Source organism: Neofelis nebulosa, chromosome 2, assembly GCF_028018385.1.
Source record: "Neofelis nebulosa isolate mNeoNeb1 chromosome 2, mNeoNeb1.pri, whole genome shotgun sequence".
NCBI classification, from domain to species: Eukaryota; Metazoa; Chordata; class Mammalia; order Carnivora; family Felidae; genus Neofelis; species Neofelis nebulosa.
In genome coordinates this window covers 174507560-174579648 of record NC_080783.1, presented here as the reverse complement: position 1 = coordinate 174579648, position 72089 = coordinate 174507560, and the positions used below count along the sequence as shown (strand labels likewise).

At 39.8% G+C, this 72089-nt stretch overlaps 1 protein-coding gene across 4 annotated transcripts; it reads right to left on the bottom strand.

Moving 5' to 3' along the window:
* Positions 1-25055: 25055 nt before the first annotated feature.
* Positions 25056-63440, bottom strand: MYSM1 (Myb like, SWIRM and MPN domains 1). 4 transcript variants are annotated; one of them, XM_058717235.1, is made up of 21 exons: positions 63319-63440; positions 58887-58962; positions 57111-57181; positions 55228-55305; positions 55112-55135; positions 53930-54008; positions 50670-50768; positions 48112-48884; positions 43936-44066; positions 42732-42835; positions 40971-41048; positions 38935-39020; positions 35913-35967; positions 35518-35568; positions 34751-34825; positions 33934-34122; positions 32859-32991; positions 31091-31196; positions 30855-30912; positions 29378-29555; positions 25056-29271 (listed from the first exon to the last, which is right to left on the bottom strand). In XM_058717235.1, the coding sequence occupies exons 1-20, from the start codon at positions 63399-63401 to the stop codon at positions 29388-29390; spliced, it is 2517 nt and encodes an 838-aa protein (XP_058573218.1). In that variant the 5' UTR covers positions 63402-63440; the 3' UTR covers positions 25056-29271; positions 29378-29387. The 4 variants fall into 4 exon arrangements, with proteins under 4 accessions (XP_058573218.1, XP_058573217.1, XP_058573219.1 ...); XM_058717234.1 differs by having other exon boundaries at positions 25056-29555; XM_058717236.1 differs by having other exon boundaries at positions 25056-29555; positions 30855-30909.
* Positions 63441-72089: the final 8649 nt, after the last annotated feature.

Genomic DNA, 72089 nt, shown 5'->3' with positions numbered 1-72089 from the left:
TGAATGCCAGTTAAGAAACTGCCCAGAAGTTTCCCAATTCCTGGTTGTGGCCTTTCTTTGTTACTTTCTGAAGACTCAATCTTTGTCATCCCTGTGGAGGTCAGGCCAAGATTTCTTGTCCTGGCTTGGCTGCTGCTCCCTGAGCTCAGTTTCTTCCTAGCAGCAAATGAGCTAGTGAGGCTGTGGGTGTGTTATGATGTGTATCTAAATAATGATGGCCCAGAACTTTGGAAAAGCAAAAGGCTTGGTGAATTATTGTTATTAGTCCTTCTTCAGAAGTCCAAGGAAAGGGATGCTATCTCACTGGAGAAGTGTGGGATGCACCAGGAAGATGGTCAGAGATGATGAGGGAAGCCCTGAGGAAGAAGTCTTTAACAAGTGAAAAGTCTGACCTTTCTTTACTGAGCTGTTTGCAAAGTGATTTAAAATACACTGGGCACTGGAGCCCCACCGCTATACTTTGAAGCATATGTTTTTATTACTTCAATTTTACAGAGCAAGAAACTGAAAATCAGAGAGCTCAAATGACCTCCCCAAATGCCATACCTAATAATTTACAGAGCAGAATTTAAACCCATGTCTTCTGATTTTTCATCTTGTGCACTTTTCTCTGGGTCAGAAGGTTCCAAACATCAGAGCAAGGCTGTCTAAATAGGGATCTCTTTTGGAGTTTATTATAAGTAGTGATTCCTGGGCTTCACCCCAAAAAAGTTCAGTGTCAATAGATCTTTGAAGTCTTTGAATCAAAAAATGTATCAAATATGTGTCTTAGATCAAGCCACTATAATAAAACACCATGAATGGGTGGCTTAAACAATAGACATTTATTTCTTATAGTTCTGGAGGCTGGAAAATACAAGATCAAGGTGCTGGCAGATTCAGTTCCTGGAGAGGCCTTTCCTCTCTGCATACATATGGAGAGAGGGAGAGAGAGAGAGAGAGAGAGAGATTACATGTGGAGAGAGGGAGAGAGATCTCTGTTTTCCTCCTCCTAAAATGGCACTAATCCCATCTGAGGATCCCACCCTCATGACTTCATCTAAATCTTCCAAAGGCCCGACCTCTGTAAACCATCACATTGTGGGTTAGGGTTTCAGCATGAATGGGAGGGGCACAAATAATCAGCCCATACAGTAAGTACCCTATAAAATTTCCTGCGCAGGCAGGATGTTAAGGAAGCCCCCACTAGCATACATATGCATATATGCTATGTGGGGTTTAAGAACAATAGCAAGGGACAAAATTAATTGGTGTGTGTGTGTGTGTGTGTGTGTGTGTGTGTGTGTGTCCATCTGTGCCCTCTCCAGGGAAGTTTTATTGATGCCATTTGTAAACAACTTTTCCCATCAGCCCCCATGGTTTTGCCTGCCCTTGGTGAGAAGGCAGTTACATTCTGATTCTGGTCCCCCGGACAACAGCACATTTGGTCTGATGCTGCTGCATCACATGTGTGACCTCGCAGGTGGAGGTTCATGCGCAAGTCTGTGTCCAGCCCTGGGGACCAGGGGAGGGAGGGTGAGGAAAGCAGGGGAGGAAGGGTGAGGAGAGCCAGGTCTGTGTGTAGAAATTAAGCAGAACCTTGGCTGGCTGTGGAGATGTGAGGGCACAGTGAGCAAGCTGGGTGTGCACCCCGGCTCCCGTGCCCACTGGTGTGGCTAAAGCTCAGGGCTGGGGATGGTATCATCAGAGATCCAGAGAGAGGAGCCCTTAGGCCAAAGAAGTGTGTGGAGCAGGCCAGGGCAGGAGCCCAGGGGTTATTCCAGATGGGGCCACGAAAATGTACATAGATAGTCCAGGGTCGAGGAAGCGAAGTGCAAGGAGCCTTTGGTAAGTGTGTGTCTATGCCTTCTTCCCTTTGGGGATCTGCTTGCCTGAGCCCCTGTTTTCCTGAAGCTGAGGGAACACAATTGAGGGTGGTGATTCATAGTGGGGGGAAGTTGGGAAGGAAACTCAACTGAAAGTGGTTTGAGTCTCAGGCCTCCTGTGGGAGAAGCTGTCAAGGGCCAGTCTGTCTGTCACAGTCCTTAGGGCTGCTAGAGTGACAGTCCTGTAGGGGCAGAGATGGGTGGGGTGCTTCAGGAGAGAAGGTGGCCTGGAGGCCAGGAGGTGGGGTCAGTCCTCCCAGATACAGGATCAGGAGGCCCTCCTTGCATAGCAGTAGGGAACAAAATTGGCAGTTTCTACATTTTTCGTCTCTAAGGTGAGATAAACATAAAATAATCATAACAATAAGCAAGATATTTTAAAAGTGATAAACATTAGGAAGAAATAAAAGGAGATGATTAGAAATTTAACTATCTGATTTAGATAAGGTCAACAGGAAAATTTTCTGAAATAAAACGACATTTAAGAAGAGACCCAGAAGAGGGGCGCCTGGGTGGCGCAGTCGGTTAAGCGTCCGACTTCAGCCAGGTCACGATCTCGCGGTCCGTGAGTTCGAGCCCCGCGTCAGGCTCTGGGCTGATGGCTCGGAGCCTGGAGCCTGTTTCCGATTCTGTGTCTCCCTCTCTCTCTGCCCCTCCCCCGTTCATGCTCTGTCTCTCTCTGTCCCAAAAATAAATAAAAAACGTTGAAAAAAAAAATTTTAAAAAAAGAAGAGACCCAGAAGAATGAAATGGATTAGCCAGGTAGAGAGGGAGGTAGGGATTGATCAAGGCAGAGAGAAGAGTATGTGTCCCTGGCCAGGCAGAAAGAATCTAATGTGCTATAGAAATGGAAAGAAGGCCAGTGACACTGAAGGCTGATGAGCAAAGGGAATGAGACAGAAGCAATCACCGTGGATGAAGGCCAGTTAATCCAGGACCTTGCAGACTATGGGAAGAGATTTAGAGTTTTAAGTACAATAGGAAGCCAATGGAGGATTTCATGTAGGAAAATGTCAATAAAATTTGCATTTCCAAATGATTTGGATAAAGAATAAGGAAGAGAAGAAGGGTAAGAAGGGATTAGGGAGGTTTATTAGGTGAAATCCAGATGAGAGACAGTGATGGTTGAGACCAGTGTGGCTAAAGTAGAGGTAGAAGGAAGTGAAAGAAAATGATCAAGAATGGCCCTGAGTTCTTGTCATGAATACCTGGAGTACCTGAGAGGGTTGAGGGCCACTTGTTGAGCTGGGCCATTGTGGAGAAGTTTCTTTAGGGACATAGAAAGATTGAGAGTTTGGTTTCTGACATACTAAGTTTGCGATGTCCATTGAACAGGATGTCAGGTCTTGGCTGGAGATGCTATGCAATTGCCATCACAGAGATGGCATTCATGGCCGTAGAAGAAGATGAGATCACTTGGGAAGACAGTGCATGGTAAGAACAGCAGAGCCACATAGAATCCTGAGGAATGGACTAATGGAGGAGGCCAACACGTAGCTCCTCCTGAGTGGGGTGATGTTTCTTCTTGATCTGAAGGGGCCAAAGTAAAGAGTGACAGCACATGTAACCATACAGTGAACGGTTTGTCTGTCTCGATTGCCCAAGAGACTTTAAGTCCTTCAAGGGTGAGGAATGGGACACACAGGGTTTTTATTCTGAAAACCATAACACCTAGCACATGTGGCATCTAAAATGAACCATGCACTCTGCTAAGAGCTTTACATTCATAATACAATTTAATGCTCCAAAATGATCTTAACATTATCATTTTACAGAAGATGAAACTTGAATTAAGAGAAGTTAAATCCTTTGACCACATTACCATACCTAATAAATGGTGAGGCCACATTTAGAAGTAGTCTATCAGACTGAAAAACATAACTTCAAAGTCCAGTGGAAGAGAATTTTTGACAGTATCCTGTGATAAGTATCTTCTGCTGTGGAGAAAATTTGCACCTGATAGTGTCTGTTTTATCAATCTTCATGTGGTGGTTTATGCATTGTGTCCTATTTAATTAATCTTTTCCTACTCTGATGTCATAAAGATATTCTCTTGTATTGCCCCCCCCCAAATTTTAAAGATTTATATCTTTAGTGCATCTGGAATTTGTTTTTGTAAATAGAGTAAAGCAAGCAACTAATTTTATTATCTTCTTGTATATATAAATACTAAGCTGTCCCAGGACCATTTGTTAAATGTTCTTTTTATTTTTATTTTACTGTATTTTTTATTTTTTTAATGTTTATTTATTTTTCGGGGGGGAGGGGCAGAGTGAGAGGGAGACACAGGATTGGAATCAGGCTCCAGGCTCTGAGTTGTCAGCACAGAGCCTGACACGGTGCTCGAACTCATGAACTGCGAGATCATGACCTGAACTGAAGTCAGACGCTCAACCAACTGACCCACCCAGGGTCCCCTTAAATGTTCTTTTTAAAGGACTCACTTCCTCCAACAAATTACAATGCCACATCTGACACTCATTCATTCAACAACCGTGTGTTGGGAGTTTACTATATAGCAGGTACTGTTCAAGTCCCTGGGGAAAATGTTGAAAAGCATAAAGCTAGGGAGATCTGACACAGTTGTGGAAACTGGAAGGATTTCAGTATACCAGAACAGTTATAAGCATTTTGCAAAATATCTACATCCAATTTTTAAATTGTGTAGTGTATAAATAAATAAACACATATTCCCATTTTTTCAGCTCTACTTAGTCCAATTCCAGGAAGCCTTCTAAGAGCTCCCCACACTGGGTTAAATCCTCTTTCGGGGGCGGGGGGGGGTGTTCTTTTAGTACTGTATGAAGTTTCGGCTATAACACTGATCACATTACGTCACTGCCTGTTTACTTATTTTCCCCAACAAAAATCATCTTGAGAACAGAGCCCCTGTTTTACTGAGTCAGATCTTTGGATGAGGCCTTGCTTTAGGTCTGTATTTGTTAGGTAAATGGATTCATCTCCAGCACTTTGGATATACCTGTTTAAAATACATCTTAAAAGCCATCTTGCTATTGGCCAATCACAAAATATGGAATCCAGAGGCTGTAAAGAGAAAATTTTCACCCTTCTCTGCCAAGTTCCTTTTGTATAGATGTGCCTCAGAAAAACCAGGGGGAGAGAAAGACATAACATCCAGGCAATAGAGGACTCTCCCCAGAAGAGGAACAAAGAGAACTCCCGATGGCAGCTGTGCGACAGGCCCAAGGAGAAGCCCTTTTGTCTGGAGCCGAGGACAGGAGCTCCTGGGGAGAGGTCTCCATGTCGGAATGAAGACAGGAGGTAATGAGATCAATAAAGTGAAGAAATGGGCAGAAAACATGAATAGACACTTCTCTAAAGAAGACATCCAAATGGCCAATAGGTGCATGAAAAGATGTTCAACGTCAGTCCTCATCAGGGAAATACAAATCAAAACCACACTCAGATATCACCTCACGCCAGTCAGAGTGGCCAAAATGAACAAATCAGGAGACTATAGATCCTGGAGAGGATGTGGAGAAACGGGAACCCTCTTGCACTGTTGGTGGGAATGCAAATTGGTGCAGCCACTCTGGAAAACAGTGTGGGGGTTCCTCAAAAAATTTAAAAGTAAAAATGACCCAGCAGTAGCACTGCTAGGAATTTACCCAAGGGATACAGGAGTGCTGATGCATAGGGGCACTTGTACCCCAATGTTTATAGCAGCACTTTCAACAATAACCAAATTATGGAAAGAGCTTAAATGTCCATCAACTGATGAATGGATAAAGAAATTGTGGTTTATATACACAATGGAATACTACTTGGCAATGAGAAAGAATGAAATCTGGCCTTTTGTAGCAACATGGATGGAACTGGAGAGTGTGATACTAAGTGAAATAAGCCATACAGAGAAAGACAGATACCATATGTTTTCACTCTTATGTGGTCCTGAGAAACTTAACAGAAGACCATGGGGAAGGGGAAGGAAAAATAAAAAAGTTAGAGACGGAGGGAGCCAAACAGTAAGAGACTCTTAAAAACTGAGAATAAACTGAGGGTTGATGGGGGGTGGGAGGGAGGGGAGGGTGGGTGATGGGCATTTAGGAAGGCACCTGTTGGCATGAGCATTGGGTATTGTATGGAAACCAAAATGACAATAAATTTCATATTAAAAAAAATAATAAAGTGCCCAACGTGAGAATGTTTGAAAACAATAATGTGAGAATGTTTGAAAACAATAATCCACAGATAGGTAGATGGACATCTGACGAGTGTGAAAAAAAATAACCAACTGTGTAGAACAGTCATTATAATGTAAACCCTGCTAAAGCTATGGGACAGAGCAGGGACGGGAGCGTGGTATAAGGAATGCTAAATGTTTGGATCATAATAGAAAGACAATACAGGGGCGCCTGGGTGGCTCAGTCGGTTAAGCGTCCGACTTTGGCTCAGGTCATGATCTCGCGGTCCATGAGTTCAAGCCCCGCGTCGGGCTCTGTGCTGACGGCTCAGAGCCTGGAGCCTGTTTCGGATTCTGTGTCTCCCTCTCTCTCTGACCCTCCCCTGTTCATGCTCTGTCTCTCTGTCTCAAAAATAAATAAACATTAAAAAAAAATCAAAAAAAAGAAAGACAATACATAATGTCTACATTTGATAAACTAGGAGATAGTGAAATATGCGTATTATTTAGAAACACAGAGGTAACTGTCTGGTGAGAGAGCTGAGTGAGACGAATGAGGCTGCCTTTGGAACATGAAGCCAGGGAATGGTGGCATGCTCGCTGTGTTTCGTGACAAGTCTTAGGCTACCTTTTTGTTTTATTAAACTATGAGCCTCTATTAGTTTGATGAAATATTTTATTCTGTTATTAAATTTTTTAAGTTTATTTATTTTTGAGAGAGATAGGGACAGCGTGTGAGCAGGTGAGAGGCAGAGAGAGAGGGAGGGAGAGAGAATCCCAAGCAGGCTCCATGCTGCCAGCGCAGAGCCCAATGTGGGGCTCGAACTCATGAACCTGTGAGATCATGACCTGAGCTGAAACCAAGAGTCGGACGCTTAACCGACTGAGTCACCCAGGTGGCCTAGTTTGATGAAGTATATATATATATTTTTTTAACGTTTATTTATTTTTGAGACAGAGAGAGACAGAGCATGACCAGGGGAGGGTCAGAGAGAGAGGGAGACACAGAATCGGAAACAGGCTCCAGGCTCTGAGCCGTCAGCACAGAGCCCGATGTGGGGCTCGAACTCATGGACCGTGAGATCATGACCTGAGCCGAAGTCGGACGCTTAACCGACTGAGCCACCCAGGCGCCCCTGATGAAGTATTTTAAAACCTAAGTGAAGCACTGGTTTACAAGAAGAGTTTTAGGTAAATCAACTTCCTGTCGAGCTACATGGAAGCAGACTGACAGAAGTCTTGCTCGTTTGGAGAGCTGGCTTATCCTGGCCTGTTTATTTTGGCCCAGGGAAGTCATTCCTCTGACTCCTTGCTTCTTGTTTAGAAGTGGAGGGAATGTCGAGGGACCGCTTTTGGCTGATGACAGTGGCCCCCGTGAATGAGTGTCTGATTTGCTCGTGTCTAATTTTGACAACAGCTCTTTAAGGTGGGTATTATTATCCCCGTTTCACAGATGAGAAACTGAGATTCAGAGACGGCCTTGCCCGAGGTCAATAGGCTAGTTACAGGTGGAGTAAGGACTTGAACTCCGGTTTGCTGACTCTAGAACACAAGCGAATCTGGACAGCAAGCTATCTCTAAAGTCCCATCTAGATTTGTCCTTCGCACTGCCATGTGCCCTATCACATCTGCCTCAACCCCTTCTACGTCCATCTTCTCACACTGAAGCAAGGCCAGTTCCAGCCCTAGTTCTGCTCCAGCACGGCCTGGTCCCCATCACCCCCGCTGCCTCCTGCCCTCACTGTCAGCGCTTGGATGTATATCCTTCCACTTAGCTTCTAGATAGACGCAAACAGGTATCTTTCAAAATAGATGGTTATCACATGATACATATTGCCATACCCTTTGTTGTTTTTCTTCGATGTCTTCTCTCTCCACGTCAGTTCTGGTTGTGCCAGATCATTTATTTTGCACACACGATCTATACTATTCCACAGTGTAGATGACCTTAATTCATGTAATCTCCCATTATATTTCTATAGGATCAGTTATCACCGTTCTATCAGTCCGATCCTTATAGCAACGCTTTGGGCAGAGATGTTATTATCCTGGCTTGTAAAGATGATGAACGCAGTCTTAGGCAGTCAGTTCTTTGGTGTCAGCCACTAGCTTGACAAGAGAGGCTTGACAGTAAATAATCACTGTCCAGAAACAAACCCAAGATTCCAAAAAGTGCCCCTCAGTGGGCATTGCCCCCGACCATAGGGAGACGCTTCACTCCTCCCGGTGGCGGCCAAGGGCCAATGTCTAGCTGGTGCAGGGACATGAAGGTCCCGTCCCCTCTGCCTCAATTTGGACAACCCTGCAGAGTTCCCTCCAGTGCAAGCTCACTGTAGTAACCACTGAGGGCTGAGATGTAATCACACTATGGTTCAACCTCTCCTCTGCCCAATTTTGCTGTCCTCATTTTCTCACAGGTGTATTTCTTGAGAGCACTTCCCAATCAACCTTATGCATGCAATCTCAAGCTCAGAGTGTTTCTCCAGGCAACCGAGACTAAGACACTACTGTTTTGGAATTTAGATGCCTCCATTCTTCAAATAGTTCTCCCTACACACCCTCCTTACCCTTGTTCATAGCATTTACCAAGATCTGGTATATTCTGTATTTAATCATTATTTGCCTTCCTCTGTCCCCAGAGTGCATGTTCCATACAAACAGAGACTTTGTTTTGTTCTCTATTGTATCTCTAGCACCTAAAACAGGCCTGGCACTATTTAGCAATAAAGAATTTCTAAATTATCTGCATAAATGATTCCTTTGAGAGTCGTGGAGACAGCATGAAGACGTGGGTGAGATCATGTTCTTTGGTAGCAGACAGATTGCACTAGTTCAACCCTGTTACCAAGGGTAACTTTGGCCAACATTCAACCCATCTCAGGCTCAGTTTCCTCATCTATAAAATAAGGCAAATAGGACGTACATCACAGTGCCTTTTGGGTAACCAAACAAGATAATGTATACAAAGCCTAACTCAAAGTTAGCTCTGAAACCTGTTAAGTGATGGTTATAATTCTGAGGCGACTTCTCAAAAAAAAAAAAGGTAATTATAAAAAATCACAATTCTAAATTATTTTTCTAGACGATTGGGTTAAAATACTGGGGAAAAATACAATTAGGCAGTCACGAGCTCCCCAACCTGCTGCAGGAATATTTTCCCTAATTACAATGTAGATTTCATTAGCTGGTTCTGCAACATTCAGTCCAGGACACAAAAAGCCCATTGGACAAATTACCACCTTGTACTCACCGGGCACAGAGCCCTTCATCTGAGCAACTAGGGCTCTCCGGGCATATCATCATCATTTGTGGCAGGCGGCAAGGGCAGGTATAATTTGGGAAATCTGAGAGGTTGGAGAACTGGTTTCAAAGCTCGGTAATACAGAAGTAAGAATATACAAAGAAGGTTTGGCTCCAAGTCCTTGTTACTTCATCCACTGGCCATGCCATCTTGAACAGGAGACCCATCCAACCATTCATCCATCCACCCACCTACCCAGCACTTACTAAGCACTTATAGCTGTGGCGGCCACAGTGCCAGACCCTGGAGATAGGAATGAGCAAGTTCAGCTCTCAGGGAGCACACCCTCTAGTGGGAAAGAGAGAAAACAACTTCATATCCAGGTAGCAAGCATTGGAGTTAAGTGGAAAGTGCCACGACGGCCTAGTGTTTGTGCTGGGACCAGGGACATCAGGTGAAGTTTGCCGCAGAAATGGATGCAAGTCAGTCAAAATTCCAGGCGGAGAGAATGACACATGAGCAGGGATGGAGTCTCGAGAAATGAGGCACATTAGTGAACTCTGAATATTTGAGAAAGACCGGGTTACAGAATGCCAGCGAGGAAATGAGGCGTGATGGATCCAGAAAGAAGGCCAGAGATAAAAACAGAAGGGGATTTGAAATCTGTGCTAATGATAGTGGGCTATTGCATTGTCTAGAGGAGAACAGGGACCCCATGCAATCGGTGTTTATAAAGATCAAACTGTCGGCAATGAGATGTGTGGTCCGGAGGGGAGGGGGACGAGAGCCGGGCTTGGGTGGGAGCGAGGCTGGCAAGACAGGAGGTCAAAATAGCATCCAGGCCACACATGAGCCAGGAGAGGTGATCAGGGCCTGAGCCAATGCCGGAAGGGTAGTTTGGAGAAGAGAGCCTGGAAGGTGAGGCAGTGGGAGGTCCACTCCACAGACTGGGGCACATGGGGAAGGAGGGCAGCGGCTGTCCTGCAAGGTTCTGGTGGGATGGCTAGGAGGGTGGTGGTGCTGGGACTTGGGATGGGCCATTCTGCAGAGTGAATGAAGCCTGGTTTGGGTCAGCAGGGATGGGAGCTTGCAGAGCCCCTTTTAGGATGCATGGTGTCTAGAGTGCTTGTGGGTCATCAGAGATGCTCTATGGTTGTGGGAAACACAGGATGGAGGAGAGAAGAGAAGCTGGATGGGAAACGTGTCCTCATCTACAAAGAGGATAAACCGTACTTTTCTGGCAGGGTCGCCTCGAGAATTAAATAGCACCGGGGATGTGAAGGCACGTTGTAACGTGAAAAGCACTTTGCCGTGTTATAAGAATGAATGGGCAAGTCACTGTTAGGATCCCCAGGTTTCTATTTACTTTACAGACCATAAGTAGGATCTACGAATACCGAGAACCGACTGTGTTGTGTCCCCAAGGTGGACACCAAGTCGCTGTCCTGTTTCTTCCCCTGGGGGGAGAAATTACCATCTGTGACAACATTTCCTCAGGTTCCCTGAAGGCCTGAGTGAGCCGGGGCACAGGCCATGTCCTGCTTTCTCTGTCTAGTGTTGGTCTTTACCTCCACGGGCCTCCCACCAAGTTGCCCCTGTCTGTTTCCTACTGGTCAAGGTTTACGGGGTTGCACAGGGGTAGTACGGCCCTCTGACATTGGGGGTTGGACCCCCAGGGACTGCCGTCTCCTACATCCCCACCCTCACTCCCTGTTCTGCTTCTCTCTGTGCTCCCGGTAAGCTGAGAACGGGGTTCTCAACTCACGCTTGGGGGGTATTCTGGCCCATGGTTTTGTTAGGCCCCGCGTGCATTCGGCTGTATGGGGGTACTTTTACCTGCACACTGTCGTCTGGGCATCAGGCTCCTCTTACGCATTGCCTCAGGTGCTTTTGCCCCGCTGCCTTGCAGAGGCATGACCGCCAGGGTGGTCTCCATCCTCCCTCACGTGAAATGTGTGCGGCTACTAAGCTCTTGAACGGTGGGCGCTTACCTGGGACCCCATTTATGCATTTCACGTGGTGGCCCGTCGTTACCAGCCACACACAGTGCACACCACCAGCCTCACAGAAATTTTCCTCTCATCCGGTGCGGGCACTGTCTTTTCCTGTCCCTGCACTACTGCTCACCTGGCACGTTTTGCCAGGAGTACCTCTCCTCCCTTCTCTGACTGACCGTCCAAATCCTGCTCTCCATCTTACAGGGAAAAGTTTACATCTTACATCTTAGGTAGAAATGCAGGGTTACATCTTACATCTTGCGTCTCCGTCTTACATAGGAATGTGGGGTTGCTACTGTGAAACCAAAATACCCTGCCGGCTGCACGGAGCCTTGCAAGGTGCACAGCGGGGCTCTGTGTCTGTCGGCCAGGGGGAAGAACCGTTGCAGCCCAAACCATGGGTCCTCTTCTTCCCGGGCAGTCAGGAGAAAGCCCTCCAGTTCTGCAAAGGCCTGGTTTCGTTTGGTTGTTTTGTTATTCTGGTTTTTGTTGCTGCTGTTCTCTTTCCTAAGGAAGGGAGGAGAACTCCCTGTGGGTCCAGAGAGCCGGGTCCGCCCACAGCACTCCAATGCCCTCCGCTTGCCCCTGGGCAGAGAAGCCGGGCTGTGTCGACTCCCTGGGTGAAAAGGTGGTGTTCGAGGGTATCTCTCAAGGTGGAGAAGGGACTTGAAAGTGAGCTGGGGCTGCCTCTCCTGGTCTGCTCGGCCGGCTTTGAGGGTGCCACATTCGTGCTCCCCATTCGCCCACGTGCTCAAAGAATGCAGAGCCCATTTCACTGCCTGACCTCAGATGACCGAGGCAGCTTTGTCATCTTAAAATGCATGCTACCTCATTGCCTGCCTTTTAATTTCGAGTTGTTTTCTCTACCTGGAGGTAGCACAGGAAAGGACACAAGGGGATGGGTGCAAATGTTTGAGCACCGCCCTCCCCCAGCGCGCACGGATAAAAACACTCAGGACGCAGAGCGGTAAAACTGCAAAAGCCTTACGATGATCCAGCTCGCGTCACACTTTTGATTGGAACGCGCAGTTATGTTATAGTGTTACCCTCTCACCTGCCTTTGTGTTTTTGAGAAAACTGCAGGAGCACACCCCTTCTGGAGCAGGCTGCCCTCGCTCACCAGCTGATTCATATTCAGAAGATCTCGCTGCACTTAGGCTAACGAAGATCTGCTGCTTCTCAGAAACTCCCCTCTCTGGTCCTGACTCCGGGGCTTGTTTTTCAGAACAGAGTCTGGCTTCAGTTCTCTCCTCCTTTTGGTAGGAAACAAGAAAATCTAGTGTCTGAGTGTAATAGAACTGATTAACCCCCCCCCCCCCCAAAGGAACTGTTGTCTGTTCTTTTTGTTTTCTTTCTTTCGTTCAATTGTTTATTCATTCATCAAACCGGCATTAAATGCCTTCTTAATCTGTGCTATTATATTAGGCACTGGGGATATACCATTTAAAAAGGCAGGATCCAAGCTATTCAGAAGCTCACAGTCCAGTGAAGGCAGCAGAAAAGGAGAGAGACCAGGAAAAGCCACTGTGACTGGGGCCGTGACAGAAGGCTCAGCAGGAGGGATCTCACCCAGTCTGGAGTGAAAAATCAAGGCAGGCTTCTAGGTGGAAGGGATGTTTGAAGTTAGAAGGTCACACAGAAGTAAGACAAGATTGGAACCTTGTTCCATGGGAAAGGGGAGATGTGTATAGGCCTGCTGGGCGGGGCTACACATGTTGGGATTCACCAAATAGTTCAGTGTGATTAGGGCAAAAAGTGCGTGTGTGTGTGTGTGTGTGTGTGTGTGTGTCGGAAGGGGAGAAAAGAAGCCAAGATAAGAGAGTCTAGAAAGGGACAGGAGCACATCATAAGGGTCTTCTAAGCATCCATGCTGGACCTGGTGCAGAAAGCTTGGCGAGCCTTTGGAGAACTTTAAGCAGAGGACTTACATGCTAAGATTTGTGCTTCATAAAACAAATAAAACAAAACAAAACACACCCGTCTGGCTGCAGTATAGAGGATGGAGGGAGACCTACTGGAAGCAGACAGACTACTTTTGAGAATGTAAGGTGTTCTTTTAGAATTCACTTTTCCCAGGCTTGGCCATGATGGAGAAGGCAGAGAACCATCTTGAAGCAACATTTCTGTAAGGTCCATTTCTTCTGTCTGGATAACAAGATTAATAATCCCATAGCTTCATCTATGGGGTTGCGTTGGCGTACAGTGTGGTGCAGAATCTATGAGCACAGGATTTCTTGGTTGCCCGGAGAAGGCAAGGATTCCCGTGAGCTGTGGTCCAGGAGCACTGGCAATGGGAAGATTGTGATCTCTCAATCTGGCCTTGACTGGGTCTGCGATGTGGACACATCACTTCTCACCTCTGGGTATCGGTTCTCCCGGACAAAAATGAGGAAGTGGTATTACATGGCTCCTTAGGTTCTTTCCAGCTCTGAACCTCCTAACGTGGACAGCTTGGTGAGCTGATTTTAGAATCCTGTGGATCTCAGTCTGAATGCTGCGTCTGTCACTTCTGGCTGCATGACCCTGGATAAGTTACTTCAACACTCTAAGGCTAAGGTTAAAATGGGGATAATAAGACTTCTTGCAGGGTCGTTGTGGGGATTAAATGTGATACTAACATAAAGTATTTAGTACTGTATCTATCCAGACACGGAGGGATGCCGTTATTAGAAAATACCTTCACACAGAAAAAAATGGCTAACCCGGAGAGGCCATGAAACAAGGAAACTCAGCCCTAGATCACATATTGTCAAGGAACTAGACAACTGAATGTTTCACAATGTTTACAAATTCAGAGCTCTGAGATGTTTTCTGACCGCGATGCCGGCAACGTTACAGGTCTGAGATCATCGTGCTCATCCACTGTGACAGAGCGCCATCTGGTGGTCTCAGAGTTAACATTTTCATTAAGATGATCGAAGAACAAATGTAGCTTTGTGGATTTATAAAGCAAACAGCAAGGGTTTGGGGGTTCGTTAATCTTAGATAAAGTTAATATAGCTAATCTTAGATAAAGCTAGTAAAGTACCATTAATTATATCCCTTCTACTGGCAATTCTTTAGTCAACTTTTCCATAAAAGTCATGTTCCAGGCATTTATTAGATCTTGCAGTTCGAAAAGACAAAATTACATTTTAAATTAAAACATAAATTATATTGGACATTTGAATTGCACATAAAATCTTCCCAGTAGTTCTTTATGCCATGAAATTGAAAATAATTTGGCATCACTCAAAAGGATGCCAACTCAAAACTGGGGTTTTCTAGGGGTGGCCTTGCTACAAAATTGGCTGGGAGACTTTGGGCAAGCTGCTTTATTTCTGTGGACCTGTTGCCTCGTATTAGAATATAAGACTCTAAACCCGAACATTTCCAGGTCCTTTCCAGCTTGCAGATTCTTTGATTTGCGGGGGATACATTTTCCGTTTTCTTTTAATATTAGGGCTCTGGCTTCAAAGAAACTTGATGTCAACTTTTCTTTACGAATCGGAGGCCTCAGACAGTAGTTTAAGGCCCATCTTAAGATGCGTTTGTAACATTTTGTAAAATCAGCTCTAGCTATCTGTAGCAGAAATGGCTGGGCATTAATAAAGATTCATGTTCTCCTTCCGTAGGGTAGGATTTTGTGCAGAAGCCTATTTTGCAGTCCTTATTAAAATTTTTTTTTTAATTTTAGAGAAAGAGGGAGCGTGAATGAGAAAGAGGGGCAGAGGGAGAGAGAGAGAGAGAGAGAGGAAATCTTCAGCAGATGGCATGGGGGTCGATCCCACAACCCTGGGGTCATGACCTGAGCTGAAATCAAGATCTGGATGCTTAACTGACTGAGGCACCCATGTGCCCCTAGCAGTCCCTCTTTGCATCCAGGTGGGACCGTATGACTAGTTTTTGATAAAGAAATAAGAGTGAAAAAGATGTATGTCCTCCAAGCCAAGGTAGTTAAATACCAAGTGTGCGTTCCCCCATTCTTTCTCATTTCCCTTGTCCTCAAATAGATGACACTTGAGCCACGTGGAGTCATGAGAAACAGAGCCACTTGGGAAAGTACCTGGGTGGAGATGGGCTGCCCCGGAGAGCCACCCAATCAGAACACCTACAATGGACTTTGTGTGAGTGAGAAATAAACTTTTACTATGTTAAGACACTGAAAATTAGGGGTGGTTTGGTATAGCAGCTAGCGTTCATTATCTGAACTTACTCTCCAACTGCATGATGCTGAAATCTAATTGGGAGCATTGTATCAAAGCAAACTGGTTTCATCAAAGCAAGTTCTCTCTCTCTCTCTCTCTCTCTCTCTCTCTCTCTCTCTCTGGGGTGGAGGAGGGGTTAGGAGAGGGAGAGAGAATTAGTTTACTCAATGTTTGTTTCCTGATTGGGAAAATGGTTCTATTCTCAAAAAGGTCTTATCAAGATTTCCTTCAAACTTTGTTACACAAAATGAGTGCGAAGTAGACAATCTCTGGTTGTTCGGGTTGTGGATGGGTATAGACGCTACCATTACCTGCTGAGTCATACCTGTCAGGTGTTTTGGAACAAAACAAAGTTCACCAGCTGCTGATCTGGATAAAATAAACTAAGCAGTTAAAGAGCCTTCTGAAACTTTCCAATTCGTCTGCATTTGGAAGTGACCTTGTTAACGGGGGAAGGTGGGAAAGGAATTATAGCCAGTAACGGGTATCAGAGTTATTAATCATAAGTCTCGTTTTGATAGTGAGAAAAACATGGACAAAAACAGGGTTTTTACTCAGCTGTATCTGTCTGCAAACACTGACAATATTTTATTTAAGCTAGCATCCTATGGGAAGATAATTGAGAATCAGTGATGTAGAAACACATCAGCAACAGTAGGAAAAACCATTACGGTACAAATAGGATTGTGGCACGACGCTGGTCTGGAACTATCCGCTGAGCGTGATGATGCTGGTCACAATCCGAAAATTACAGCAAATGTTTAATTAGCAAGCCTCCAGAACAGCTGTAGAGAGGAATGAACTTCCAGTGAAATAAATGTCTTGTGGAAGTAAAACTCTTAGGGTTTTATTGTACTTTGCCACCTAAATTATATCATTTAGGAGCCTGGAGTTTAAATTGGTTCTGTAAACAAGATGATAAATGTGGCTGTATTACTATGAGGAAAATTAGCTTATAGAAATTGAAGATTTTTCTTCAGATAGTAACAACATTGAAAGGGTACATAGATCTTGATCTGGCAGCTAAGCTTCTAGGAATCTAGTCAGAGAAATATTAAGTGTGCAAGAAAAATTATTTTTCGTAGAAAACTGGAAACCACCTAAAGTTCATCAATTAAAAACCTGATTGAATAAACTGTGGCAAATCTGTACCATAGAATGCTAGGTACCTCTTGCAAAGAATGAATAGGTATTTATATGCTGGTGGAGGAAGGAGTCCTCAGTGCAAGGATAGAAATTGAGGCTATATTATACGATCCTGTTGGTCCTTGTTGTTTTTCAAACTGATAGTGTAACTGAGGCCAAGGGTGCAAGATCATCTGGTTCCGGGGACCCCAAACAGACCAGGCTCGGCCACTCCCTGCTGACAAAATCCAAAGGCAGAGAGAGAGTGATGGCAAAACAAGAAAGGAATTTATTTCTCTGGGTCCAACACCGGGAAGACAGTGGACTGAAGTCACAGAGATCGTCTCCAAAGTGCTGAAAATACTTCCAGGTTTATATTAGGAAAATGTGGGACAATGGTGGGTGGGTGGGTGCACACAGGTGGGCAGTAAAGATCAAGCCGGTCACTGTCTCCGGGTAAGTCATGAGGGCTCTTGCTGGTGTCAGGACGGTATCTATTATTTGAGGTGGTAGGTTGCCTGCCGGGTCTTTTGCCTGAGTTAAGAGATAAGCTGCAAGAAGAACTTCATCAAGTAGAAAGCACAGACTGAGGTCAAAATGGAGAGAGTCGAAGTCCTCTTTGGAATCCCCACTGTCAAAACACTGTTTCATTTCTACGGGAGGGAAACGGACGATGGCCATGCCTTCTGTGAGCTACTTCCCGCTGCCCGGGATGATGTAGGGATTGTGGAACGGAAGACTTTGACAAGTAGAAGAACCTCATTTCTTGCGTCTCTCCTGAAATAGACACTAGGGCATCTCCAAGCTTTTGTGAACAGCGCAGGCTGTCATTTGACAAATGCAAAGACCAAAACAACAACCGAAAAGAAAAAGAGTAAGAAATATAGCAAGGTATATTTCCATCTGGAAAAAAAATCTAATGTCGCCAACTGCTACAAGGATCTAGGGCTAGGACGTTTGTAGCAGTGATGTGTTTGTTTAAATCTTTCATGGCTTTATTACATTTTTGGAGTAATTTTGAATATATACGCAACATTCTGTTTTAACGAGGGCACAGGCCCCTCTTTGGGCTACAGTCAAGACATCGAAGACCATTTGGTTTTGAAGGACTTGTTTTCAAATTTGTGTGGCTTCTTCATTTTGGAGGGTGAGTGTGTGCTGGGCAGCCGCTGTATGTGTGGCTAAAGCCTCTACTTGTAATGCTACATCAGTAGAGGGGGCTCCCTGGACAAATAGGGCTAAGGGAGAAGACCGTCAAGAAGGCTTCCTTGCCTGGTGTGTAGCTTTTAACAATATCGCAGTTATGAATCACTGGCAAGTGGGAGGTGACTCATCTCGGGAGATATGTGCCTCCCCAAGTACACCATCCAATCCAGTCATCCGTCCACTATTTTCACGAGTCCGCAGGTAACCCCATAAAGTGGGGATATGCTCTGGCTTTTAAGGAGTGAATCTGCCATCCCAGGCACATAGAATCTGTCAAGGTGACAGGTGAGTTACACAGTTGTTGGGAGAGTCCATCCCATTGTCCAGCTGTTGAAATAATCCTAAACCCATGGAGGCCTTTTATTATGCCCACAGAGTAACAGGCATGGAGACTATCTACACATGGGCTTTTGTGGCAATTTCTCTGAAGAAATTACCCCAAGTTGTCTACCTTAGACAAACAACAGTCAAAGACAATTAGAACTAGAATGTAATTCCACAAAGGTGTGTGTTCTTGAAACATAATTTTTCTCTCTAAAATCACCCCCATTTCCCTCAAAGATAGCCAAATTATGACTGATTTGTTTGTAAAAACAAGTCCAGTTTTAACAAACGTGGCCTAATTATTTACTTAAGCTCAGCAAGAATTGTGATTGACCATGTATGTTCTTTTAAAATCTGCTTTGCTGGAACTTTTCATAAGGAATTTCTGATCGGACTTTTTTTTTTTTTTAATTTTTTTTTAACGTTTATTTATTTTTGAGACAGAGAGAGACAGAGCATGAGCAGGGGAGGGTCAGAGAGAGAGAGGGACACAGAATCTGAAACGGGTTCCAGGCTCTGAGCTGTCAGCACAGAGCCCGATGCGGGGCTTGAACCCACGGACCGTGAGATCATGACCTGAGCCAAAGTTGGCCACCCAACCGACGGAGCCACCCAGGCGCCCCATGATCGGACTTTTAATAGGCTCTCAAGGCCAGAAGCCACGCCAAATACTTGCCATCAGATTTGCCTGCAATGCCTGTAGATTTGCGTGAATTCCTCTCCTCGAAATATGCTGAGGTCCCCCAAATATCCTGCGGTCCCTGCACCTGCTGGGAAGTGACATTTTTATTCACCTGGTAATGCTGCTGGGAACTCTGTAAGCAAGGTATTAGGCTGACATTTCCAGAGCCTCTGTTGGCTCCATAAAGTCCACCTTAGTTCCTTAAAGCTGTCTGGTCATGGCTGTCTGTGCATGCCTCTCTCAAATATGCCTTTCCAGTCAAAGCCTTGGTAATATAACCAGTGTTTCTAATGGTATCCTGATACAAGATTCTTATTGAACTTATGGAAATAATTATAATGGCCACGAAAGAAAGAATACTCACTAAGAGTTTCTGAATTCTAGAGGACTCAGGTAGGGAGAAAAGTTAAGTATGTCATTTTGTTTACAAAGGGATATTTTATCATATTGATGTAAATCACAGATATCTTAAAATAATAATTTTCCCTAAAGCTGGACTCTGGGAGAGCAAAACTGGAGAACCAGCAATGTTTCAAACACAAGTCACAAAAACTACAATCATCTTTCTCAATCTATTCAGTCCCACGTTACTAATTCCTGTTCTGTTTGAATGCGGCTTTCCTGTTAGTTCTGGAAATTCTTACTCAGCTGAGTTTTACCATCTTAAAGATATCAGCAGCCTGTATTTGTCAAAAGCTCTTTTCGTGAATCTCCCTGAAGATGAAACACTTTTTGCAAGAGCCTCAGAACAAGAACTAGAAATGACAAGAGACTTAAAAATGGGCCCGGTTAAAGATGTGATGAGAGTTCACTGTAACGCACTTGACAGGGAAATCCACTTATTTTTGTGACACACAACGTGTCAATAATTAGAGCGCCAAGTGACCTTAGATCCGGACATAGTGAAACCTTAGGGATTTCATATAATTTCTAGAACAGTTATAGCATTCGCCCATACAATATAACCCAGCTGGGTTTATCATCATTTAACAATGCGTCCATGTAACTTCACATACAAAATAAAGAAGCCTGATTTGTCAAAAAGACTCCATTTACAATTGGAATCTTGGGAACTTTGTTAAGAACCTCAGAAGGCTTTAAGCACATGCTTAAATAGGATTACAGATCATTACAAAACTCAGTATTTAACTAAAGTGGCAATAAGAGATTCTAAAGGCAAATACAGAACATTACACAGTTGTTAGCAGAACTTTGCTCTTTTAATAGGGAGAAGTTTTAACTTTTTAAAGTAATCAACAACATGATAAAGGCAACATAGAAACTTTGTTTTTTTGAGGGGGGGCGCCTGGGTGGCTTAGTTGGTTAAGCGTCTGACTCTTGATTTTGGCTCAGGTCATGATCTCACGGTTCATGGGTTTGAGCTCCACATTGGGCTTGCACTAACAGTGTGGACCCTGCTTGGGATTCTCTCTTTCCCTCCCTCTCTCTCTCCCTCTCTCTCTCCCTCTCTTTCTGCCCCTTCCCCACTCTTGCATACACTCGCATTCTCTCTCTCTCTCAAAATTAAATAAAATAAAAACTTAAAAAAAGAGAAAATTTGGTTTTCTGGGCAGATAAAGAAAAAAATTTTGCTTACAATTTCTTATCAAGAGTAGACCAATAATCTTTTTAACAAAGAGAAAAAGCAAATCCCAATCTTCAGTATATTTTAAAAAATCCATTCATATCAATCTTAGTCCTGACCATGTATAGAATTCTTTCCCAAAGATTCCCCTTACAGACCTTCTACAATTTCCTTTTTCATTCTTATTTTCTCCTAAGCTTTCTCTCTTCAAATAAACCAGTCTCATTTTAGGACAAAATTACTTTCTTTTCCCCAAAAATGTATTCCCATTCCTCACGCCTTTCTTATCAAGAACGTGTCTCACTTTCAAAGTTGCTCTATCATTTTCTAGCAGTCTTAATTACATTCATCAAAATTCCCACTCTTAGAAACCTTAGCTTCCAATGAAAACTAAGTAGTAGCCAACTGTAAACTGTCCATTACACCAGAATTCTTTAGATCAGAAGCTTACAAATACATTTCATAATTTCTAGAAACATGTGCTTTTCCATAATAGAATCTTTCAATTAAAGCATAAAGCAGACCCCAGTATCTTTGGCTTCTCTATAGTAAGAAGCCAATAGTAGATAAGTCTATATTTAGTAATTAATGTTTCAGCATTTGATCTTATTTGGCAAAGATTTAGATATCCAATGAGTTCAAACCAATTTATTACTTAACCTAGCAAAACTTCAAAGATTTAGGTTACCAAAGATGTCGAAAGCTATAAACCTTGTCATTCAACCTACTTGCTCTTAACAATTACCCATGAAAGCTTTATGAAACAGACATCAACTGTCCTTTTAAGTCCAACTGCAACAGATAACACATGAATTTAACTAATTCAGGTGGAAGTTAATTCTCTGAACTGTGTTTGATGTTGCTAACTCCACAAGACATGCCCATCTTAATTAAACTACCAGACTTAAATTAGCTTTAATACCGATAGGTTACACCTGTGTCCAAAGTCAATCAACCTGTTTCCCTACTGTCAATTTCACCTGGGCCTCCTGTGGGGAAATCTGAAATAGGCAGTCTGAGGCCCTGGGCCCCTTCACGATGACTTGGGAGGCACTCTAGTTTGAACCTCATAAGGAGGTGGCGACAGCTTGGGGTGCTCTCGCTCCTCAATAGCGAGGGCAGGAAGAGCAGGAGCGATGGCACGGGAGGCACGGAGGACGATAAAGGAGCTGGCTGCGTGAGAGGCACAGGCAGTGGTGCAGACACAGGAGGAGGTGGATTCAAAGTGTGCACTAACACTCCTTGATCTCTGTCTCCTGTCTCTCCTCCTGCTTTTTCTCTGGTTGCTTTTCAGCCCTTTGCACCATTTATTCAACATACGTTCTAATCACCGTTTTGGGGGAGCAGAAGGCGTATTCCCCCATCTTCCTAGGTCAAAATTCAGAAAGGACACAAGATTCAGAAAAACACAGCTGTGACTGAATGAAGCCCAGAGTGCCTACATTTGCATTCGTTCTTCCCCAAAAGTCAGCTTCGCCCACTGAACCAAATGGCTTCCCACACAAACTAAGAGAGCCAAAAGGAACCCCGTATTTGGAGGCAACCAAATGAGAGGAAGGAATCCCAGAGAACTATTCAGTGGCCATCTTTCCTCTGAGCTTAACATACATGGGCCACGCAGAATTAGAATAAAAAGCCATCCTCTTAGGGGTGCCTGGGTGGCTCAGCTGGTTGAGTGTTGGACTCCCGATTTCAGCCCAGGTCATGATCTCACAGTTCCTGAGTTTGAGCCCTTCGTCAGGCTCTTCACTGACATTGTAGCACCTGCTTGGGATTCTCTCTCTCCCCCTCTCTGCCCCTCTCCCGTCGTGCATGTGCCCTATCAAAACAAATAAACTTAAAACGAAATAAAAACAAGCATCTTCTTAGTTTTATAACTAAAAGTAGACCAGTCAGCTAGTACTCTGCCTGGGGGTGGGGGAGGTGGGGCGGGGGTTGGGAGGGGATAGTTAGCATTCCCTATCTTGAACACACACAATTTCCAACAGAGATCTTCCCAAATGCATACCCTGGATTCCCGTTTACCTCACGATACCTTCACAAATTACAACACCCCCTGCCACAACTCCAGCTACCTGAACAAATGGGTTATGAAACAAACCTGAACAAATGGGTTATGAAAACCTGAAACAAATGGTTCAAAAGAACCCAACAGCAGGGTAACAAGGAAGGATGGTTTCCAGGGCGCGCACCTATGGGGGCAAACTTACCAGGAGCCAAATTTCTAGCACCTGATTACTCTGCAACTTGTCGGTTTCTCTGCTTCCCCAAATGCAGTTAAGGCAGTGGACCGATGCAGTTCAGGGCAAGTCCTCAAAACATCATAAGGTGTCAGCAGCTGCACAGGACTTCCTGGTCCTCCCCATCCATCCGGGGCAAACTAACCACGAGTTGTGACCCTGACCTATCATAGCCACGGGCTCAGTAAAGGAATGGCTGAGCCCAGGTGCACTGCCAGGCCCAGATGCAAGCGTCAGGGGTCTCTAGAGTGGGGGCTGGACAAACTGAAAGTACAGCTTCTGGCTAGCTTGCCAAGAATTGCAACTGGGGCGTGGGGTGCAAGGGCACCTGGTTCTGGGGGTCCCCAACAGACCAGGCTTGGCCCCTCGCCACTGACAAAATCCAAAGGCAGAGAGACGAATGGTGGTAAAACAAGAAAATTTATTTCAGTGAGGCAACACCAAGAACCCAGTGGACTGAAGTCACAAAGATGGTCTCCAAAGTGCTGAAAATACTTAAGGCTTATATTGGGAAAATGTGGGACAATGGTGGGTGGATACATTCAGGTGGGGAGTAAAGGTCAAGTCCATCATTTCCTCCTGTTAAGTCACGTAGGGTTTTGCTGCTGTCAGGGCAGTCCCTTTTATCTGAGGGGGTAGTTTCAACCCCCATCAGGGGATGCTTTGCCTGCAGGGTCTTTTGCCTGAGTTAACAGTTAAGCTGGAGATAACTTCATCAAGGAGAAAGTAAATAAATGGAGAGAACTTCATCAAGGAGAATGTAAATAAACATTAAAAAAAAATCTTAAAAATGGAAGTCCTCTTTCAATAGAGTTTGTTTATGCTAGAAAAAAAGACTGGAAAGTTAAAGACCGTTAATGAATGAATTCTGGTTTTAAGATGAGATTTTTCTCACTTTTTACCTTCTGTGTCCTTAGTTGTCTCCATGTGAATTACCTAACATCTTCACTTACCCTACCTTCTGGCCAAAGACTCACCATTCTCTAAATATTTCCCACTCCTTGTCTCCATACCTTTGCTAAGGTCACTTCTCTCTGGAACATCCTTCCCCAAACATCATTTAACCAAATCCTGCCAGGATGTTTAAAGGTGATTTCTTCCAAGAAATCAATCTCACCACTCACACTCTAGAGTATTATTTCTTATTGCCTAAACACCTATTACCCTTGAAGTCTTTTACAGGCATTTATAATCAATTCCAGTTTGTATCCTCGCTGTTCATGTTGGTTTTATGTGTTTCCCATGTACTAGGTAATAAATAGGCTTCTTATGGGGGGGGAAAAATCAAAATTTACTCATCTTTGTGTCCCCTAGAATGTTCAACATAATAGAAAATCAAGTTTGAATTAATGAGGTATAGTTTGCAATTCAATGTATATGATGTTAAAAATTGAGAAATACCAAATGATTCACCAGGTTTTTTTTCAAAATTTTATTTATATAGAATCTTCAGAAGGTTTCCCTTTAATTTTTACCACAAGCTAAAATTTCAAAGCTTAAAATCAGATATTTTATAATATGTCATTGTTAAGTACAGGGAGAAGAGTTCAACCATTTCGAGGAAAAGCTTTCTTAACTGTATAAACGTTAATATTTACAATATTCTTTAATACAGATTTAGACAACGTGGCATATTTAAATGTACAAAATAGTTTAAGTCATTATCTTTCATTACAGAACATTCCAAAATTCAAAGTAATAAAAGAAATCCATAAACACTAATAACATTTGGGGAAAACAACAGCAACAGGTTTATCAATAGAGTAAACTTATACATAATACACAATTTGCACATCAAATCCGCAAATTTAAAGATCTCTGATCAGTCTATTTAAATCATGCTGGAATCTAAATACTATTATATAGTTCATAGCTTAAACAAATGTTCTGTGATAACCTATGAAACAGGAGTACAAACTATGAAATCACATTTAACATTCTTCTTAAATCCTCAAAGACTACTCTAGAAAACCTCAAAGACAGCACACAAGGCATTTTTCCCTGAAATTAAAGTTCTTATGAATATATTCATAAATATAGTCGAAGGAAGAAAATACAAACAACCCAGATATCCTAGGTTAATTTTACCTTCTCAGATTTAGTTTGGTATAGAGCAACCATCTGGTATAATCATGGCTTCTCTGGGAAACTTTGACTTTCTCCTCATATTTAGGGAGCTAACATATTTATTCTCTGCCTTGTTCCAGAAGGAATTTAAGGTCGCTTAAAAGACTGAGCAAAGGCCAGAAAGCACAAATTACAGGGTAAATGGAAAAAACAAAACAAAACAGAGAAAATAGAGTTTGGGGGGAAAAGCACATATAAAACCATTTAAGGAAAGGTCAGGAATTAAAGTATATTATTCTCCACAGTGATTTTCTGGAAATATTGCAAAGTAGGGTATTAATTTGTAAGAAAACTAACTGCTGGTAAACTGGGGATATTGATCAAATTTATTAAATTTTGTATTAATCCTGATAGAGATGATGATAAAAATGTGCTTTTTCCTCTGTGCTTGGATAAAGTAAGTTTTCCTAAATGCCATCATGTAGGACTCTGGACTTAAGTATCTGGCTACTGGTAGAGGAGAATGTAGGTTAAAAGAGAAAAAAACAAAACAAAATTTAGTTGCCCTTCCTTAATTTCTACTGAGAAACCCAACAACTGGGGTGGAATGCCTGTTGATGACGTGGGGATAGGCAGCCATAGGTCAGGGGGTCAGGTGTCCATAGGTCTCTGTGTCCACAGGCAAAGCCTCAATCCTGGGGTGGCCTGCCCACATCACTTCCCGCAGGCCCAACAGCTCCCCTTGTTGGGACCCAGAGAGACCAACGGAAGCAGGCAAACTGCATGGCAGGAGGCCTGCTCAGGTGGGCTTGCTGAGCCTGCAGTCTCCCTGCTGCCCACACTGCTGCCGAAGCTCTGACCCGCTTCCAGTCTGCACATCGTAGACCTCACCCCACTCCCGTGGGGCAGCAAAGTTGTGGAGGGAAGGCGGGGGCAGCATGAGCTTCCACAAAACACGAACGGGTCTGTTTAGCTCTGCTCTTCAGGCCCGGTTTCAAAAATGCTAAACGAATCATCTTGTACCTATGAGCTGAGAGGTAAGAAGTAGAGGGGGTGGGGATGAAGAGAAGGGCTTGAGGGAAATGAAGAAATGAAAGGTGGTAGGATACGTGGCATGAGGTTCAAAACTATAGATTCAGGATCAGAACAAAAATATCTACGTGACAGCTAAAACTAATCACCGCCTCCTATCTTTTTTTTTTTTGAAAGGATGATTGTTCCTAATCAACATTCCTAAGTTTTGGTCAGGTGAGTGAAGAATGAAGTGCAAATCTATAGATCTAAAGCCCCAGGAACTGCAGTGTTCTTGGCTGGGGTGAAGAAGCTGCCTCAGGGTCGGTGAGACAGGCTTTCCAGGGAGAGGGCAATGACTACCGTCTTCCCAAGGACACTCTTCAGAATACAGGCAGGACCACCTTACCATCTATTAGGCACCATGCCTCCAGCCCACAATACCTTTAAGGCCCATAAAATGTTTTAATTTCTTTTCAATTCAGAAGGAAAAAAAACCAATCCTTTAGATTGAGGACATGTTTATATACAATATCAGATTCATTTTATACAAATGCAATTATAATGAATTTATTTTTAATTTTTTATGCAAGAAGACATCCAAAGGCGGCAAAAGTGTCTAAGTCCTAATGTGGCTTTGAACATAGTTCGAGGATAAAATAATGGAGGAGGAAGGAGACTCTGATCTTGTCGATCTTATTCCACTGATTTTTCTTTTTTGAAAGCTACTTTGAGATTAGATTTTAAAGAGAACTAAGTCTAATACTGGCAAAGTACTACTGTCAATTTCCGCTAGCCAAGCAGGAAAAAGAAAAAAAAAAGTTCATTATTTTACTGTCATTGGGCAACTGTAAGAATCAAATCAGGATGAAGAGATCTGGATGTTTTCAGGTCCGGTCTCCACTCCTGTAAACATTACCAGAGGGAGGTTTTCCTTTGGGTCTCTGCCTCCTGAATTTCCTATATTACACTGCCCCTCAACAGACTTCTTCTGTGCTTCTCCAAGGCCCTGGCTCTGACTGCCCTCAGTAGCCCAAGTCGGCAGTGAATGTGGGCACCTGCAGTTGAAAAATGTTTTAAGAATATGATTAGAGCAAAAGGAAACAGGGAGAATGAACGAAGGAGGAGGGAGAGGAAAAAACTACAGATTTTAATGTTCCGAAATTACATGGTCCAAGAAAAAAAAGGGGGGGAAGAATATATACTAAAATGTTACCTGTGGTTCTCTAGATAACAGGATTTATGTATTTTTGTTTTATTCATTTTGTTTTTAAAAAATATTTTATGATAAAACACACTCTATCATCAGAAAAAAAACACTCAGTAAATATTATTTAAAAAATTGTGTTCTCCAACTCTAAACTCTGAAGATTATCATCTTTGACTGCCTCACAGTATGGCTTAGGTTGGTAAATACGGTTAACTTGACATGCAGAGGAACCGGATTTGAGAAAAGAATTGTTAACAATTTCGATTATTTTCCATCACCCGAATTCATCAATTTATACAGAAATATCAATCAAGAGCTAATTAATACCATTTTCTAGGATCTGTTCCCAATGTACAATGGGAAAAATATGTCAAAAGGAAGAGTACAAAGGAAGCAATTACTATGTTTTACAGAATCGCAGACTTTGTGTGCTTGGAAGGATAAACTAAGTCATAAAACTCAGACCCGTGGATTATAGGTGAAGGGCCTGAGGTCCAGACAGATTAATGTGATTTTATCACTGTCACAGAGCAAAGCTGATAATAGAATTAGGATAAGTACTCAGGTTTCCTGATTTTTGGTCTATAGCTCTTATAAACCTCAGTCCCAAAAGTAATTGCTTTATACATTGTTTCATCGTTTATCCTAACTACCTATAGAGGACTACATTTAGACCTGCAGGGCTGTTAGGAAGGTCATTTAGACCTCAGTTACACAAGAATTTAGGCCCAGAGAAGGTCAACTGTATCCATCTCTCCACCCCCCACCTCCAAGTCACAAGGTTGAGCTAAGACCCAGGCCATCTAAAACTGGCTCGCTGTTCTCTCAAATACTGCCATATTCTTCTGTAGCTAATGATTACAACCAAAAGAGATAAAAATACAGAATCACATCCAGATAAGACGTAATAAAACTATAATTAATAAGGATGTTTGGAGAACGGGTGTAAATCAGTTCTATAGCTAATAGAAATAAACTCAAATCTATTTGAGTAAACAGGCAGCATGATTGCTAATTTTACTTGAAAATGTACTTAAATGTAAATCACAACTTTAAGTTTTGTTGGAAGAACAAAGATGATGGAAGATGATGTAAATAAGGGCTTTCAGGTTCTCAGGTTCATGCATCTGAAAATAAATTATGAATGTTTTTAATTCTTTAGAGCAGGGGTTGGATGATAATGGCCAGCAACTCGTTTTCTGTGAGGCTCATGAGGTAATACGAATGGTTTTACATTTTTAAAGGATTGTAAAAAAATATAAAGAAGAACGTCTGATAGAGACAGTATGTGGCCTACAAACCTGAGTTATTGTCTAAATGCCCCTTTACATAAAAAGTTTGCTGACTTAAGGGGCACCTGGGTGGCTTGGTTGGTCAAGCGTCCAACTTCAGCTTGGGTCATGATCTCACGGTTTGTGGGTTCCAGCCCCGCATCAGGCTCTGTGCTGACAACTCAAGGGCCTGGAGCCTGCTTTGGATTGTGTGTCTCCTCTCTCTGCCCCTCCCCAACTTGTGCTCTGTCTCTGTCTTTCAAAAATAAATAAATGTAAAAAAAATAAAAAAATAAAAAAAAGAAAGTTTACTAACTTATGTTCTACATTTAGAAAGTATATGAAACTGGGTTAGATATGTAATATACCCTGGAAGGCTTTTTTGTTTTTAAAATTAAATCTCTGATTTAATATTTAAGCAGTATTATAATTTGCCTCTTCTGAGAACAGGTAGTAGAAAAAAATCTAGTTTGAGGGTGAAGATTACTCATCTTCCAATTAAATGAGGTTTTATCACACACACTAATAGAAGTGGACATACAGTTGAAGCTAATTATTTCATGTATCTGAAATCCATACAAAATGTTTCAGATAGCTGAGAAAATGCCATATCCTGTAGTATTACTGCTATAAAATAAAACGGAAACAAATACCTATAATGGGAAAACTGGCAAGCTGATTCTCTCCTTTGGGTCTCTTATGCCTGCCCTGGCCTCCTATAGCATGTTGCTAGATTCATTAGACCACTAGTTGTCAACCATGTTATTAACTACCTCAGTGACCATCCATCCATGTCTCGTTTGCAACCATAAGCAAATCTCACCAAAACACATGGAAAAAATGGAAGTGCTCCTAAGGAGACACAGACATGAAGTACCAAAAATGGAATGACTAGTTGGGGAAGAAATAAGTATGACAGGTACATGCCATTTATCGACCTGAATACAACAGTACAGCAGACAGCCCTTCAGAGTCTACTGCACTGCTTACTGGCCATGGTCGGACTGGAGCACCGCAGCAGACCCTGGTTCACACAACACTCTGATAATCACTGTAGGAAAACAAGTCCATATCTCTTTGTCACATGATTTATGTGACCAACTTGGATTCTGTGAACTAGAGACAAAATATTAAAGGTGTGCCACTATTAGCTAAATTACAACAATTTCAAGGTTATTACTTTGAGAGTAGGATCTATTGTGTCCAGATTAGAATGCCTTACTTTAAAATAATTACATTAACAGTTCCTTTGGACCCACAGCACAGTTCTCTTCAGCCACTCCATTCTCTGGCTTGCTTTTGTAATTGGAAAGGAATAAATTTTCTATTTGAGTCAAGAATTCTTCGGCAATGAAGCAATTAGTCACGTTGCTCAGAGTTTTCCTCAGACACTCCAAGAGCTATTGGAGAGAAAAGTTTTATATTTAAAAAGGGTAAGAAGAGGGTTTGCAGTTTTAAATATTTAAAAAGGAGGGGCGCCTGGGTGGCGCAGTCGGTTAAGCGTCCGACTTCAGCCAGGTCACGATCTCGCGGTCCGTGAGTTCGAGCCCCGCGTCAGGCTCTGGGCTGATGGCTCGGAGCCTGGAGCCTGTTTCCAATTCTGTGTCTCCCTCTCTCTCTGCCCCTCCCCCGTTCATGCTCTGTCTCTCTCTGTCCCAAAAATAAATAAAAAACGTTGAAAAAAAAAAAAATTAAAAAAAAAAAAAAAAAAAGGGTAAGAAGAGGGTTTGCACTACTATCGTTATTGTATCCCTTTCCAAATCTTTTTCTAATAAGCAAAAGAGAAACAGTCTCCTTAAATGTGGTTGAAGACAGTTTTGTGATCAATAATCACGTACCTAGAGTGTAGGAAGTCACTGTTGAGAAATGCTTGGGCTTATTCCTTTATGACTTTATATGAGGAGACACACTTGAGATTTTAAGTGTGATTTTTTTACTTTGGACAAATTTGTGACTTTGCTTCTTTTTTTAGTAGTTACATTTACAAAGCAAAATAATCCTGTAGAACGAAAATCTATGTACATACACGGACGCTACATCAGGGTGGTAGATAGAGCTGTTTCCTGAGAAACACGCACATTAATCTTCCAACAGAACAAAAAGAAAGTTTTAATACAAGGGGGTAAAAATATTAAAAAGAAACTCAGTATGTTTCAGTTTTCTCTTCTTAAATTGCTACCAAAAAAAAAAAAAAAAAAAAAAAAAGACAGATGTTACCAGCCTATGGGTCTTTAACTCTTTATACTCATAGAAGCAAAACAAGAAGTAAAATAAAAATATTCAGGACTCTTTATTTCCGACCAGAAAGTTAAATAAAATGACCCTTAAACTTATTTATTAGATTTATACTACCAATCTTAAAAACGAACAATTATTAAGGCTAAATGGAAACATGAGACTTTTGAATTTAATAAAATGAGAAAAATGTTCTCCATTGTATATAATAATAATCTGCTAGGAAATTTATCAGCCAACACTGACAAATTTATTCTAAACTAGTATTACTTCTATATGCAAGTGTGGGCAACAAAATACGTTACTAATTTTCTCCTAGAAATTAATTTTAGATAGGAAACGGCAATAACAAAAATACACAGAAAATGTATCCACAAAGCATTAGGCATCATGGGAAACCACATCGAGATGAATAGCTTTAGAATCTGTGAACAATAGAACCAATTAAAATCAAGGCAGCTTACTTTCTGCAAACAAGTCAGGTCAGAATCCCGGCGGAAGATTTTATCCATAGGGACACTGCTGTTGGAAGAAATATGAAGACAAACTGATGAAACAAATACCACAAACGAATCTGTTTTCTAATAAACTGTCACTGACGCCATACATCATAATTTTATATTTAACTTGGGTTTTCTCTAAAACATCATTTAATGAGACGCGCTGCAGATGTGCGGCCACCTCAAACCACAGCACATACCTATGGGACAGTCGGTATTTTTCTATTATCCATCTTGCCTTTTCAAACACTAATCCCCACTGAGGTTCTTCTAGCATCTGCTGTACTTCAAATTTGTAAGGTAAACCTAGAAAAGCATAATGAAGCAGACTGTCATCAACTATCGCTTCAATCCCCAATCTCCTTTTAATTACCAAGAATCCTCACAACCACAACCTGGCAGACCAGCTGAACAGCACTTTAAACATAGTGGGCATTCATTAAATATTTACTGCCTGGCTGAACCTGGCCCATTGAGCATATTAATGCTCAGCAATTAATAACAATAAAAAAGAGTACACGTACCATTTGCATGACAATTCTATGTAAGGAACGGAGAAGCAGGATGATCACATAACTTATATCCAAATCAAGAGACTTTTTGAGTGAAAGGGGGCACTGTTAAAAACGGTGCCAGAACTATGGCTTAAACAGACACCGAGGTAGGCAAACGAAGACAAGTCCATCCTAGTGATTTTTATTTTCACACGGGTCATTGAGCTTACAGCAATGCTATAAGGCAGGTGCATTATTCCTACGTTAAAGATAAGGAAACGAAGGCCGAGACACGTGGAACAACCTGCTTAGACTGGTGAAGTGGAAGAGCCTGGATTTTAAGCCCCAGCAGGTCTGCCTGGCTTCTGGGCCCACACTCACTTGACCTGCCTACAGGTGCTAACCTAACCAGTCAGGGAATAGGATGAACTCTGGAAGGGCAGCAACTGCACTCCTGTCAAAATGGTCATGCTCAGTTCCAGAGACAGGAGCCCAAGGGGTGGATGCCATGTACATAGCCAGAAAGGCAAAAGACCAAAGGATGAGCCTACTTAGAAATTTTTCACATGGCCTTCAAGATCCCCCTGTAATTATATTTGCAGTGTATTAAAAGAAAAGCTGAGTTGATTTGTTAGCAGAGGGCAACACCGTAAAATTAACTGTAGAACTTATACAATGCTTACTACATGGAATGCCACTTAAATGCACTAGCTGCCAGTACTGTCCTTTATTTATTTATTTTTGGATGAGGACACAGAGCCACAGAGAGGTTAAATAACCTGTTCATCAGCATACACATAATTACTAAGTAGAGCCAGGATCTGAACCCAGGCAGTCTGGCTCCAGTTTATGTTATTAACTTTACATTATACTGCCTCTCAACTGCGTTTTTGCCAATATTAAGACTTTTCAGGTAAATAAAATGCCAGCAAATCGAAAGGCATGAAAAAAAATGAAGGAAAACATTATGATTGTCCTTCCTTACAATATAAGCATACTTTGTCAATATGCTCTAAAATGGTCTTTTTTCCCCATTTTTTCCCAGGTGGATTTTTTTTTTTTCATTTCTTAGTTCTCCTCTATTTCATTTCTTCCCTCCAAAAACTTAAGAATAAAGCATTTGACTAGTTTTATTGCGATATTTGCTTTATTGTGGTGGTCTGGAACCAAACCTGCAGTATCTCCGTGGTACGCCTGCCTGTAACTAACATGCACGCTGCCTGGCTCTAACTTTTCTGCACAATATAACCCTTGTGCCCAGAGGCCATGGTAACACAGTGGGGACTTGAATCTAGAAGGATATCATTAAAGGAAAGAGGGAGGCCGCACTACATGGTATGTAGACAGCAATTCTCTAGTTGAGGGTGCAAAGCTTTCCATCACATAGTTTCACATAGTTGTAAATTCGTTGCTATGAAAGATTCAAAGAAATGTGGGCAGAAATAGGATGAAGTTGTTTTTGTTGAAAACTTACGGTAAGAGCCATCTGAGCTAATTTCATCACTTATAACTAGGCAGGTAATCTGGGAATAAGGTAAAGGATTGTTCTGATTATAAGGACTAACAATCATTCCAATGAACTTGGCACCGCCTCTGGAGAAGTAACTCTACAATTCAAAGAAAAGTAAAATTAGTCTTGACTACATAAATTTAAAAATCAGTATTTACCCATAGCAACATCTTAAATAACGAATGGAGAAAAAGGAACACCAAAGTGTGTTAAAAACTTCACATCCAAACAGCAACTAAATGAAATACACTATATATCATTCCACACTCTAAATTTTTCAGGTCAAAATGTACCCAACCCAACCAGAAATGATCCTTAAAAATATGACCTGGCCTGAAAATCTGTATTTACCATGAATATGTCTACAAATTATTTTCACTACCCTTCAGCTATAATCTTTATCAATATGGTAATAATAGCTGCCTATAGCAAAAACATACACCTATCAAACATAAAATGTTGGAACAAAACAAAAGTTTGTTTTTTCCAGAGATGCAAAATAGACTGCTTCTGGTTATTTCACTTGTACCCAGTCCCTGTACTAGTTGTTCCCATCAATTTTTAGAGGCTCTGGGAGTAATTATCACTGTCACTTAGATGGCTTGTCTGTACTAAACAAAATAGCTGATTTTCCAAATGTTTAAATAAACATATATTACCCCTGTAATCAGAAAAAATGCAAAGTTATTTAAAAACTCCAGATGTAAATAATATTAGAAATTCAATACTTTGCTAGAAATTTTAGAAGTATATTTATAGAGGGTGCTTGGGTGGCCCAGTCAGTTAAGCGTCAGACTTCAGCTCAGGTCATGATCTCACAGTCTGTGAGTTCGAGCCCCGCGTCGGGCTCTGTGCTGACAGCTCGGAGCCTGGAGCCTGCTTCAGATTCTGCGTCTCCCTCTCTCTCTGCCCCTCCCCTGCTCATGCTCTGTCTCTCAAAAATGAATAAACATTAAAAAAAAAAAGTATATTTATATAATAGAATAGAAAGCAACGAGAGGAGAGAAAACGTGCATACATGCAAGACCTAGAGGCACACCTGGTATTTGGCTTGAGTGTCAATATCTCGTAAAGAAGGATTTGGATCAAAGGCAGGATGAGAATGATACCATCCAATTACACGATAGCCTCTCACAGCCAAGGTTTCTGAGGCCTGTGTTTGTGACACAGGATCCATCTCACACTGCAGTCCTGTACTCAGACTGTTACATGGTTCTGCTGCACAGACCTATAAAAGATTAATCCTTACATGGTTACACTGAATCCTGTTAATTCTATCACTTTAATGTTTTAGTTCTTTCATACATAGATACAGAGGCTTTTTTTAGGCCACGTCTTTTATCCGACAGTATCACAGGCAGCCTTTAGCCTGCAAATGAATTACACTTCAAAAGTGTGATTCGATGTAGGAACTCAGAATCCACTTTTCCACTCAGACAAGGCCATAATAATTGTTAGTTTTCCAGACCAGCCCATATAATACCTGCACATACAAAGTCTTTCAATGAGTCCTATTATTTATGATAATAATTTCAACAAAGTGATGCATGCCGAGTTTCAACTATAAGGTTGCTGCATGGTTCCTGGCCTCTTAAGAGTAGTTGTAGCATTTTACTGGTGAAGGCAACGAGGAGGCGAGGCCTGGCCGTGCTCCCTCTTTCTTGATGGTAAAAGGAAACAGGTACTCAATATATGGAATGTTAATTTACTCCTGGGAATATCCAGCCCACACTGGCATATTCTCATGTGCATCACAGGTATTTCTATTTTAATTATATCCACTGAAATCTATAAAAATATTTGGTATGGCAGCAGGACTAAATGATTTTAAAAAATATTTAAGAGCAAGAACTTACTTCAACTATCTTATCAACTTCTGAGTATCTTCCTCCTAATAGACCAATCACTTCTGCCATAGAAACATGAGCATGCTAAAAAGAAATACAAAATAGACTTAGCCCAAACATACAAATCCATCTGACAAAAAATCAGAATAAAGCTCACTTATACATAGGAGAATCATTTGTAAGTATGGTAACCGGGCATAGCAGAGGAATCAGACACTAGGCTCACTACACAAAGACTTGGGATTTCAATCTATCTGCGCTGCCAGCTAAGAAGCTTTGAACCAAACACTCAAAGATGTCATTATTTAATTTACAAAATGAAGACACCATTTGCTTTCCTCACACAGGACCCTAAAGATAAAAAGTAAAAGTCACTCCTGGTAGTCCTACAAAAAACATCCTCTAGAAAAACATCCAAAACCAACACAGCTACTGGAGGTCTCAGTAACTTAGTGCAAACAAGGAACCTCCAAGTGGTAGGAGTTGTGCTTTGCTGCAGTTATCTAGAAGGCAGCAGACAAAGGATGCCAAGAAATTAAAACAGGGTTAATGATGATAAACAGTCTGCAAAAACTCACATTAATTTATTTTCTCTAAAATATGGAAACATGCAATTGTTTGGCTTTTCTCCAAAAGAAAAGACTTATTTTTAGACTCCTTGTAAAAGAGGATAGTTAAGATCCAAAATACACGTCTTCCATACTCTCTCTTAAGCCTGCAATAAAAATACACAAGAATAGAAATCAGAGTAAGTAAACACAATAGATTATCCTTACCAAATCCATTATTAAAAGTGCTTCTGAAGCCACTTTCACCTGAAATGGCTCCTGAAATATAAAAAAAAAAAAAAAAATGGGGGAGCATAAAAATAGAGATTTTATTCCTCCTCACTGGAATGTCCACCCTTTTCTTCTTTACCTATCACACCAAGTTCTCATCACCAACCAAGGCTCAGCACAAATCAGAGATTTTTACAAATATTATCATTCAAAATCCTAACATGGAGAAATTCTCTTTCATTTCCCATCTGCATCACTCATCTGACCCATAGTGTACCTTGCCTCGTCCAATCTTTCACATACATATATGCCTTGCACACAAAGGAAAAGAAATACTTCCTGTCTGACAGAAGGGCATGGTTTATGGCCATTTAGTGATGCATAAATAGTACCTGCTTTTCTTCACTGAAAGAATGACAAGGTATCAGTTGGAAGGGATCAAATGAGCTGAAAAAGAAAAAAAAAATCATTTCTAATATAATCTCAATGACAAGATCAGGAAAACAACATTCACTTAAATTTGAAAATGTGTATCAATAATCTAAATCTAGATTCTCAGAAAAATACTAAGCGAGGGGAATTTCTTAGGACATCCCATATAACTCTGCTGAGTTTTGGACTTGATAAAAAAAATGGGAAATGACAAGGCCTTTGGGAGAAAGTAGTTGTTGCCTTAGTTTCTTTTAACACCCAAAGAGAAGAACGTTGTACCCACACATGTGTCCTAAACTGAAAGGTTTCAAAAAGTTTGAAGAAAATGTAAACAACTCCCTGACATGACATGGTAAAAAAAGTTTCAAGAAGAAAGTTCTCAAAAACACTTGTCAGTACGGTATCAGCACAGGGTAGGGACTCAAATATTTATTGAATGAATGGCAATGGTTCTACTAAAGAAATTAATGTATATGAAAAGTTCAATGATAAACTTGTATTTTAAAATAAAAAAGTTAGGGGCAGGTGACTGTCTCAGTAGGTTAAGTGTCTGACTTTGGCTCAGGTCATAATCTCATGGCTCGTGGTCTGGGTCCTGTATCAGGCTCTGTGCTGACAGTTCAGAGCCTGGAGCCTGCTACAGATTCTGTGTCTCCCTCTCTCTCTGCACCTCCCTCATTTGCACTGTCTCTCTCTCTCAAAAAGAAACATTAAAAAAAAATGAAAAAAAAATGAGGAAGTTAAAAAAAAAAAAGACAAAAAAAAAGAGGGGCACGTAAGCAAGGGTAGATAAAAAAGCATGTATTAATCTGAGAGCAATATTAGAAAGGCTTTGAGCAATAAAGAACTGAAGTCTGAGGAAGATATCAAGAATAAGGTTTCTTTAGGCTATGGTCAGAGAAAGAAAAAAACAAGGAATATATGTTCATGTTAACACAACCAGAAAAGAGCAGGACTATTTAGCTCCTATTCTACCAGAGACTGTTAGTGTCAGCAATTCAGACACTTTGTACTCCAAGTGCCAAGTGTGTCAGTGCCTGACACATAGTAAGCATTTTTTCAGAAATATAAGATGAATGAAGAGGAAAGATCTTCAAGTAAAAAAGTGCTTCATCAACACGAAAAAAAAGAACACAAAGACAGCATATGCATCCCAGAGCAATGAAGAACCATGATGTGAAACCCACTGACCTTTTTGGAGGAACTGTTCAGAATGGAAAAATTATTGGAGGGCTACAAATAGGCAATTTTGGGCTTTATTTTCTTAAACAAAAAAAGCAGACTTTGGGAGCAGAGGAATTAAATGTGAATATTGAGAAAATTCTGGAAAAGATTATTCAACAGCTGATTTTGAGCCTTTAGCAAGTGAAGAGAGGACTACTAAGGGTAATAATGGATTCATGAAAATATATGTCATGATAAGTAAATCTAAATTTCATTTTTGATAGAACTGATCTGCTAGAAACTAGCAGACTCATAAAGATTCAAATATATTTTGTCTGAATGTAAGCAAGACATCTACTATGATTTTTCTTCTGCACAAGATGAAAAATCATGAGTCAACTGTGGCAATGTACGGCTGATGGAACAATGATGTCTGAGGCTTTCCCTTATTCCAGTTAAACATTTTAAGCAGTGATCAATGGCAGAAGAGGTAAGCTTACTGAAATGTTGACTCAAATCTATGAAGGCTAGTGTAAGAAAAGTGGAGCTGGATTCAGATTGTGACAAACTGGAACAATGACTTGGAAATCACAATAAATATGTCTCATGCTGAGATTCAGAAAAGCAAATGTCTGGATACTAGATAAGGAGTCCTAGCTTATGGATGACGATATTTTTTTTATATAGTTTATCTTACTTTACTCTCACAACAACTTAGGTTTTAATTTTTCTTTTAGAGAGGGGATATATAATGTAATGTTAGCAGTATGGATTCTTAAGTCTAACTGCCTGGATTAAATCACAGCTCCATCACTAACAAGCATGAGCAAGTTTGTTTCCTCATGAATGATATTATTAACTACTGCACAGGGTGGTTATGGGGATTAAATGAGTTAATATATACAAAGTGCTTAAAGCATAGTCAACAGTCTTAGCTATTATAGCTATTATTTTATGAATGAGCACTGAAGGCTTAAGGCTTTACATAACTTACCTAGGGACTTACACTTGGTTAAACATCAGGGCTCTTTCACTGAAAATGACCTGGGGACATTCCTAGATATCTTATTTTAAAAGGGACACTGGTGAAACCATAATCTATTTCTGCATCTACAGAAAGTGAGGGTCCAGAAAACCAAGACATTTAACTTATTTGGTGACTCTTAAGTGTTATGTTACAAATAACAGATTATTAAAAAACAACAACAACAAAACCACACACACACACACACGCACACACACACACACACAGAAAAATCCCCAAAAACCTTGCCAACCAAAGAAAGCACTAGTCATTTCATGAGGTTACCTATTTATAATGTCTAAGGAGTTGAATGACCACCTGTTATAATCAAGGCCCCTTTACAACATATGTTGGATCCTACAGTCACTAAACCTATAAATTCAAAACTTTTGCTCAAGCTCTTCCAAACTGGTAATCAGTGAAATAAAAAATCTCAAAAATTCTAGTAGTATTTAAAAAAAAATTTTTTTTAATGTTTTTATTTATTTTTTTGAGAGAGAGAGAGACAGAGCATGAGCTGGGGAGGGGCAGAGAAAGAGGGAGACACAACATCTGAAACAGGCTCCAGGCTCTGAGCTGTCAGCACAGAGCTCGACGTGGGGCTCAAACTCATGGACTGTGAGATCATGACCTGAGCTGAAGTCAGACACTTAACAGACTGAGCCACCCAGGCGCCCCATCTAGTAGTATTTTTAAACTTAATATGAATAATATGTTGCTAATCAGGTATTTTTTCCATACATTCCTAATCATTGGTGATAAGTTAAAAAAATTACATGTGTAAAACACTATACCTTTTTGTTGGTCTTGGTACTTTTGAGGATTTAACAGATTTACATTTTTCCTCTTTTCTTCTCGCCAATTCCTCAGCAGAGAGATGCTAAAACAGAAAACAACCACTTGATCAACCAGTCCATCAGCCACTGACAGGCAGAATCAATAATAATAAAGAATACTCTTTAACACCATAATTAAAGGCAGGTGAGAACAGGATAGACTATGTTGATGGAGATGTACCTCCTTCTTTCTACTAACAAACCGCAATGCTAGATAATATATTAAAAAATTGTTCCAAAATCTACAGCCACACCAAACTTAAAAACCTCAGAATCACCTGAGTCCCTCCTTTTACTTATTTCCCATTTCTAGTCATCAAATCCTATTGTGTTGTTTTCTTTCCCAACAGGGAGACAGCGCAGCATAATGATAAAGAGTACAGATTCTGGAGACAGAATGCCTCGCTCTGCTACTTACTGGATGACCCTGGCCAAATTACTGAAGCTTTCTGTGCTTTAGTTTCCTTATCTTTAAAATGGGAACAAAAATAGTAATAATAACAGTGTCATGATGTTATCGTAATGATGCGTTAATGTTTATAAAACACTAGAATAGGGTTGGACACATACATAATAAGTCCTACATAAGTACAAAATTAATCTTTTCATTCCATTTCTACTATCATTCTTACACTTTAGCCCAAATAACTAGGCACCTTTTCCAGAATATGTCTGGTATTTTCCCACATCTCTACCTTTGTTTATGCTGCTCCCTTAGCCTGGAATGCCCTCACCTACTTTTCTACATTTTGAGACTGTCCTGCTAATCCCTCAAGTCACATCTTCTGTGAAACCTTCTCTCATCACACACACCCCTTGGGGAAGACCTTACATTTCTTTTCTTTTTTTTTTTTTTTTAAATTTTTTTTTAATGTTTATTTATTTTTGAGACAGAGAGAGACAGAGCATGAACAGGGGAGGGTCAGAGAGAGGGAGACACAGAATCCGAAACAGGCTCCAGGCTCTGAGCTGTCAGCACAGAGCCCGACGCGGGGCTTGAACTCACGGACCACGAGATCATGACCTGAGCCGAAGTCGGCCGCTCAACCGACTGAGCCACCCAGGCGCCCCAAGACCTGACATTTCTTAAGATCAACCTTATGGAACTTAACACAGGTTTCATCTTTCCTACTAGAAACTACAGAAGTTCTTTCTAGGCAGGAATCATGCGTTACTAATGTTGTGCCTAGATTAGAGATTAAGTGAGGCTAGGGAAAGGGAATGGGGAAGAGAAAAAGAGAACGTTTTCTTTTTGTTTTGTTTTTGTACTGAAACTCAAGAGGAAAACTAAAATTTACTGAGTAATTGGTATATGCAAGGCTTATTAAGTAACCTAGTACTAGAATCTTCATACATTTTATTCCATTTACTTCACTTAATTCTCATAACAATTCTTGGACAGAGGTATTATTCACACTCCATAGACAAAAACCTGAATTTCAGTGAGGTTAAGAAACTGCTCAAGGTAATAAAGCCAGTAAGTACACATTCACACATTCTTTCCATTCTACTACACTGGGTGTTCACAAATAAATTCTATAGATACAGAACTTATACACACACACACATTCGTCACCCATGTTTCTTTTCAGAACCACAGTTTTTATTGGTAGAAATGACACTTTAGTATTTGTAATTCAATTTATGTCTAATGCTTGGGACAATATTTTAATTGGTATATCAGAACATCATTCTATAAATAAATGTTTACTGAAATGAATTAGGCATACCAACTTCCTGGCACCTTGGCAGATATTCTTGAGCTAGAGACCAGAATACAGAGATTAGACAAAATTTGGAAAACGAATCCAACTCCTAGTTAATTGCACCACTGCCTTCTATTTTTTTGTTTATTGGTGACTTCTAGACAAATTAACATGGGATGGATACACACACGCACACACAACAAGTGTAATATATGTGACATTAAGACATACATATATAGATGATGGAACAACTTTTAGTGATGACCTATCTGCTAAGGTCAAAGTTACCTCAAAGGTTTGTCCTTCTAAGTCTTTTGCATCACACCAATTTCCCCATGGGTCTCGGACCCTACGTCTCCTTGTGCGCTGTGATAAGATTAAAATGAAGCAAAAGGTAACAAGATTAACCTGGGGAAATCACAGCACAATACACAAAGCCAAAATGATATTTAAAAAAAATCAGTTAACTTCTCCATTAAAATATTGTAATCCCTGATCAGCATTGCCTGACTAAATTTTATTTTATTAATTTATGTTTAATAGTTTGCACTCTGCTCAGAAATAAATCAGTAATGATTTTCTGAATTTTACCTGGATTTCTTATTGAATTTTCATTTCTTTTTGCCACTTAGAAACTAAGATACTAGGACAAAAAATATTTTTAAGATTAAAAAGAACCACCAAGAAAATGACTTCCCTTTCAACCACTTGTGGTAGAAAACTTGCAAGAACGCGTAGCAAGAGGTAGAATATTAAAACTAGAAGCAAAATTACATCTCAGCCTCAGAAAGGGAAAGACTGCCTAGTGGATGCAATAAAAACAATAAAACATTATGAAATTAGTTGACAAGATTACTAATATCTAGTTTTATAAACCCCAACACTGAAGCCTTTAAAACAGACTGCTCAAGGGCGCCTGGGTGGCTCAGTCAGTTAAGTGTCCAACTCGATTTTGGCTGAAGTCATGATCTCATAGTTGTGAGACTGAGCCCCATGTCAGGCTCTGTGCTGGGCGTGGTGGAGGCTCCTTAAGATTCTCTCTCTCCCTCCCTCAGTTCTTCCCAGCTTGCACTCTCTCCCTCTCAAAACAAAAAAACAAACAAACAAACAAACAAAAAAGACTGGCTCAGAGGCCAGTGTTTGAGTGGCACCTTTTCCATCAACTGTATCTAAATACATCCTTTCTTATAAAAGTAAATCTAGGTAGGCAGAAATGGTTAACAGCCTAAATACGCTAAGAAAAATGTCCACTCTATTATCTATACGTTTCTTCATTCACCTCACCTATTACCAATCTACTTTATTAGTAAAACCAACGAGATCACACTATGACTCTGCCTTTTAAGAGACTTGTAGATCACTCACCTTTAAAATAAGATTCACAAATTGTAAGATACTGTAAAACTCCCTAACTTCAAGAATTAAAAAAGAAAGGCTACGGGGCGCCTGGGTGGCGCAGTCGGTTAAGCGTCCGACTTCAGCCAGGTCACGATCTCGCTGTCCGTGAGTTCGAGCCCCGCGTCAGGCTCTGGGCTGATGGCTCAGAGCCTGGAGCCTGTTTCCGATTCTGTGTCTCCCTCTCTCTCTGCCCCTCCCCCGTTCATGCTATGTCTCTCTCTGTCCCAAAAATAAATTAAAAATGTTGAAAAAAAAAATTAAAAAAAAAAAAAAAAAAAAAAGAAAGGCTACAATAGTTTGGATAGCTATTCCAAGAAGCTGAATCTTAACCTAAGACTTTTTAGCTAAACAAAGTAACTGAAAGAAAAAGGAGCTTAGCTGTATGGCTGTAAAAGACACACTAGACTTAGAAACCGGAACCAAGAATTCTAAGGCCACGAGAGCAAAGTACGACACTTCCGTGTCAAGTCTGCCAGCGAATTACGAGGTGTTTTGGTTTTTGCCTTATAAACTAACATGACACTGAATAGAAACCAGAAAAGTAAATGGCTAAGGTGACATACAAGAGAAAACACGTTCTTCCACTCACTGTCCATGTGTTTAACAGGTGGCTAGAAGGGGGCACACCTTAGATGACAGGTGAACACTTACCATAGACTGCAGACACTGTGCAAGCTGGTATGCTTCCGCCGCATCTTTTCGGTCCCTGGCTCGTGCTTTGTCAACTGGTTGTGGCCTGTTGTACACAGCCTGTTCTATTGGAATTCGGGAAAAATAAAACAGTCTATTATTTTCTGAAACTCATTCGTTCAATAGGAAGGCACACCTATACTGACTGGAAGTTGTAAGCCAATTTCTAAGTTTTGTTATACCTAAGCTTCTATCTTAATTCTGCAATTACTTGGCAGTCTCACGTAAAACTAATAACACTCTTACGGAAATCTCAGTAAAAGGGGATATTCAGGAGATGGGTAATTTAATTTCTAATTAAACGACTGCTAAGCTCACTTTGCTGAATTCAGAGGTCTAACACAGAAAACGTGATTTCATTTTTTTTTAGTGGCTGTGGAAGCTGCGACCCCTTAGTTTTCCTGAGCAGCCAGTCCCAAGATACAGTGCCTGGGGAAACACAGATACCGAAATGAAAAACAGACCACAGGGCAGACTGTAAATTCTCTCTACAAGATAAATAATCTCTGATAGGAGATTTTCTGGTTAGCTGTCTTCTCAAAGACAGAACATATTCTTCTGAAACTATGGGTTACAAAGTTCTAATTACCTATCTAATTACCTTATCACAACTATGGTTATTAACTTTCTTCAAAATGTTTGTGTCAAGTTAATTCAATAAAAGTGAAAAATACATTCAAAATCATGCATATTTGAGGAAAACTAGGGTGAAAGAAACTTTCTTCCATGAAAAATATTTTGGCACTTTTATTACATTTAAGTGTAGAGGCTCATAAATTATTTCCTTTACTTAAACACTGCTAGACAGTATTTCTAGCATTAATACAGATTTTGCATATTGAATGGGCTACTATCAGACTTTTCTTAAAATGACGTTACTTGTACTTGACAAAGAGCTTCATTGTTAAATTATTTCTCCCACTTAGAGAATATTTTTCCTTTTCATACCACCAATTTTCACTGTAGGTTACAGGAAAATGTAGCTTAATCAACAGAAATCTGTTTTACAAAAAAACTTAGTAATACAGTTATTCCATATTATAGCATCTTTCTGAACACTGCATCTATACTAAATCTGCTTGAATTCTAACCATCAAGGAAGTTAACGGGTGCTCTAAGGATAAAAAATGTTGAGTAAAAGATGTTGTTGGGTTTTTATTTTTACCACATCCAAAATTGATTGCTCCTATCAACTCGAGGTATGTATGAATCCGTCCAATACAATTAACATCCCCACAGTTCTTCAGGCCAGGACGTACTGAGGTCTTATTTAAGTATTTCGGTTTGCATATCTCCCTAATTAAGAGATGGAAGTACAGTTATTTTGGATAAATAAAAACATGAAAAAAGATTTCTGGGGAAAACTTTTAATATTTGAAATATCTTAAAAATTTACCCCCTCTCAATCTGTAAATGTGTAGTAAAAACAATGCTAATACATAATACCCAACTGTACTTTTTCCTGAAATTACCTTTAAATGATACAATAACTTACAAGTATAATGTGATTTTTATTAACTATTATTTTTTTCCCATATGAAATGCCATAGATTTCAGTTATCCCAGGATTTTAAAGTTAGAGGTTTTGTCAACAGATCCAAATTCAAGCTTCAAGAATAAAAAGGGCACTCTGACAACATATCTAAAGTATTTGGTATTAAACTTTTCTAATTTTTAATATATTACTAAGGTTCGTCCACTTTCACTTTGCTGGGCAGTATCTTTTAATTATAAGCTACCTTATAAATGCTTGAAAGTTTTATACCGGTTTTTAATCATTAGGCCAATAAATAAGAGTAAGCACTCTCAGTGGAAAACAGAAATATTAATATTATAGAGGATTTCCAAGAAATCAAGAAATGCCCAAAGTATGAAAAAAATACAAGGTTTACATAATACAGTTCATATTTACTGAATGTACTTATTGTACCATGGCAGATAGAGTTTAAGAGTAGTGAACTTAATAATAGCAGCAAACAGTTCCCGAGTGCTTATGCCAGTACTAACAGTTACACAACCTTCATCCTCACAACAGTTCTACAAAGTAGATTTTATTATTCTTATTTTAGAGATAAGGAAGCAAAAAGTCAAAGGAATTAAAGTACTTATTTGAGGAAGTTAAAGTCAAGATCCACATACAGACATTATAGACCAAGTATTCAGACATTATCATGTAACAGGATTTCTTATTGAATCTTTATTTTAGTCCACAAATATTTACTTTGCATCCTACATACCAGGCACTGTCTAGGCACTAAGGATACAGACATGAATATAAAGCTCCCGACCTTACATGCTAATGGGAGGATATATAGGGGCGCCTGGGTGGCTCAGTCAGTGAGGTATCTGACTTTGGCTCAGCTCATGACCTCATGGGTCATGAGGTCGAGCCCCATGTAGGGCTCTGTGCTGGCAGCTCAGAGCCTGGAGCCTGCTTCAGATTCTGTGTCTTCCTCTCTCTCTCTGTCCCTCCTCTGCTCTGTCTCTTTCTCACTCTCAAAAATAAAATTAAAAAAAAATTTAATGGGAGAATATATATGACTAATATATATTACATATTAATATATTGCTTGTAATCTTATATTAATATATAATTAATTATATATATAGCAGTAAGTGCTAGGAAGAAACAGTAAGAAGGATAAAGGGATAGAGAGACAAACAGGCACAGACTACTTCAGAGAGGGTGTTTAGGGAAGGCCTGCCTAAGCAGAAACCAAATTTAAAATCATACATTCTACACACATTCAGTAAGGGCAAGAAGTAATTTGTGATACGGCAGGGTATCAGAAATGCCATTGAAAAGATGAGATTTCAGTGTTTTCACTTCAGTGTGAAAGCAAAGGAAACAAATTGCACAAATGAAGGCAAGAAAACAGGAATGAGCACGGTGTAACAAGCTACCAAAAATCTGTAGCAATCTAAAAACAGTATTGATTTAATTAAAGACTGCCCAAATCGAAAGACTTTAAACAAAGCTCAGCACTAGTTTGGTGCTGAACAAACGGTAAGGCCTCTAAAGATCCCTGTTAGTGTGATTCATCATGCCAACTTTTCCCCTTAACAAAGAGTGCCTTTTATATTTGCTTAGAACAAGCACTGCCCTAAGCACTAGAGGTGTAACAATGAACACAACAGACAAAAATCTGTCCATATGAAGTCTGTATTATCATGGGGAGGGAGAGGGAAGGAAGAGAAGACAATACAGAAATAAAAACGTCGTATCTTCAGTAGTAGTAAGCTCTATGAAGATAGATAGAATACAAACTAAGAGAGTGAGGGGCAGATGTGAGCTATTTTAGATAGGGTGGTCAGTGAAGTCCTCTAATTTCCCTGGAGCAGACCTGAGGGGACAACGATGCATGGTTCACCAAGATCTAGAAGGCAGCATGGGGGAAGCATTCAGGGCAGACTGAAAAAGTCTGAGTCAAGGACCTGAGATGAAGTGTGAAAATTACAAGTCAAGACTGCAGACCCTGAAGTCACCTTCACCTAATGTGACCTGGAACAAGTTCTTTTTCCTCTCTGAGACTCATTTTTATCATCTGTAGAATGAGGACAAGTTTGTCAGAACTGGAGATGACTTAAATACATTTAAATGCATTCGGGAGGCATTCAATAACAGTGTTAACTATCTTAAAACATTCCCATAAACAGGGGGTCGGTTGCATGTGTTTTTATGGAAAAGATCCTTTAGCTACAAACAAATCAGGTCTTTTCTTTTAAAACTTTAACTCTTCCACTTTTTTTTTTTTTTTAACACCACCTCCAGTCCCCTCTTCTATTTCCGAAGAGAAAAGTTTGGAGTTCCTGTTCAAAACACTTCTTTCTCCTTTCACACTGTTCTGTTAAATCACATACTCAAACAACATTTAACTGGTGTTATGACTAAGGCAAATGTCATTAGGAAACTACTGCCATATAATTTATACTATCTACATAAGTTATTCTGCCTTATTGAGAATTCAAAATTCAAACAAATGAAATTTGATTAAAGTACCATTAAGTCACTCACTGATGATTCACACAGGTAAAAAAATTTTTTGAGTTATTATTTTGAAGTCCTTCCATTTTGGCCATTCATCCTCTTATTTCCCAAAACAAAATTAGATCTAATCTGACTGGTCTTTTTCAATAGTGTCAATCAGGCAATGTGAAATAATGGAGGAAATGACTGGCAGAGTTAGGACCTGCTCACAGGTCCTCTTTCTGTCAGTGGCTGGTTATATAATCAAAGGCAGGCCCCTAGACCTCTCCTGACCTTAGAATCTCCCAAACACAGAAAATACCACCTGCCTATTTTACAGGACTGTTGTGAGGAATCAAACAACATAGAAAAGCTTTCTGTAAACCACTAAGTACTATGCGAATAGCAGCTGTTCCTTATATGTATTCTTTCCTTTGAGACCACCTTGCCCAGAAATTTTACTTTTAGCCATCTCAACCATCAGCAAGACAACCACGAGTCGAGAACAAAACTCTTTCTTTTCTGACAAAGCTATTTTAAAAATTAGTCAAATTAATATTGTGTGACTACTGAAGGTTACAGACAGAATACACATGATTATTTGTTTGCCTTTGGTAATCTTCCGAGGTTATGGCAGAAGTCCTCTGTAAAGATGGCTCTATGCAATTCAGTGTCTCCAGAAGCAGTAACAACAATTATGAATGTCTGGTAATGTCTTAATTAAACTATCACGAAAAATTCAATTTGCAGAGCACTTAGGCTAATAAGGTGGGAAGTTTTTTGGTTTGCGCCCCACCCAACACTAAATAATTCAAATAAAAGGTATTGACAATTCAAAAGATGAACTTTATCTATCAGAAAATTCCTGTATCCTAATGAAGCTAGATGAAGGGATTACTTTCACATTATGTTACAAGTTCAAAGCTGAAAGCATTTATAGCAATTTAGGAAAAGGTTTCTGTAATCTAGCCACATTTAATGACACTATCCTTTTGTTACCAAAATTTTCTCTTTGTACTTACAAGTACATGATAAACTAGGAAAGACATTCTCAAGTTTTTTTCTTTCTGTATCTTCCTAACACTGTCCTAAGAAACTGCTTCTTAAAGCAAATTATCCCTTTTTTCCAGGACCAAATACCCTTAATGAACAGACAGATGGGATGAAATAGCTATAGATGACAATATGTACCAAAGCTTTCAAAGAAAACTTCCTTATGAGAAATTTGAAGTCTTGCCTATTAAAATACATTCATATGTTCAAGCTCTCTGCATCACTCGCAATGTAAATGACTAAAACCTCAACAGGCCTCATTAAAATACCCTAGAGTATCAGAAGTTTTAAAACGGTATCTAAAATAGAATTCTTCCTTACCACTGATCCAAAATGTAATTCCTAATTTTCAAATAGCGTTCTGGTGTTTTAGCTTGGCGCCCCTCAAAAAACTCAGGAATTGCTTGTTTTTCTTCTTCTTGAATGGTATTTCTATCTATTTCCACTTCTTGTTCTGGTGGCTTAAGCTCTTCTTCCTCGTGGCTCTCCCCCTCCATTTGGCAGGAAGAATGAAAAAGCATTTCTTCATCACTCAGATCTTCCCGAACTTCACACAGCTCTGGAGAAGGCAGCTGCCTGGCATCGTCTATTACTCCATTTCCATCATGTTTTTCACAGCTTTTCACCAGTTTATTACATTTCTGATCATTTAATTCAACTGATTTTTTGTCACTAATGCTCTGTTTTTCAGTCCAAAATGTAATTCCTGAGCTTGAAAGTACTTCCATTTCACCCTGCTTTGTATTCTCAAAATATTCCTTGGAAGATTTAGATGTGGAATCTTCCTGGTTGTAAGAAGCAATAAATTCTCCTTGACTGGTTTCATGACTTTTACTATTAGGAATGTTTAATAAGACATCACTGCCAGGAATTTTGGGAGGAGCTTGAGAAGTCACCTCATCTGCCTCATCTGTAATGTCTACTTCTTCATCATCAGATAACTTTTCAATTTTTATAGCATTCAAGTTGGGATCAGCATGTCCCCTTAAACCTGATGGCGTCCAGGCCTTTGTGCCTTCATCTTCATTTTTAATCTGAAGACCACTGCTGCTCTTCTGATGTGGTGTTCCCTTCTCTGGACCATCTAATTTTACCTTATTAAAAATCAAGATAAAACCCCCATATTAACATTTAAAAATTTAACCACTGGTATATATATGATAAATACAATTATTAAACCGAGTACATGTCAATGGCATACCTTTATTGTGCTTTCCTTCTAAGGACTGATTCACAACTGCACTTTAAATGTAAAATATCATCATTTCAAATTTCCATAAATATATTTGACTCATTTATGGTCTGGTGATTTTATTAATCAAATAATCATGACCTATGTATAACTACACTTGTTTTTCCATTTTAAGTTTAAAACAGGAATCTGGTGTAGATCAACCAGAGAATGAACAAAAACAAAAAACAAAAAAAACTGTCATACAAAGGGATTCTTTAAGATATTAAAATATTTTTAATGGCTTAATTCTTAGAATGTCAGATACTTCCACTGATCATTTTTTATAAAGCTAAACAGCTCATTATTTAAAGGAATCTATGTCACATATCTTTATTTAGTAAATTGAAGGTAAATACAGTGATAATAGAAACAACTATTTTTCAAAGGTTCATTTAATAGAGTTCCAGCATTATACAGCTTATAATTTAAAGCATGAAATTATCTTCCATATCTGCTATTATAGACATAAATATCTAGTCAAGGAAAAGAAAACAATTGTCAATGAATATAAAGGATTTAAAATAAAATCTTTCCATAAATGGTTTTTGAAAAATCTTGTACATGACTGACATTCCCAAGGATGACAGCTCCTAAAAAAGAGCTTATTGTGATTCTGTATCACAATAGAACCCCAGGATCCAGTACTTGAGGTTAACTGGCTTACTGTGTAAAGAACAAAAGGGTAGGAGGAGAGAAAAACAGATGTGGACATATAGCCTGGAATAGCTTTTAACAATCTTGCTATTTACTCGAAGTCTCCTGTTTTTACCCTAAAAATTCAGATAAAATTTTATATTTCATAGCATATTAATGTCTCTTTTAACATCACAGTGTATCCTTTCACCCCAAATCTTTGAGAAAGATTAACACTACAAGATGTTGTGCATGTTTGAGTCTGAGAAGCATGGAAGTGCGAATAACCAAGTTAATCTTTATTCTCTTCCATAATACCTTGGCCATGGTGGGCTGCCCTGTAAATGTTTTTGTTTGGTTAAAGACGGAGCACATGATTGATGTATAATGAATCCATTCCATTACCTACTTCCTATGCTCAAATGACACTAAGAGAAATATTGTATACAGGGTAAAACCTATTATTTGCATTAAAAGAAAACAGCCAAGTATCACTTAAGACCCTTTCAAATTCTGTATAATTGTGTTCCCAGAACTCAAGCAGAAAACATATTACAATTTTCTAAACATCAAAACTACATGGTTAAATATAGCATAGATTACTTGAAAGGATAAAGCACTAGACCATAACACTGCAACTTACTGAAGTTCTCAGATAATTTTACATAAAAATTATAAAAGTTTCACTGCTATTAAACAGATTTTAGCATCATGTTAACATTTATGGCCCCTAAGCTCTAATCATTCTTAAAAGCTACAATGCAGCCAATCTTTAAGAAGAAAAGGTATTTTCCAGGAAACAATGACTTCCAATAGCAATACTCAAAAAACTAAAGATATGCTTTCAGATTTTAGAAGATAAACATGTGTTAGTACTTTATGAATAAAAAATACTTTTATTACAAAAACTTCTTCAGACATTGACTTTAATGCCTCAATTAAAAAGTTACTTTTGCTTACTAATTTTTATTGCAATTATTATTACTGACTAGGATATTTATATCCTGCTTACCTTATTTTTAAAGTACTGCCTGGCATAACTCTTAACTTGTAAAACAGTGCGACTTCCAATTAGCTTTGCAATTTTGGTCCACCTTCGGCCAAATTTAGCCTATATTATCAAAATGGAAAAGAAATTGATTTTGATTAATTTAATATTCCAAGCAACTGTCACATTAAGAAAAACCTAAAAGAACAACCCATCTTTATTTTCTAAAGCACACAATGAAGTCTCATATATAGCTAAGATTCTTAAACTCATTAGAATCTAGACTTCTGAAAACTGACCAAAATGATTTAAAATTAGTTTTTACAGCTTTCGAAAGGAAGATGCACCACTTATATATACTTCTTAACACTACGTATTCATATTGCACATTATGAGGTTCCCAATCTAAAAAACAAATGCCTCAAAAAAGGGAGGTTACATTTCCCATTTATAGAATCAACTGATTATATTCTGACACTGATTTCAAAATATCTTTTTTTTTTTTTTTTCTAAACCCAGATCCATGGGTTACAATACCCATTACCTATCCCATAGTACTTTTACTCTACATGGCATGGCAGTAAACTGACTTACAAGACTGAATCACAAATGATAGGACCTGCAACCAACAGCTTCCTGTAGCCCTGTACTGTTTAAGGCTGTGTGCCTGGGAACAATGAAGCTGTGACGGGAAAAAAAATGAGACCCAGGGGGGAGATCTGGAGGTTTCTGAAGTACAGAAAGGAATGCAATAAATTTTTCTTAAACTAGATTTGGTGTTCTAACTTTTAAGTTTATTTTGAGAGAGGCAGAGACAGTGCAAGTGGGGGTAGGGGCAGAGAGAGAGGGAGAATCCCAAGCAGGCTCTGGGCTAATAGCCTGTGGGGCTTGAACTCATGAACTGTGTGAGATCATGACCTGAGCCGAAACCAAAAGTCAGATGCTTAACCGACTGAGCCACCCAGATGCCCCTGGGAATGCAGTACAATTTTAAAGCTAAAAGGAATTTTTACGTGTCAACTCTATTACTTGACGTATAAATCTGCACAGTAGTTCTACAACTCAGGTAAGCTGATCTCAGGGCCAGATTTATAGGTCACGTTATGACATTTACAGGTCATGACTTACAGTGGCAAATCATCTTCAAGACCTGACCCAAATAATAAATTAATTATATACTTATTTCTGATATTCATGAGAAAATCTGACACATGAACATTTCTTAAAGCTGAAAGTACTTTGGGGTGCCTGGTGGCCTGGTCAGTTACGATTCTGACTCTTGATTTCAGTTCAGGTCATGATCTCAGGTTCATGAGTTCGAGTCCCACATCGGGCTCCGTGCTGACAGTGCAAAGCCTGCTTAAGATTCTCTCTCCCTCTCTCTGCCCTGCCCTCCCTAAAATAAATAAATAAACTTAAGAAAAAACCAAACTCAACATACTTCTAGGATAATTCTTAGTAAGTATAAATTAAATAATTAACAACTATCTTAAATAATTTTTCTCCTAACACCTAGCTGAGGGCAACTTACTGCAAAATTAGTTATATTTATTGTGGGATGAATGCAAATGAATAACTTCGTAGCATGGAACACTTCTAGAGGCAGCAAAGATCTGGACAATTGGGGCTGTAGGAGCTTAGGCATTATGAAAACTGGAGATGGTACACTAAAAAGGGGAACAAAGAAAAAACTCACCAATTTCAAAATAGAGAAGAAAGAGAGCTCTATGCCCAAAAAAGGGAAAGAAAAATCTTCCTTCATCATTCAGTACCACACAATTCCCTTCCCTAAAGCCTGAGAGAATTCAGTGTATAAACAAACTATATCAACAGGTTAAAAAGGCTGGGAATACAACCAACAGTTCCATGTAGTTTTGTGGGAAAACATTCTAAGTTTAAAATATGTTTATGTATACAAGTAGATATCTATCTATCTATCTATCTATCTATATATATAAATATATATTTGCTTATATAGGGACAAAATATCTCTGGAAGCATACACAAAGAACAGATGACAATGGTTGCCTCCGGCAATGAGAACTAAAGGCAGAGACAGGAGTGATAGGGGGACTTAACACCCTGTAACTTTAGATACCCTTTGAATTTTGAGCCATGCAGATGAAGCCACTATCATTACCACCAGTGTCAACAATAATCTAAAAATTTACAACCCATTATTGGGTGTGTATATGTGTGCATGCATACACACACACACACACACACACACACACAGAGTCTTCAGTAAGGGGCAAAACACCAAAGCAATCAGCAATCTTAAATAAGTGACTAGTTAATTAAAGTTCAGTTATAAAAATGATAATCATGCAACAGAATGAAATACCAATATAAAAAACATCAACAGTACAGGATAAAAACCTCAGGAGGAGATAAAACCTTCAAGATAGTTTATTTATTTATACAAAGACATCACAGAATATATAGATGTCATGGTGGTAACTGTAAAAATACAAATACATTTTATTTCCCTCATCTGCAGAAATGTTAACAATGACATTTCAATTTGCATTCATAAGTCCCACACAAATATTACATAAATATCCTATATATAAGTATATATCATTTCAAAATTAGCATAATATGGGGTAACATGTACCTTAAAGAAAAAGATACAACCTACACTTAATAGAAAAAAATTTCCAAATATTTTCTTAAAAGTTTCTTCATGTTAGTAGGAGAATTTTCAGAATTAGAAACTGGCGTACTTTTTTTTTTCTATTATGTAACCTGTGGACATTTAAATAGATCTCAGTGAAACATTCATGCAAAAGAAGTATTTCTGGTCTTCCACTACATCCACTAAAAAAATATTCGGACTGTGTGCACAATGCCAAATATCTGAATAAAAAAGAACTCAGCTCATTATGCAGACCGTTCCAAATATACAAGTTTTTTTGTTTTTCTGGGTTTTTTTCCCCCCAAGAGAAAACATCACATAAGTATTTTCTTCCTTTTAATCTAGGTAGTTGGTGTTATGTATACAGACAGAGCTCAGTTTCCTGGGTTTTACTAATACCAAAAAAGAGTGGGGGGAGGATGAAAACTATCTAAAATATTGATCCAAATCTATTTTAATATTTTAGTAATCTAGACACGAGTTAAAAGGAATTCTCTCATGCTATACTATCAACATCGCCACTACAGAAAGACTCAAGATGTGATCATTAAAAAGAAATCTCTGGTCTCTACAAATTAACCTTAGAATTCTATTAATATTGGCTTCTAGAATTATTTTACTATAAATTAAAAATTGCACTATTTACCAGCCCTTGTTCAAACAGCTCTTTTTCTTCTATCGTCCACTTTACTGAGTAACTGGCTGGTTTTGTAGGAGAGTGTGCCCTGAAGGGAAAAAAAGGAATTGCAAAAAAAAAGTCTGAAATGGAACATTCCATATTTATGCAGCTAAAGGTTACACAGATAGCCATAGGCTAAATTCAATACTGTGTCTAAGAGTTAAAAAGAAGAAGAAAAAGAAGGCTGCAGCCTCTACCTGGGGGCAGATTTACCCTGTCTTGTATACTTCTCTAGCCCAGGATGATAGGAGCCTCAAAAGACATAATCCTTGGGTCTGAGTGAAGATAACACTAAAAGACATCAAAGGAAGTCAATGTGGTAGCCAGCAGGCTTCCTTACACTGGACACAAAGCAGCAGACATTAATAAATTTCCAAATCCTAAAAGGTATATGAGTGTTTAAATTGGCTCCAGAAATATTATCTCTTTGATTCTTTCATGTAAATCTATGTAAATATCAAGCAAGAAAAGAAGAAACTGTGGCATTACGTTTATTACTTCTGAAACACAGTCCCTTAAGAAATTAAAAATAAAATAGTGATGAAGCTCATTAATTTAATTCAAGCAAACCATTAATCTTTATTATTTTTCTTTGTTATTTAATCAGCGAAATACAAAAGCCAAAGTCTGCTCAGTGCTCAAACCTTTGGCAATTGTAAATCTACCCTTTGTAAGTCTACCCTTTGAGGGACCACAAACGTGAAAGGTTATAAACAATAAATAACATCAAATTTCCTTCAATTATAGGGAAAGAATATTTATAAAATATTAATACTTAATTTCTCTAGATAATTTTTGAAGGCCACAAATTCAAATTAAATTTTTGTTTGAAATGAGTGAAAATTAACTGACAGGACAATAGAAATCAAGCCAATTCCTAACACATTAGCAGCTTTAAAACATTTACCCACATATCCCTAGGAAAACATCTTTTCCATAACCTAATGGAATTGCTTATGCAGGACCATAATAGAAATTCTGACATATAAATAATATCATAAAACTATCTTGTGGCATTCCAACATCTGTATAAGAAATTTTGATTTTATATTTTTGTACAACCCAAGGTTAAGAGTTTTTCCACAGGCCAACTATAATTTTTATTTAATTCTCCTATAATTTTAGAATATAAGACATATAAGTACATACATGATTTTTGCTGTTTTCTGTAGACTGCACCACATGAAAAAGAAAATAAGGGAGCTTAGGAACACATTTTTAAAAATACAGTTCATACTGTTAAGAGTATTAAAAATTAATTTTACCTCTTCATGTATTTTTTATCACTTTCCTTTTGATCAAGCCAGAAATTTTCTGGAAGTGACTTTTTAGATAAGTAATACCTGTGTAATTATTAAAGAAACTTTATTTAAACAATAAAATCATGTAATTTTTAGGTGACTTATATTAAGTAGGCACTCATTATCATGAAAATCACACTTGAACCTTAGCTAAACTAGTTCTTAAAACCCTTCCAGGTCTGCAAAAATTATGATGAAAATATACCTCACAAGGCTGTTATATGGATTAAATATTACATGTGAAATCAAACATAGCACCTGCACAAAATGTGTGCTACAAAAATATTAGCTTCTCCTATATTCCCTATTAGATAGAAGTGGCTAAGAGAAGAATGTAGCCTTAAATGTTTCATTTAAATAATTTTTTCTTAAAACATATGGGAAATGTAATAGATGAATTTGATTGGTTGTCCAGGATTAACTGGGGAGTATGATTTCATAGTTCTAAAGGGAACAGAATTCAGGGTTGTTCTCTACCTTAATTAAAATAACTTAGGTCAAATCTGCTATGGACCCTCCCTCTCAAACTTCTTAAAACTGACCCATTGTAATACTCTTAGATTAGTCTGAGATGTTCTTCCCTTAACAAATATGGACTATGTATCTTGTATGTCAGGAACTACGCTAGGTACTAGGAGCTGAGGACCAAGATACAAGAAAACAAACATCCCTGTCCTCTGAAAGTTCACACAGCTTTCATTCTCATTATTTGTTTCCGTATCTGGAAGTGAGCCAATGACCACTTAAATATTCATTGAGAATTGCAAGGTTCAATGCATTAGCCGATAGCCACATATAAACAAAGATTGTAAAATATCTCAGTAATGTTTTTCTATTGATTAAATGCTGAAATGTTATCTTAAATATAGTGGGTTAAATCAAATATCTTAATAAAATTAATTTTACCTGATTTAAATGTGGCTACTAGAAAATTTAAAATGATATATGTGCCTTGCACTATTTTTCTATTGAAAAGCAATGATCTAGGCTGTAGCTATGATGTTGGGGAAAGTAAGAGAATAAGAAAGCCTAAAAGGAGTTAACCTAGGATAACTAAAGGTACACAGACACTCTGAAATCAACATAGCAATAACTGAATAAAGGGAACAGAGAAATTCTGGCTTAACAAGGAGGTAGACATCCATAAAATACAGATGAGAGAGTTAAAAATAAACCCGTTTATCAGACTATTATTAATAATCTTTAAAAATCATAAAACCAGAAATCATTTTGTTCAATCCTTTCATTTTGCATACAAGAAAGCAGAGTCCCAAAGAAGTTAAATTGCCATCATCAAATTTAACCACGGACAAGAAGCTAGTGGCTAAACTGTGGATAAAGATCTACGACTTCTGAGGGAAAAAAAATCTTCAACCTGCAGTTTTTTGTTTTTTGATTTTTACTTAGATTCCTACCATGTAACATCTGTAAATTGGTGGAGTAAGAAGTGAGAACTTTTACATATTCTAATTCTGTGTCCCTGGGTAAGTTCACATCTCTGGGTTTTAGCTTCTATAACTGAAGATAAAGGCCTGGACTCAATGATCTTGGACATGGATTAAAGGTTCCAGCTGACGTAAAACATCCTATAATTTCTATTCAACATTCAGATAGTATAAAGAGTTGGCTGACAAAAGAAACTCAAACATACTGAGTCAGATCTCAAACTCTGCAGTAAAACAGAACCAAAGGAATAAAATGAGGCTTATAGGTAGATAACACATTATGTAACTGCAGTCTGGGGCCAAACAAGATCCATCTAGTAATAACAGTGGTCTCTTTTGTAAGTCTTGCATTTACAGGTTTTTAACCCTGAAAGTTTTACTTTCATGATCATTAAAGGATACTCTTCTTCCAACAACATCTTCTGAATGACAGCTCTGTTCTCTTCACTGATGGTGCTATCCAGAGTCCAAGGCTATTAAAAAATAAATATTTTTCTTTTTATTTACGCTTTTTGAAATTATCTTCTATGTCTTGTTAAATGAAATACATGATACAAGGATTACAAATAATAAAAGCTACCATTTACTAAGCACAGACATATCTCTGATTCCCACAATAACACTGAGATAGGTGTTATTACTTCACTGATGCATCCATGGCCCCGTTAATGTTTCAAGTGGACGAGTAGAGAGTTGGTACACAAGACTGCTGGATTCCAAGGCTCAGGCTCCTTGCCCATGATAAAGTCATAATGGCTGTCATGTACGAAAAGTTATCAGGTAGCAAGCATGTTGCTAGATATTTCACCTATTTCCAAAACTCACCACACTTTTTTCCCTTACGCCACAATCTCTCCTTAAAGGATCATACTCATTTTCAACTCTCAAAACTTAAAAAAATTCAGCTCAGGTCTCTTCTCCAGGCTCCATCTAGACTGTTATATCCAACTGTCTACTCAAAATGTCCACATGGATATCTAGCAGGCTTCTCAAAATTAACATATTCAAAACTCACTAACATATACCTTCACCTGCTTCTCCCGTGTTCCCAACTTTGTACCCAGCATTATTAGTCACCTACTTATTCAACCTAGGAATCATCCTGGATTCCTCCCTTTTTTCTCAATCCCATATCCGATCTACCCAGCAGTTCTATGTCCAAAGCATAATTAAAATCTGACACCTCTGCCACAACCTCAGGCCATACCACCATCTACTCTTGCTTAGGTTGCCACCAATGTTTCCCAACTGGTCTCTTTGGTGCTACTCTTGCTGCATACAAACATGACAGAGCTCTGGTCTGCCTCTCCAACCCTGCCATTCCCCACTTTCCCACTACATTCTAGATACTGGCTTTCAAACAGAGCCTCTGTACTGCTATTCCTTCTGCCTAGAATGTTTTTCCTCAACTCTTCATGTATCTACTCCTCTTTGTTACTTGTCAACTTAACTGTCACCTTCTCAGTTTCCTTCAAAGACACCTTCATCTAAAATAGGCTCACCCCATTACTCTCAGCCATCATCTTATGTTCTTCACAGTCTATAATTAATTAGCCTACTTATTTATCACCTGACTCCCTTTTAGAATACAAGCTTCTTGTGAGCAAGACTATGTCTCAATTATGTTTCCCCTGAACCTGGCCTAGTGTGTGGCACACAGTAAGTACTCAATAAATAACTGCTAAATGAAAAAAATGAACCCTGCAACGATCCCCATATTTTAAAAGAAACTGAGGTTCAAAACTCTGGTAAGTGGTAGGGCAAGGATATATACCTAAATCTAGCTGGCTCCAAAGTTGTTTCTCAACAGGCCATTTTTCAAAGTCAAAAGAAGACTAAGTTTTTTTTCTCTTTTTTAATATTTATTTATTTTTTGAGAGAGAGAGAGAGTGCAAGCGGGGGAGGAGCAGAGAGAGGGAGACACAGAATCCAAAGCAGGCTCCTGGCTTTGAGCTGTCAGCACAGAGCCCGAGCGGGGCTTGAACCCCTCAGCTGTGAGATCATGACCTGAGCCAAAGTTGGACACTTAACCGACTGAGCCACCCAGGTGGCAAGAAAAGCAAGAAAAATGTTTCAGTATATTACCTCTGCAACTGCTGAGAACCACCAAGCAAGAAAAGAGGTACCTGGGCAATAAGTAGTAGCTTAATGCACCTGATATTTTCATAAAATACTTACAATAAGACCATTCTCAGCTCTCCATGATGAATCAAGATAGTGATCTTGTAAAACAGACGCTGTATTTTCACTGCTTCTGTAATAATTAAGAAAATGGGTAAAAAAAAAAAAAGGGATATTATGCCAGTTAATGAAAATAATTTACACAGCACAGTGACTGGCAGGGTATAGATGTTAGGCAAATATTTTGTTCCCTTCTTCCCTTAACAGACTTACCAGTGCAGAAATGCCTGCTCTATTTCTTTAACCTGTGTTATATACAGTGGCGTTAAGCCACCCTATTTCAACCACTAAGCAGCTAGTCTGTTCACTTCTGTTTGCCAAGAGTAAACAACTTCAAGAGAAAACAAATACCCCGCAGCAGCAACCACAACATGCTCTATGGCTATGAACTAACACTTCAGAGTTCTTTTGATGTGCATGCATATGAATATAGGAATTCAACCTTACAATTAATTCTTTTAGTTATATCTAAAGCATAAAGGCCATCAACAGCAGCACCATCCTCAAAATGAAACAACAAAACAGTGGATCAAAGAACCAAAATAGAAAATACTCACAGTAAAGAGAACAGAAAACTTGATGTTTTAATAACAACTTATATAATAAAAAAAAAATTAACTTGGGTTATCTGGGGGTTTTTCTACATCCACGGGGACTAAACTGTTAATTCTCACTCCTTTCACCAAACTATTAAAAACTCTCTGAAGTCACATTGTTCACTTCTTATGCAAAAAAGCCAAACAGTTAAATTTTAGAAGGCCCAATCTAGGATATAATTAAATTTAATATTTGCTTTTTTATGTCTTGAAGTTATAGTTTCCTAGAAAATTACTGACTTTTCCCAGACCTACTCTAGAGGTAAGAATTTTGTACCTTAGGCTGCAAAAACCTATCTACAGGTTTATACTTTTGAATCCTCAATTAGTTCTACAGTAGTTATAATAAATTGTGGGACTAATGGATTACGTACAATGAACTAAAAGCAATTAATTTCTCTCTGCTGTTGATGGCAAAAAGGTTTTAACTCAGGTGTTAACTGTGATTTGGTAGCATTCCAAAGGATTCTGAGACTTGTATCAGCAGAAGGAAACCTTTGCGTAAGGAAGTCTGCCAAGGGTGCAGGAGGTGGGACTAGTATCACTTCAGGTTCAATGCAGGTATCTTTTTACAGTGTTCCTCCATAAGGATTAGCAACTTCCACACCTCTGGTGTATACATCTGGACACCTACCTGAATCTCCACAGGTAGGCATAAATTAACATGTTTAAATCTTAGTTGAGAAATTCCACCCAAATCTGCTACTCTTCCATTGTTTCCTATCTCAAAACATATTAATTCCCCTAGTTGCCCAAGCCAGAAATCTGAGCCTGCCCTTATTTCCTCACAATGGACATTCAATTCGTTGCCAACCCTGTGGCTTCCTCCCTTTTCAAATCCAGTCCTTCCACTATATCCATGCTGACCTCTAAGGTCCTGTAGTTTCAGACCCACTTTTCCTGTAGTTTCAGACCCACTTTTTCTGGGTAAGTGCCTAAGATAAAGCTGACATGTCATCCACTTCCCCTTATCTTTTTCCATGTATCCCCATCTGGCCCATATGTAAGTTTTACTGTCTCTCACCCAATAAGAATGTTAGTTCTAGGAGAGCAAGGAGTTACTTTGATAACTGCTATATATGTAGGCCTTGCCATATAAAAGGTGCTCAATCAACATTTGTTGAATGAATGAACAAGATAGGTGGAACATGGGTCACCCAGGTCTATAGAGTTACGGAATGAGAATTTTATCATAAAGCAAACTAGGGACTGAAGGGAACAGCATGATCAGATTTGGATGTAAGAAACACTGATCTAACTTCAGTAAGGAATAGAAGGGGGACAAAGAGACAAGTTGAGAGTGAGTGATTAAATATTAAGAGAGGTGACAGTAATTTAGACCTAGGGAACAAGCAGTATGAACAGGAAGAAGTGAATAAACTTGAGAGGATACTTAGAATCAACAGACCTTTAGCAACCAACAGGACAGAAGGAGTGAAAGAAGAGAGGTAAGGAAAAGGGATAAAGTCTAGGTCTGTGCCTTGAATTACTGAGTGGATGGTGCCATTTATTGAACTAGGGAACTTGGAGAGGCAGATGGCAGGTGTGCTGGGAAAAGTTTGTAAGCTGAGATTGAGGTGCTTATGAAACATCCAAAAACAGATTCAGAGAAGTAGATAAATGGATCTCAAGCTCAGGAGAGATGTGAGTTGGTGACGGATTTGGGAAACATCAGCATGTTTTAAGGTGTAACTTGAAATAACTGTCATTTTTTTTTTTATGGTAAAAAATGGTTGAACATTGGCAATATTTTACACGTTCCAATCAACCAGAGAGCAATTTTAAATCTTGAGAGATGGCATAACCAGGGGCTGCGTGGCTAGTATTAGTTTTTGTTAGTTTTGTCTGATGACAAAACCCCATGGAACACTTTAAGGACAAGCAGAAGAAGAAGAAAAGGAAGATGAAAACGAAAGGTAGAAGTAAAAGGGAAACCAAAGTTTCAATGCCACCTTCTAACTTTGGTAGCTAGAGTTTAGTAAGTACTTAGAAGTGTGTTTTCAATTAATCCTCAACGGTTCCACAGACGTTGTCATTAGCTGTAACTACATACTTCAAGGGGCACCGTTCACACTACATTCCATACGCCTGGAGCTCCAACATCAGGGAACACCACTCAGCAGAATATAATGTTAATGATGCTCCTTGGAGTTGGGTAAGGCAATGGCTCTGACCATCAGGAACCAGTAACTTTTGTAGTCCTGTTTGCATGAATCTAAGATGATCATAGATGTCACTAGCAGACCCAAGGCTCAAGCACATTAGCAAGAGAAAGGAAAAAGGCAGAAAAATTAAACACAATCAGAAAAATAAAGAACCTATGGTAAAGGGGTAGAGCCAATGCTCTCAGATATTTTGAGTTTCCGAGGCCAACTCACTTCTCTCTGGACTGCAGATAAGTATCCCTTGCTCATCACATGGACTTACTGGGACAAGTAAATTAAGTCATCCATGCAAGAGCACTTGGTCAAAATTAACTTGATCTACACAAATACGAACAATGATTGTTATTAAAGGCTCCTTACTCATCTGTACAGTTTTGCCTAATAGTTTGGGAGAGAATGACTATATGAATTTAATTACTCCTCACATTTTTATACTGCTTTAGTGTTCAGTAGAATTTTAGACGCACTATCTTAATCCCTCACTGGCAAGGTTGGTACTGTTCTCCAAAATTTACAGAGGCCCTAATATTACTTTGGACCATATGAAATTGTCATTTTTTAAGTCAAGAAATGGTCTAAGACTAGCAAATCCACATGGTTCACTCAACCTAACAGACTTCTAATGAGGCTGTTGGCATTTATAAGCAACATAACTGGCTGAGTTTAGAACTGAGGTCTTCCTATTCCTGACCTGATTCCCGACCCGTCTATGCCTCTTGCACTTCTAAAAGGTGACTGGGGAAGCACATTTTAAAAATAGTACGTATCAATTTCTTACTTGGAAAGCAAGCAGCCAAAAGGCTAGATCTCTCAAGCTGGAGATTGTTGCTTAAAACCACATTGGCCTGTTCTCCAAGAATCTGCAAGTATTAGTGACCCCTCACTAGGTCCACATAGTACCTTCCACGGGGGTAAGGAGACAGTGAAGAATAAAACATTTACATAGCTTGTACTGTATGCTACAGCACATCCCATGATTACTTCATCTGATGTTCAGAACAACCACATGAGGCACACACCATGACTGTCAGTTTACACATGAGCTGTCTGAAGCTCAGGCAAGTTAGATGTCTGGCCCAAGGTCACACTGCTAGCAACTGGCAAGTCCGGCCGATGCAGGAGAACCCAGAGCTGTCCTAAAGTCCTATCCCTTCAAGTCAAGCTGCCTTTCAGGAAGTTTTTCACAACTAACCCCAAGTGAAACCCATGGTCAGTAGGGATGAAACGACACGCCCAAGGTCACACGGCTTACAGCGACAGAATTAAGGATTCTAGAGCTCAGGTCCCACCCAGAGTTCGCCCTTGTTTTAGTTATTGTCCAGAGGGGGCAAGTGGGCGGATTCTGGCGAGATTCTGCGGTGGAGCTAAAGGAAGAAGGAATCTAATTGTTGCAGAGAGTGCAATGTGCTAGGCGAAGTCGGCGCCCTCGCAACATCCCGGTAAAAGGTTAAACAGCCGTCCGACACTGGCCTCAGGTCCCCGCCCGCGGAGCTCAGGTGTATCTTACAGGCGGGATGGGCGCGGCGCCTCCCTGGCCACCAGGAGACCCTGGCCCAGCGGATGGTCTTCCGCTTCCCTGTTCCTTGACGGACCCGCAGCCTTTCCAGGTTACTCTCCTCGTACCCGCGCTCCTCCCCATCCCAGCGACACTCGGTCTCCACGCCTCACCCTGGCTGTGCCGTGGATGGCACCACGTCCCCTTCAACATCCACATCCGCCTCTTCAGCCGCCATGATGGGACCTAAACCCATCCGTCCTCCCGAGAGATCCCGCGAGAGGTGGAAGGATTGGGGTGGGGTCTCAGGCGTCACGGGGCGGAGTTGAAGCCTCGTCCAGCCCCTTCCGTGCAGTGGAGGCGGGGCCTCCAGAGAAAAAAAGGACCACAGTAATGTGCACCTTGGTTCGTTGGACCCAGTGTGTAAAGTCCTTTGGAAGCAGTTTAGGCTTTCTTTGAAGAGATTGTGCCCTCGGACAAATTCTTGGCTCCTCACTTGTCTCATTGGTAAAATGGGAATAATGGTAAGTATCTGGAGTGCTGAAAAGTTCAAACCAGACCTGCTTTGAACAATGAAAGGTGACAATGAAAGACCCTTACCTGCTGCTGGTTTTCTTTTTTTCCTTTCCTTTCCTTTTCTTTTTTCTTTAAGGAAAAGGATCATTCAGCGATTATATGAAGTACTAAACAGTTTCTATTTTAAAATTCAAAAAATATTTAAGAATGTAACTGATTTTATAGAGATCTTTACAATTAATTAAAAATTCACATTCATAACCATTGATCTTTACAATAACCCAGTAAGGACTGGTATCATCAGTCACATTTTACAGATGAAGGAACAGGCTCAGAAAATTGAAATGACTGGGGCGCCTGGGTGGCTCAGTCGGTTAAGTGTCCGACTTCAGCTCAGGTCATGATCTCACGGTTGGTGAGTTCGAGCCCTGTGTTGGGCTCTGTGCTGACAGCTCAGAGCCTGGAGCCTGTTTCGGATTCTGAGTCTCCCTCTCTCTCTCTGCCCCTCCCCCACTCAGGCTCTGTCTCTCTCTCTCTCTCTCTCTCAAAAATGAATAAACATTAAAAATTAAAAAAAAAAAGATTGAAATGACTATCAAAGGATATATAGCTAGTCAAAGACAGAGCTAGGACCAGAATCTGGGTCTTTTGACCCTTTACTGAGTGCTCACCCTCTACAAATCATGTTAGGAACTGTGAAAGATAAACACCATTTCTCTCAAAGAAATTTTGACTTCTCAAGAAATTAGATATTGGCCTTAAGTATTCATCTACCTTAGGGGCACCTGGGTGGCCCAGTGGGTTAAGTGCTGACTCTTGATTTTGGCTCAGGTCATGATCTCACCATGGTTGGTGGGTTACAGCTCTGCATCAGGCTCCACGCTGAGTGTGCGGCCTGCTTGAACTCTGTCTCTCTCCCTCTGCCCCTCCCCCTGCTCATGCTCTCTCTCTCTCAAAATAAATTAAAAAAAATTTTTTTAAAGTATTCATGTACCTTAGCATTTATCAACTCACATTACTATAACTGTTTATTCACTTGTCTGCTTCTAGCTCTGAACTATGAATTCTTTAAGGACAAAGGCTATATCTGCTAGTCTGCATACTAGTCCCTATACCACCAACATTCAGCATGATGTCTGACACGTCATAGATGCTCAATAAATATTGAAGTGATGAATGAATGAATGAATGAAACAATTTAAGTGTGCTCAAGACAGCCTTCTAACTGACCCAGGCAGCCTCTCCACTGTCATACCTCCTCCTATCACTTTTTGCTAAGTTGGTACAAAGAACAGAGGACAAAATAACAAAATTTAACTGCCATATCTCTACAATTTCATAGTATATTAAAAGAAAGTTTTTGAATTATCCTATGTTTAGATTTTTCGCATCAAAATGAACTTTTGTAATTATTCCAATCCCTGTAAATTTAGTTATTTGTAATAGCTAACACAAACATGAGAAGAACATTTTAGTTCATTATGATGCTCTGCTTTCCATAAACTGAAATCGAATGAATGTCAGAATAACTTTAGAGTAGAAAGGGAAGAGGATGACTTACAAACAGAGAGGATGGGTCATGGCTAGTATGATCACCTCCCATATCCCAGATATTGTGTAGGATAGAATCACTTTTGGGCTTCCCAGGAAATCTGCAAAGTAAATATTATCACCCCTTACCCCCCGCCCCCACCTCATTTTAGAGGCAAGGAAAACAAAATTCATAGAGTTACAGTTATACAGCTGAGTACTAGAGGTGAGATTTCAATCCAAGTCTTTATCCCTCTATACCTCACTCTATTATATTCTAATTCACAACAAAAAGAATAGGGTCTTTTGGAATACTATGTGAACTGGTATTTTCTCATTTGGTTTAAGAGTAAATTATAACCAGATACTTTTTCTGATCTCTTTGAGGTGCTTAAGTCTAGAAGTGAGTAGAAAGTATATTTTGAAGGTTGGAAACTTATCTTGGGTTAACAAATTCTTTTTCTGTCCCCCATTAATACACTCTATTTCCTTCGTTGGTCCTAAAACAGAATTAGTAAGAGGTGCCATATCTGCAAATCCTCACAAATGTTGTTAGAGGAACGTTCAGTCAATAAAGTGTCTGTCTCACATTTTAACTACATTGTGTTTGAATCCATTGGAGAGGCAGTTTATGGTTTCGTTTCTCCCCATTTCTGGTGAAAAAAGATCACTGCATTTTTATTGAAAAAGCAAAGTATAATTGCAATATTAATCTGTAAAAAGCTAGCATGTTAGCATTCATGCTAATTAGCTCAGATTTGTAAAGTGCTTTAAAAGCAGTCACACAACTGCTCACTAATGTTATTGTTATGTTATGATCCGAGCTGTCAGCTAAATGACTGCCAGGGATTCAAAAGAGTTCCCATTTGAAAAATAAAATGGCCAGTGATGAGATAGGAAAACCACTTTATCTATACAGAGGTGAGATAATAGATGAATGCAGACGTAGACTTACTTATGGGCTACACTTGGCAGGCAGTGGATATGGCTTGAATTGTTCCAGGAAAACAAGCTGCATTTTATTTTATTTTCCCTCCCCAGTTCCCTGAAATCACATAAGGTAGCTACTGAAAAAGCTGTTCTCAATATGTTGTAAGGAACGTCTGCCAATGCACTTCTTACATTTTAATTACAGTAATGTTACATCCATCTGACATTATTTGGAAGGGAAAGAAAAGATGCCAATATTAATGAGCTCCTACTGTGTGCCAGCCATTTTACATACATTATTTCCTTATAGCTCTTTGAGGTAAGGAATTATTATTTCCACTTACAGATGTAGTAACGGAGGTTCAGAATAGTTGAGCAATTTACCCAAGGAACGGTAGCTTATCGTTTTTTCCTGACATCGTGCTATCTTAGGTTAGGTTCTAATAGCATCATTTAGAATTGCATTTTTTCTTCTCAGCAACCCCCACTGAAAGGATTATGCCTCTTTCTTAACAGCTCCGGGAGGATGGGTATAGCTGGCCAGGCTTGGGTCACGTGCCATCCAAGAAGCCAGGTGGACTCAATTCCACCAGCATCACGTGGAATAAGGAGGCGCGGTGGCTCCCCGAGCAAAATAAGGGTACTGTTTCCAGAGAGAGGAAGAATGGAGGCTGGGTAAGTAAAACAACAGATGCCCACTATACTGCTCTGTGTTTCAAGTCCCCTCTGTTTCCTCAGGCCCTTAGTACAATCTGTTAACAGCTACATGCTCATGTCAGCCCTACATCGGGCAAATTACTCAACCTCTCTAGACTGTTGCTTCTTCATTTATAAAACGACCTATGAAATAACCTCCTCCAGAGGTAAAATTCTTTCATCACATTCTTATTCATTTCATGGGCATTTAGGAACATTGTTGTGGACAAAACGGGGTTGGAATTGTGGAAGTTTGCATGGGGTTGTGTATGGTTGGCTGCTTAGTTAAGGACGGGCCATAAACAAAATATTCCCTCTGCCTGGAATCGGCAACCCTTCCCCCACTCCCAGCCCATCCACATTCTGGGGCGCTCTGCTGCTCTCTCACCCCCCCCCCTCTCTTTCCCTCTGAAAGAGCCGGTTCTGCCTCAGCTTTAGTCAACTGTTGCCATTTTGGAACTCTGGCTCAGAGTTACCAGATCTTCTGATTTTTCTTTTAAGACAAGCCAGAAATCAAGATTAATTTGTGAAAAACAATTCAAATTAAAAAAAAAAAACAAAACACTATTGAACCAAACAAACACTTATGTGGGCTGCATCTGACCTGCAGCTTGTGACTGTTGCCCTAAATCTTTCTTTTGCACTACATGTAACATTTCAGTGTTCTTATTTTTCACAGGTCTGAGTATGGCACTAGACTAAAGTCTTCTTAAGGGCAGGGAACATGTTTCTTTTTTTCTTTTTTAAAGACAGAGCATGTGCACATGCAAGTGGGAGAAGGGCAGAGAGAGAAAGAGAGAGAGAGAATCCTGAGCAGGCTCCGAGCTCAGCAGGGAGCCTGATGCAGGGCTCAATCCCATGACCCTGGAATCATGACCTGAGCTGAAATCATGAATCAGATGCTCAACCAGCTGAGCCACCCAGGTGCCCCATGTTTCTGTTCCTCTTTGCATCCCTCGCACGTAGCACAATGCCTGGCACATAATAATCACTTAACAATTTTTTGTTGAATGAGTAAACCAACTACAAAGAATAAAGTCAGAGATTTTTCTTTTAATTGAATACAGAAAACTTACTTTATAAACATGTAATCAATGGATATTTTAAATGAGAACTATATAAATAAATATACATATATATATATATGCACACACACATATATATAACAGTTGCATTATGATCCTGACAAAAAGTACACATCCCAACAGAGATAGGAAAAATTATAAACTTAAATAGATTCCCCAAGTCCTTTCTCATTACTGAAAGAGATATATGAAAATGTATGAAGTTCTATTGCCTGCCTATTTATTTTGTGCACTGCCTATACTTTTGGAGGGAATTGAGGCTAGGAAGAAGGCAAATAACCAAGTTGAAAGGAAAAGTTCATCCTGTGTTTATTCTGAAGGGCTGTTTAAGATGAAGTGTAAACCTCTCAGTTCTATAGCTCACACATGATTGAGTGTGTGTACATAAAATCCAGTCCAATGTCCTTATTGTCTAGGTAGCTCACTTTCGTTCTTTTTTTTAAGAGAGGGAAACAAATCATAAGAGAATCTTTAAGGTTTATTTATTATTCACACACACACACACACACACACACACACACACACACACACAGAGCGCAAGTGGGTTAGGGGCAGAGAGAGACACACACACAGAATCTGAAGCAGGCTCCAGGCTCTGAGCTGTCAGCACAGCAGCTTGAACTTACCAGCCATGAGATCATGACCTGAGCCGAAGTTGGACACTTATCTGACTGAGTCACCCAGGCGCCCCTAGGTAGCTCCCTTTCTATATGAAAAGCCAGCTTCAGTGTTGTGTCCTTTCTTATATCTTCCTGACCATCCACATAAACCCCCTCCTCTGTGACCCTATAGCCACAAGTGTATGCTTGTGTCAGAGTGCCCATAACTCTGGCCAGTAATTGTCTGTGGGCCTGCCTGTGTCCACACTAGCCTGGGACCTCCTTGAGGACAGGGATCATGTCCATGCTATCCACACCTATCACATAGTAGGTGCCCTATCAATGTTTGGATGAACGACATGTCCTCTATATTATGAAGCATCTTGTTATGTCAAAACTTCAAGATATTTCGTTCAATTCAGTAAATGTTTATTGAACACCTACTATGCGCCAGACACTATTCTGCATGCTTGGGATACGCCAATAAATAAAAAAGCCTAAGTTCCTACCCTGATAGAACTTATATATTAGCAGAGGGGGAAAGAAAATAAACAATAGACATAATAAATTAATTATATATTTGTTAGAGGTGATTGAGTGCTATGGAACAAGAAAAAAAAAAGTAGAGCAGGATATGGATCCCAAGTGCTCAGAGTGGTGGAGTGGTGCAGGTTTTAAATAGGAGTTTCAGTGTAGAGCTGTTGGGAAGGTAGCATTTGAGCAGAGTCTTGCCAAGCTGAGGGAGGTGCCAAACTGATGTCAGGAGAAAGTGTTCAGGTGGAAGCAATGGCCACCACAAAGATTCTGGGCAGGAATGTGGCTGGTGGAGGCCAGCCAGGTGGAGAAAATGAACGAAGGGAGAGTAGGAGGAGAGGAGGCCAGACAGGTAACAGGACCACATGCTATAGAGCTTTAGGTGTCATTATAAGGACGTTACTTTTCATTCCGAGCAAATCAAGAAGTCATTGTAGCAACCAGTGAGATTGAAGATAGATATTAGCCATGGCAACCAGTGTCATACAGATATAACCTGAGAGCACTGTGCGTCTCTCACTCTCTGCACCAGAAAGTGCACACATGCACAGTCTAGGAAAGCAAGGGTGTTAACACCCCATGAGCCAAGGAGACAACAGATCACCAATGGGGAGCAAATCCCTGTGGGATGGAGCCCCAGTTGGCCACAGAGTGGAACAGAGCAATAATTTACCCTTGCCATGACTTTCCCTCCTTTACTATTACACTCTTTCCAGTCCTTCTTCATAATCCTTGGGACTACTTCCCAAATACACGAGTGTCTGAAGCCCTGATCTCAGGGCTTTTTTTCCTCAGGAAGCCCAAGATAAGACACTGTTGTTAGACCTGGGCTTTGAAAGTTGAGCAAGAGCTTTCCAAGTGTAGAGAGAGTGAAAGTGCACTCCAGGCAAAAGAAAACAAAATGCAGAAGAGAAGACAAGGAGGCATGGATGGTACAAGAAGACAGGGTGAGGGAGTTGCAGCAAGCTGCTGTGGCCAAAGCATGGGGTGTATAGAGGACATGAGCAGAAGAAAGCCAGTGGCAAGATTTGTTCGTTGAGAGATACCTGTATCATGAGAGATACCTGTCGGATACACTAGACTGAAAATATTAAAAAAATGGTACCCCAACGTTGTGTTTGTTGTTTGTCCCATAAGCATTCACGTGGTTCTAGGGGTGACTGGCTGGTTCAGTCAGTAGAGTGTGCAACTCTTGATCAGGGTCGTGAGTTTGAGCCCCACATTGGGCATGGAGCCTACTTAAAAAATAAAATAAAATGCTATTAAAAAAAAGCATTAATAGTATTCTTCATCTCTAGGAAATCAGTGGCCCATGGACTGAGTAATAACTGTGAGCCATGCACTCAAGACAAAATTGAATATTTGGGTGAAAGACCAAATTCTGGAAACTAACACTGCTCTCAATGTGCATATTATCAGCAGGTACATAAAACAAATTTACAGCCATTTTATTGTGACCAAAGGAGAGGGGATCCTGAAAAATTTCAAGGAAGTGAAGTAAATAGAAATGAATTATGTAATACCCATTATTATTAATTAAAGTTACATAAAATAGCAGTGCATTTTCATTGTTTTGTTATTATGAACAAAACAATTTATAAGTATGTCTATCTTATTTACCCTTAATTACCCACTTGGACATAAGTTCTTCAACCACAACTACTCTTCCAGGGACGAGATGGTACATTTCGGCTTGAAAGGAAATTTTGGACCTCTTTGTTTCAGCACTATGTTCTGTCTTGTGCAATAATTATCATATTTCATCGAATCTAAATTTCATTATCATGGATAGTAGCTATTCCCTTATTTTATGCGCCATTAAGAAAGAATAAGTGGTGTCAATTATATTTTGACATATTGTGGATTGTAATTGCATCCTGATTCCAGAGATTTGAGAAAACGTATCACTTAAAATTGATGCCTGCAATTTCATTCCACCCCCACCCCCCAATTGTGAATCCCAGGGTGGTGAACAGTGATTTGACTTGTTCAACCTTGATTCTTTCTAATACTTGATACAGTTCCTGATACGTGTATGGTTGATATGTGTTCAGCAAATGTTTGTTGGATGAAACAGAACAGATTTCTATGTATCCTTACCCTCCTTGGCATAGGAGAGTTCATGGGATTAAAATTTCATCATCCAGGGCGCTTGTCTGGCTCAGTCAGTGGAACGTGTGACTCTTGATCTTGGCGTTGTGAGTTCAATCTCTGTGTTGCGGGTAGAGATTACTTAAAAATAAAATCTTTAAAAAGAAATTCCATCATCCACCTCAGAAACCTGCGAAGTATCATGAAATAGACCCACTACGATTCAGCATCAACAAAAATATCATATTACCATCTTTTTGTTCATACTGACTCAAGATTTAACATGTGTGATTATCCACAATGTGTTTTATGTATGTTTGTTTCAATGCCATGGATTATATTCCATCACATTCATAAGAAAACCAAGGACTTCTTTTAAAAAAATGGTTTAGGTAAATGTGGTAGTAAAAATAATTTTGAAAGTAGAGATATTGTGTTAATTATTTACATGTGAGGGTGTATTTGCACGGCCACATGCTAGCCCTAACTCTTCCAACCCTTTGAAAGGATTTACTTGGATAGAAAAAAACTGGAAATCAAGGAATTATTCACATACATTTTCTGTGGTTTTCATTTAAGACAGGAAGGGGTTTTTCAAGGTTTTCCACGCTTTTATTTGATTTAATTTCATGCTCACTGGAGCCCATTTCCATCACAGTCACCGACACCTTGAACTTGCTGTGATTTTCCTCTGTTAAGCACCCCAGATGATATTCAGTAAGATTCTTGGACTCTAAGCCCCATGTCTTGGAAACAGACCTCACGGAATTAGTGAAGATTCTAGGGCATTCTTCTTACTGAGCTGGCTAAGCCTTTGAAAATATACTATGGCCACTCGGATTTGCAGCTTTAGTGGACCTGCCATGAGGTTCCAGAGACCTTGGAGGGCTCGGTGCCTGGGGTGCAGTGGTTACACCTCATTAGCCGCAGAGCAGGGGCTGCCTTCCTCCCTTTCCCCTGTGG

Excerpts from the sequence above, each read along its gene's own strand:
- MYSM1 (XM_058717234.1), bottom strand. The coding sequence starts at position 63,401 with ATGGGTTTAGGTCCCATCATGGCGGCTGAAGAGGCGGATGTGGATGTT. Across the intron at positions 55,306-57,110 it reads AAGATGTTGTTGGAAGAAGA|GTATTACTTATCTAAAAAGT; the intron begins GTATCCTTTAAT and ends ATAATTACACAG. Across the intron at positions 35,569-35,912 it reads CTTTCAGTGAAGAAAAGCAG|GAGCCATTTCAGGTGAAAGT; the intron begins GTACTATTTATG and ends TTTATATTTCAG.